Source organism: Ascaphus truei, chromosome 18, assembly GCF_040206685.1.
Source record: "Ascaphus truei isolate aAscTru1 chromosome 18, aAscTru1.hap1, whole genome shotgun sequence".
NCBI classification, from domain to species: Eukaryota; Metazoa; Chordata; class Amphibia; order Anura; family Ascaphidae; genus Ascaphus; species Ascaphus truei.
The window spans coordinates 15,925,900-15,991,270 of record NC_134500.1 but is presented as its reverse complement, the minus strand read 5'-3'; the positions used below and the strand labels follow the sequence as shown (position 1 = coordinate 15,991,270).

At 44.8% G+C, this 65,371-nt stretch overlaps 1 protein-coding gene across 6 annotated transcripts; it reads left to right on the top strand.

Moving 5' to 3' along the window:
- Window positions 1-6,675: 6,675 nt before the first annotated feature.
- Window positions 6,676-51,093, top strand: LOC142468959 (tropomodulin-2-like). Of its 6 annotated transcripts, none has more exons than XM_075575687.1 (11): window positions 6,676-6,782; window positions 10,832-10,913; window positions 20,109-20,270; window positions 24,911-25,067; window positions 37,860-37,982; window positions 39,354-39,437; window positions 42,359-42,489; window positions 43,964-44,071; window positions 44,610-44,753; window positions 44,846-44,990; window positions 46,712-51,093. In XM_075575687.1, exons 3-11 carry the CDS (start codon window positions 20,145-20,147, stop codon window positions 46,744-46,746), a joined length of 1,053 nt encoding a protein of 350 aa, XP_075431802.1. In that variant the 5' UTR covers window positions 6,676-6,782; window positions 10,832-10,913; window positions 20,109-20,144; the 3' UTR covers window positions 46,747-51,093. The 6 variants fall into 6 exon arrangements, with proteins under 6 accessions (XP_075431802.1, XP_075431803.1, XP_075431804.1 ...); XM_075575688.1 differs by having other exon boundaries at window positions 20,106-20,270; XM_075575689.1 differs by lacking the exon at window positions 10,832-10,913 and having other exon boundaries at window positions 6,688-6,782; window positions 20,106-20,270.
- Window positions 51,094-65,371: the final 14,278 nt, after the last annotated feature.

The following is a 65,371-nucleotide window of genomic DNA, read 5'->3' as shown; positions in this document are numbered from 1 at the left end:
GCCAAGCAATATTCTACATGTGAGTTTTTTTTTTTTTAAACTAAATCAATATATAGAAGAAACTAGCTGAGAGACCACGGCGTTGCCCGGGATGTAATTTGGGGGGGGGGCGTACGACACGGTTAGGCTTCCCCCCCCCTTGACAGCTAGGTGGGGTGACTGAGTTGACTGAGTGTGTGGGTGACTGTGTGGGGTGGGTGACTTTGGGTCGGTGACTGAGTGGGTGACTTTGGGTCGGTGACTGGGTGGGTGACTTTGGGTCGGTTTGAGTTTGGGTCGGTGGTGTGGGTGACTTTGGGTCGGTGGGTGGGTGACTTTAGGGTCGGTGGGTGTGTGACTTTGGGTCGGTGGGTGGGTGACTTTGGGTCGGTGGGTGGTTGACTTTGGGTCGGTGGGTGGGTGACTTTGGGTCGGTGGGTGGGTGACTTTGGGTCGGTGGTGGGTGACTTTGGGTCGGTGGGTGTGTGACTTTGGGTTGGTGGGTGGGTGATTTTGGGGTCGGTGGGTGGGTGGGTGACTTTGGGTCGGTTTGACTTTGGGTCGGTGGTGTGACTTTGGGTTGGTGGTTGGGTGGGTGAGTTGGGTCGGTGGGTGGGTGAGTTGGGTCGGGGGGTGGATGACTTTGGGTCGGTGGGTGGGTGACTTTGGGTCGGTGGGTGGGTGGGTGACTGGGTTGGTGGGGTGGGTGGGTGACTTTGGGTGGGTGGGTGACTTTGGGTCGGTGGGTGGGGTGGGTGACTGGGTTGGTGGGTGGGTGGGTGACTTTGGGTGGGTGGGTGACTTTGGGTCGGTGGGTGGGTCGGTGACTGGGTGACATTTTCAGGGTCGGTGACTGGGTGGTCAGTGACTGGGGTCGGTGACTGGGTGGGTCAGTGACTGGGGTCGGTGACTGGGTGGGTCAGTGAGTGGGTAGGTGGGGTCGGTGAGTGGGTGGGGTCGGTGAGTGGGTGGGTGGAGTCAGTGACTGGGTGGGTGGGGTCAGTGACTGAATGGGTGGGTGAGTGTGAGACTGAATGGGTGGGTGGGGTCAGTGACTGAATGGGTGGGTGAGTGTGAGACTGAATGGGTGGGTGAGTGTGAGACTGAATGGGGTGGGTGAGTGTGAGACTGAGTGTGAGACTGAGTGTGAGACTGAGTGTGAGACTGAGTGTGAGACTGAGTGGGAGACTGGCTGGGAGACTGGGTGGGAGACTGGGTGGGAGACTGGGTGGGAGAGTGGGTGAGAGAGTGGGTGAGAGAGTGGGTGGGAGAGTGGGTGGGAGAGTGGGTTGGGAGAGTGGGTGGGAGAGTGGGTGGGGAGACTGACGGGGTGGGAGACTGACTGGGTGGGAGACTGACTGGGTGGGTGAGTGGGGAGGACTGACTGGGTGGGTGAGTGGGAGACTGACTGGTGGGTGAGTGGGTGACTGACCTGGGTGATGAGTGGGTAACTGACTGGGTGGGTGAGTGGGTGACTGACTGGGTGGGTGAGTGGGGTGACTGACTGGGTGGGTGAGTGGGTGACTGACTGGGTGGGTGAGTGGGTGACTGACTGGGTGGGTGAGTGGGTGACTGACTGGGTGGGTGAGTGGGTGAGTGGGTGACTGACTGGGTGAGTGGGTGACTGACTGGGTGGGTGAGTGGGTGACTGACTGGGTGGGTGAGTGGGTGACTGACTGAATGGGTGTGTGACTGGGTGGGTGACTGAGTGACTGGGTGGGTGACTGAGTGACTGGGTGGGTGACTGAGTGACTGGGTGGGTGACTGAGTGGGTGGGTGAGTGGGGTGGGTGACTGAGTTGACTGAGTTGACTGAGTGTGTGGGTGGGTGACTGGGTGGGTGACTGGGTGACTGGGTGGGTGGGTGGGTGGTTGACCTGACTGACTGACTGGGTGACTGGTGTGGGTGACTGGGTGGGTGACTGGGTGGGTGACTGGGTGGGTGACTGGGTGGGTGACACTTGACTTGACTGAGTGAGTGGGTGGGTGACTGAGTGGGTGGGTGACTAAGTGAGTTTTTGGGTGACTAAGTGAGTGGGTGGGTGGGTTACTGAGTGGGTGACTGAGTGAGTGGGTGGGTGACTGGGTGGGTGGGTGACTGGGTGAAAGTGACTGGGTGGGTGTGTGGGTGACTGGGTGGGTGACTGGGTGACAGTGCGTGGGTGGGAGACGGTGGTGTGACTTACCTTGACCCCGTGGCATCTGGCTGGGGCAGGAGGTGAGTTCGGGAAGCTGGGGGGGGGGGGGGCAAGAGTGGCAGGAGACCCGCGCCGCGCTTCCCCTCCGTCCGGGAGCCGGCGCACGTGAGGGGGAGTCCCGCGCCGCGCTTCCCCTCTCTGGGTGGGAGACTGACTGGGTGGGTGAGTGGGAGACTGACTGGGTGGGTGAGTGGGAGACTGACTGGGTGGGAGTGAGTGGGTGACTGACTGGGTGAGTGGGTGACTGACTGGGTGGGTGAGTGGGTGACTGACTGGGTGGGTGAGTGGGTGACTGACTGGGTGGGTGAGTGGGTGACTGACTGGGTGGGTGAGTGGGTGACTGACTGGGTGGGTGAGTGGGTGACTGACTAGGTGGGTGAGTGGGTGAGTGGGTGACTGACTGGAGTGGGTGAGTGGGTGACTGACTTGGTGGCGTGAGTGGGTGACTGACTGGGTGGGTGAGTGGGTGACTGACTGAATGGGTGTGTGACTGGGTGGGTGACTGAGTGACTGGGTGGGTGACTGAGTGACTGGGTGGGGTGACTGAGTGACTGGGGTGGGTGACTGAGTGGGTGGGTGAGTGGGTGGGTGACTGAGTTGACTGAGTTGACTGAGTGTGTGGGTGGGTGACTGGGTGGGTGACTGGGTGACTGGGTGGGTGGGTGACTGACTGACTGACTGGGTGACTGGGTGGGTGACTGGGTGGGTGACTGGGGTGGGTGACTGGGTGGGTGACTGGGTGGGTGACACTTGACTTGACTGAGTGAGTGGGTGGGTGACTGAGTGAGTGGGTGGGTGACTAAGTGAGTTTTTGGGTGACTAAGTGAGTGGGGTGGGTGGGTTACTGAGTGGGTGGGTGACTGAGTGAGTGGGTGGAGTGACTGGGTGGGTGACTGAGTGGGGTGACTGAGTGAGTGGGTGGGGTGACTGGGTGGGTGGGTGACTGGGTGAAAGTGAGTGGGTGGGTGTGTGGGTGACTGGGTGGGTGACTGGGTGACAGTGCGTGGGTGGGAGATGGTGGGTGACTTACCTTGACCCCGTGGCATCTGGCTGGGGCAGGAGGTGAGTTCGGAAGCTGGGGGGGGGGGGGCAAGAGTGGCAGGAGACCCGCGCCGCGCTTCCCCTCCGTCCGGGAGCCGGCGCACGTGATGGGGAGTCTCGCCGCCGCGCTTCCCCTCCGTCTGGGAGCCGACGCACGTGAGGGGGAGTCCCGCGCCGCGCTTCCCCTCTCCGGTAGCGGCGCACGTGAGGGGGAGAGCAGGAGGCCCGGGCCGCACCGCGAGGGGGGAGGAGCCTGGAGTTTGCTGCTGAGCAGGAGGGCCGCGGCGCACGGTGAGGGTGATGGTGCGGCTGGGGATGTTGCGGAGCGTGGGGGATCTGGGTGAGGTGGGGGGAGAGAGTGAGGGGCACCGGGAGAGAGGAGGGGGTGTGTGTGTGTGTGGAAGGTGAGCTGCGGTCCAACTGACAGGGGGAGAGTGAGGGTGTGTGTGTGTGTGTGAGGGGGGGGGGTGGGGGTGTGTGTGAGGGGTGGGGTGTGTGTGAGGGTGTGTGTGTGTGTGTGTGTGTGTGTGTGTGTGTGTGTGTGTGTGTGTGTGTGTGTGTTTTTTGCCCGTCACTCTGCCTCAGGCCAATGAGAGGTGCGGGGGCGGGCAGGCCAAGGGACCAATGAGATTGCCGCTAGGGACGCAGACATACAGTGCTTTCAGAAATATATAGTAGATAGGTGATGCTCAAGTGCCTGGTCCTGTCTCCATAATTAAAGTCCAACAATAAAAAAGGTTGACAATGCTGGGTGTTATTTGCAATATAACAGAGGTTCCAATCACAGTCTTGAACCTATTTAAGGGGCTCTATATCACCCTGAAGGTAGGGGGTGAGCATGATACTGTAGTACTCCTCCCCTCCTCATTGGGTTGGCCCTAAGGTAATAATGTGTACTCACTGTCTTCCCCAGCAGTCTTCCTTAGCGAGCAGCCATGTCCAGATCCAGAGATATCCAAAAACAATTGTGTGTGCATTGTGTGTGCAGCGCACAGCGAAACAGAGAAGCAGGTCTAGCAAAAATAAATACTTTATTGAGAAAGCATAAAAAGCAGAGAGCGTTGCACTGTCCGCTTTTTATGCTTTTTCAATAAAGTATTTATTTTTGCTAGACCTGCTTCTCTGTTTTGCTGTGCGCTGCACACACAATTGTTTTTGGCTTTAACTAAATCAGTTCTGTACTATGAGAAAATACTGATAGCATTTAAAAAAACAAACAAAAAAAATCCCAACAACTCTGAATTGCATTTTTAATGTGTTAAAATGTAACAGGCATGTTTTTTTTCTATAGCAACCATTTAGAAAGTAACATCCCCTTCCTCTTCTGAAACAGGCTCTGGCACACCCCTTTTTGATCCCTGCCCTCTCTCTAGCAGTGCACCAATTGTAACTAGTGACTGCCTGGTCACATGATCTTCCCCACAGAACTTTGCATCTTTGGTCCTCTCCTGCTGCACTGACAGCCATTTAGTGAGCCCCTGAGCTGAATCTTCGCCGATTGAGCACAGGACAACGGATCGCTCTGCAACTGGGCTAATTACTGAACATTGTGTGGATTGTATTGATGCACATATTAAAGGGAATTTAAAAAAAATAAAAACGGCCGCTTGGACTGCTGCTTTAAAGGGGGAGGGGGGCAGCTCTTTGGACTCACGTTTTATGCTAATTTAATAAATGGGAAACCTTCAGAAAATGTGTTATTGAAAAGGTTCAAAAGTGTAAGTCATATTAGAAAAACATCAAAGAGAACAATAAATGAAAACACACAAAATTAAATAAATGACATATTTGTACAGGAGACTGTTTGGACCATGTAAGAATATCTGTTGGCGTATTAACTAAAGGCATTTGTCAGTAAGCTTCTTTTGCCCTTTATGCTCTTTTCAAGAAATGATGAAGTTATGGGCAGTGTTGCAAGCTTAGGAGAATACTTTCTCAAATATTGAGGATGCTCAGGCTGTGGACTAAGCGGTTGCGGTTGTTGTTTCAGGGGACCTCGAAAAACGTGGCGCCACACCCGTGCTCAGGTGTAGGCAGGTGTGACTCCCTATGTATATATGCAGAAGTGTGCATTGCTAAAAATTAAATAAAACATGTAGTAAAATGTGTAAAGGAAGGTTTACCTAAAAAGTTGTTCCTTTTTTCCCCTCAACTGGCAGGGTGGCAGGAATTAGAATTTAAAATGAGTCATATTTTGCTAATACTAGTTTGTATATACAATAGGGGAATTTAGCATTGGAAAAAAAAACCCCAGGCTAGGGTTTCATTGTTAGTGCTAAGCTAATTGTTCTCCATCTTCTTGAAATCTATCAAGAGAAGGAATTGAACTAACAACTGCATATGTTTTCTTTATGAAAAGAGCAACTTTGAAGAACTGGGGTAAAGTTTATTGCAAATGTGCTTTATAGGTTCATGCATTTCCAACGTTCTTTAAATAATGCCACTTAACATTTTGGTGACCATAAATAACCTTGATTTTATACAATCAATATTGCAAATATGTTTTTCTTTTTATATATTCAATACTTATACTGTACTTGCTATTTAATTTATTAAAACCAACGTTTAAATGGAAAATCTGTGGAAATGTATATAATCAACTTGACTGTTTTAGACCTTCATACGTGTAACTGATAAAACATAGGATTGTAAGCTCCACGGGGCAGGGACCGTGTCTGCGAAATGAACTCTGTAACGCGCTATGTAAAACTAGCAGCGCTATACAAGAACATGCTATTATTATTATTATTAATTATAAAATAAACACAATTAAATATATTGCTTTGGTGGCATTTTTTTTTTAAAGGAAATTGTTGATCTACCAAAAAAATACACCCCTAAATGCAGTCAACTTCTCTTTAAAACCTTAATACATGTTAACAAACTACTTGTACTGTGATATCTGTTTTTAATATCGTTGGGGGATTCATAAGGCAAATTGTGTGACAATAAGCAACTATGACTCTCCTCTGCAACAAACATTGTGTCACACCTTCTACTTAAACTACATCCCCCATAGTGCAATTCTCCCGACACAATCCTTTCACGCATGCGCAGTGATTGAGCGTTGTGCTCATCAACTGCCCAAACCAGATTGCTTCAACCTCACTGCACCCGATGCGCTTGGCGGCCATCTTTGATTTGGGCAAAAAAAATACATAGATTTTGCTCCTGCAACTTATGAAATGATCGAATCATACAAATACGACGACGAATACACCCCTCTAATTACTTTCTTGTAAACAAAAAACATGACTAAAATTGTTTTTGTAATAACACAGTGAAATATGTTGATGCCTGTGTAATTATGTTGTTTTTCTTGGTATTTATGCCATTTTTTGTTTTACTGTTTAACAGACTGTGCCCTCTTAGAGCACCCTGCTGTTTTGCCCCGAACAAAGATGGCCGCGGCATGCTTCAGGCCTCTATGGCAGCCCGAGCCCTTCTGCTTTTTGTTTTATACAGTCCACAGGAATGTCTCCCCCTGGAGGACCGGCGGGTTTGGGCAGCACCCTGACTGGGCATCACTCATCGAGGGGGGAATCAGGAGAGGGAGCCTAGGAGGGTAAGAACGATGCTGTAATGTGCTTTATATATATATGTGTGTGTTATGGATGATGGGGACAATGGGAATGCAAATGCTGCCAGTTAAATCCTCTCCAGAGGGGTCTCTGCTGTGACCTGTCCCCGCCCTGCCCATGCAGGAGCCCACCTGTTTCTGCAGGAGACCTGCTGGCCATGGTGCTGCAGGATTATTACAACGATCATGGGAATAAGAATCAGTGCATGTGTCTGTAGGCAGAAGCACCATCTGTGTCAGGAATACAATGCTGCAGTGAGGATCCTGGCACAGCCATTGATGCAGATAACGGGTTTGTATGGGATATCTCTATGCTTAGTGGAAGAATCGCATTGCAAGAGGGAAAACTGGGTGTGTTGTGTTTAGTGACCATCTTCATGCTGCCATACATGAGTACAGTAGGCTGTGTTGTCTGTTAATAGGAAGGATGCAAAATAAATGTGTGTGTTTTTTTAATGTATCGCCGGGTAAATATACTTATATAGGACAAAAAGGCTTGCTTGTTCAATCATTAAAATATACAGTGGGTAAACTGCCCAGTCTTAGCCCAACCTCAATAGATTACTAACAGCCTCTTTGCAACACATTGGTGTGCAAGGCATTGCAGAACTCCTCCTTATATCTCTATCTAAAGATAATAGGTATTATATATATATATATATATATATATATATATATATATATATATATATATATATATATATATATGCTATATGCTAACGTGGAGGTTTTTTGTCGCCTTTTTCACCCACCATAACTTAAAATGTATGATATATATATACACACACACACACACACACACACACACACACACACACACACACACACACACACACACACACACACACGTGACTATTGCAAGGAGGTGAGTTTTCATCTTTCCTTATGGTGGGTGGGAGAAGAAGTACTGGTACATTAGTGTAATTTAACTGCAGTGGTGATGCCAAGTGGGTCTTGGTGTTAGAGATCTGATGCAGAATCTCTGCTCCCAGCCCCATGGTGCAGTGTGTTATAGTTCTGCAGTGGGACAGCGATCTTTATGATACCCTCAATCATTTATCATTATTAGAGCACATTTCGTTTCCTCGTTGCTGCGTCTGTATGTAGGTGACGCGAGTCAGAGTTTAATTCAGGGGTTTCCCACAAATTCCCGGGGAAACCTCAGAAAGTAAAGGTTTGGGGGATAACCAAGTAAATCTATTTCTGTGTGTAACCTAATCGCATTATCGTGCTTTTCAATTTCTTGGCCATTCCTAAATCTGGTGTGTCTGGGATTTCCTCACTAGTGGGTTGAAAATCACTGTTTTACTGACTTGCGTGAAGACGATGAAGTTACAAAAATAAAATAAAAAATTATCCTGGTTATATACCGTAAGTTTTATTAAATAAAGGTCCTTTGAGTAAAACACTGGAGATAAGGAAAACAAAGTAGCAACTATAATGCTTGGGGAAAAAATGCAGCCATCTCTCACGTATGAAACTGTACATAACACCGCGCCCCTCCCTATAGAAGTTTGCTGCTGGTAAAAAGATCGGCCTTACATATAGAAAAACAAAAAGAACGATTCGAGCTCTCCTACCAATTAGGCTAAAATAAAATAATAATCTCATGAAAAAAGGTTATTTTGTTAAACCCTTTGGCCAAAGCATTTATAAGCCTGCATGCCACAACAAGGCATTACTGTATGCAGGTACCTCCACTGAATATATGTAATAATTGTCCCATGGACTGGTGAAAAAATGTGTGAAAGCCCTGAAGGGGTTAAATAAAGCATAAGCTTATGTGAGTAGTGCAATTAAAATCTGGCCAAAGCCAGTTTCATAGTTACCTTACTCTAGAAGTAAACGGTGGGTGCACACCGGTGGGTCTCTCACGTATATCATATTATAAACACTAAACCTGTTCATTCATTGTGTTATACTCTAATGAATTATTGTCTTATTAGGGCGTGTGCTAATAAAGTAATTTACTTTCTAAAACGTATATACAGTATTCATTACTTTCATAAAACGTATATATATTTTTTCCGCCTACGTTTTTTTATTGTATTAGCTGTATTGATTACTTATCTGTTCCTGTAACTGCATTTTAATTTCTTCAGGTAGGCTGTTTCCTTCAGTAATTGTATATAATAAATTTGATGGAGGTTTTCTTACTTTGTTAGCATCATTTATGGTAGTTGGTGTCGGAAAGCAAACCCTCGTTCTGTGTCTAGCAGGCGGCCGACCCTACCTCCCAGGTTCCCAGATGAGAGGCGTTGTACGAAAAATGCAGCGTATAGTCCCAAAAAGCGTTATACTCTGTCCAATAAATACAGTTGATAACAAAAGCACAGACAGTAACACTGGAGGACTCAGTCCTCAGGCAGTTTAAGAGGAACACACAGTTCAGTGAAACCCCCCCTCCCCCCTCCCACACCCTTTTATACATGATAACAAAGAAGTTTTAGAACGCGTCCCCTTTTTTGACCAATTAATATCTTATGCCATTATTGTCATTATGCCCTATAATCATTATGCCCTGATGTTTTTCCCTTTACTATGGAACGTTTTTTATTTGCAACTTGCTGTATCATTGTGGTGGCTTATTTATAAAACATTTGTCCTGCCTGGCGTCTTAGCTGTATTTTACTTTTTGATGTTTGCGTGAAGCCGAGTAAAAGACCTTTAAAGAAATACAAGCAGTACTAATAATCTGTTTCCGGCTTAACTGTTTATGTGCTGATTTGTTTCACTACCTTATTATACTACAGTATATAGGTAATATTGACTTATCACTTATGTTAGTGTTACATATATGGTTACCTATATGTTAGTATCTCATATGTTAGTATTCTTATCTTAGGCCTATAGCATGTATATTGTTATGGCTAAATTGAGATGATTATACTTGTAATTAATACTGTTAGTCTGTTTCATATTAGTATATGTTAATTCTTCATTCCTGTTCTCCAAGACTTTCACACTCAGTTCCCTGACCCAACCTCGAAACGTGCATGAGATATATAACAGTAACAAATAACGAAATTAGAATGATACGTTTGATACAGATGCTAAAATATAGTGTATTCCACAGCTGTTTGAGTAACATTATGCCAGTACTTAAGTGTTGGAAAACCCAAGCCATTACTCTTACTACGAACATCTCTTGTTGAAAGCAGTCAGAATTGTAATATGTGGTACTTAGGTTGAAGGGGATGTAAAATGCACAACTGATGCTCACTAATGCTTCCTATTCTGGAAAAATCAATACTTACATGGCATATAGTGTCCATACAAGAAACCAAGGCTGAGTTGGCTGTTTGATTCCCCAATGAGTTCCACGTAAAGAAGCAATTCTTTTTTTTCTAGTGCGTTTCTGCGTGTTCACCAGCATGTTGTCCAAACAAGATGATAAGAGCGGCAGTTGGTTTTTGATCCATGCGTTCATCTTTAACCCTTTGGATGCACACGTGAACAGAACGTTCTGTTGTGTAATGTATACCGAGGCTTCTAGCACTGAAGGGGTTTGATTAAAATCAATGACAACTTCCCCCCCCACCCCCCCATATAATATATATTTTTAAACTCCTTGGCAAAGCAATATGTTGATATATTAAGTAAAATGCAGAAAGTGTTCAAGTAAAGTAATGACCATAGTCGTTTTAGAAAAATTCCCAAGATTTTGTAAAATAAATAAATAAATAAATAAGAGAGACGCAGAATAGTTGATTTTTTGGTGTTATTATCCAGAAGGGCCGGTAAAGGTACAGCGTTTCTGGTCTCTCTCGCACAGCGTGGGGTAACAGCGCTGGAATGTTCTTTATAACAAGATTATTACTGGTAATTTTGGTTAGGAACAAGGTTATTGGGTCAGTGATAAACGGCTGGCAGCAACCACTAATTTGCTTGATGCTGGTATGTGCATGAGCGCAGCAGGGGCAGTGGATACAGGCACCTGCAGTATGGGATGGTGGCTTAATAACAGGCCTTTGTTCTCAACTAGAATTGTGTGTCATTTGTTATAATGATTTCATTTTTTTCCCTTTGTAAAGTGCTCTGGAGTCTCGACTGAGCTATGGAGCGCTTAATGAATATAGCAAATAGATAATTGATGGCTAGTGATGAGCGACACAGGTAAGATGAGTGCACCGATAAGTGTTTTGATCGTCCGTTGAATTTATTCAAAGTGTTGAGGAGTCTATTAAATGGTCCTGTTGCAGGTGGATTTCTGTGATTTCATAGTGTAATAGAGATTGCGGGATGTGTAAAGGTAAACATTGAATTTTTTATGGTACAGAAAATAAATCACTGTTTAGATGAGAATACGGCGCAACGCCTGAACTTCTGATGTGGGTTCCAGTGACGAATATATGTTGTAGTTCTTGTATTGTTTTATGCTTGTAGTGTTCGGCTTTCTCATCCTTGTTACTGCTTAAAAAAATGCCATGCATAGGTTAATTTGTAGATCGGAAATTAATATATGATGTCTGTTTGGGAATAGTTTCCCCAGAACAGAAACCTAAAGCCAAAGTCTGTTCTCTGTTTTTAACCTGCATTTGCTGAAGCTTATTATTGTAACTGCATCTAGAACAAGGGTGCTCAACTTCAGTCCTCAAGCCCCCCCCAACAGGTCAAGTTTTCAGGATATCCCAGCTTCAGCACAGGTCGAAGATTGAGCCTCTGGTTGAGCCACTTGTGGTGAAGTTGGGACTGATTGAGCCACCTGTGCTGAAGCAGGGAAAGCCTGAAAACCTGACCTGTTGGGGGGGGGGGGGGGGAGAGCGGTTGAGGACTGGAGTTGAGCACCCCTGCTCTAGAAGAATAAATAGTTTGGAACTGCAAGAAGTCTGTGTCAGACAAATTCATTGGGAGCTATGTATAATATAAGCTGTATTTTCACACCCCTGGAACATTTATTTTCATCTATTTCAGGGGTTCTTAATATGTTTTTTGAGCAGGGGAACCCCTGAAGAAATTTTAAAATCTCAGGGCCCCCCTGCTCTTCAGACCTCACTCCTCCCCTCCTTGCTTACACGTCACACACTCATCCTCCTTTTCACAAGCACTCTTTGTACACACTACACATTCACCCTCACACATCGTACTCACCCTTTTACTCAACACACACCCCACATTAATCCCTCTTCTGACACAGCACTCACCCGCTTTCCTAATCATAAACACCCCGTTAAACCCGCCACCCTTCTCTTACTTACACCACACATCTTCCCTCATCCCACAAAAAGCACCAGCCTCTCTGCCACTCCCCACACAAAGCCCTCGCTCAGTCCCTCTTTCCTGCCACCTTCCCACACACCTCAAACATGTCAGCTGCTCAGCGGGCTTGTCCTTTGCTGTCTGGAGATGGAGACGCTCTTCTCTCCTCTGTGCCGGGCTGAGAGAGGAGAGGCGGATCGCAGCCTCTACATCTCCAGGCAGCACGAGAGGTGCCCGCTGCATTATTCCCCAGGGGCCGTGGCACTCCTGGCAGAGGGGCGCGGCACCCCAGTACCCTGGTTGAGAAACTCTGGTCAATAGTATCTGTGCGATGAAGTCACTGACCTCTGAAGTAGGTTTTACACCAGGTTTTAGTTTTCTGTGATATCGGGTGAGACATTTCGCCTACTGTGCATCACATAGTACAGCACAAATGATTAAATATGTGGGATAAAGAGCATGCATAATTCTGCGTACACTTGTACTGATATCTTAAAAATAAAATATTAGTATTGATTAATTTGTTTAGTTGCAGTAATAACAACATTGGGACTAGATGGTACTGGTACATCTTTTTTCCCCTTTATATGTGTATGTAGACACACGGTTTGCTTGATCTTTTCCTAGTAGTCCTTTCATCTGTATTATGTGGCTATACAGGAAGTCCTCGGTTACCCAACGTAATCCGTTCTGGAAGTAGCGCTGGATGGTGGAACCGTTGTAAAGTGAGTCCCATGTTAATCAGTGGCGGTGAGCGTCGGATAACGCATTCAGGGATTGAAAAACGGCCCATAGGGTTGCATTGTAAAGCGTTGGATACGCCATTCGTTGTGAAGTGAAACGTTGGATAACGAGGACTACCTGTATTTTAAAACATGGTCATGTGTGGATCCATATTTGAACTGCAGCAGTGTGTACATGGATTAGCGTGGGTCAGAGAAGGTTGTCATAAATCTGATAATCCATGCCTGTCAGTAAAGAGAGAGAGAGCAGGATGCATTAACGGAATATCATAACTTAGTAACGTGTGCTGCTTTACAACTTGCACAAAGAGAAGCTGTATTAATAGTATTTGCTGTTGTCTATAACAATGGCGATAAAGTTGAGATAGGACAGCAGTGTCTCCGATCAGAAACTCTTACTTGGCCAACTGTGGTTAAGCGTTAGTGTATGTGGCTTCATTTAGGTCAGGGGTGGCCAACTCCAGTCCTCAAGGGCCACTGTAAAAAGGTGAGGCTGACACGGAGGTGTGTTCAAAGAGTAGACATCGTTTATTATGAGCGCAGGATCAATATGAATAAAATAGCCCGCTCTGTCCCTTGCGTGTAGGACAAAGCAATCAAGAGTTCTCTTCTCTGATCAAGACAAAGGAATCTTATTCAGGGCTTATACCTTAGAAAAGCTCACACTAAGCATTCTTACTCCTAAGGAGGAATGGCTCAGTGAGTAAAGACACTGACTGGCACTGAGTTTGAAGCAGGGGAACCTGATTCAATTCCCAGTGTCGGCTCCTTGCGACCTTGGGCAAGTCACTTTATTGCCTTGTTCCTTAGGCACCAAAAACATAGATTGTAAGCTCCACGGGGCAGGGACTGTCTCTGTAAAACTAGCAGCGCTATACAAGAACAAACAATTATTATTACTACTTGCATGCTCCAAGCACCTCCCTTGGAGGTTGGTGGCCCTTGAGGACTGGAGTTGGCCATTCCTGATTTAGCTTGACACTGAATGAGACTCTTCAAAGTGGAATGTAAACTGGAATTGACCTTCAAGATGTTCAATGCCCTTGCTGTCTTGTTCTAACCATTTTATAGGAGGTTTTCACTATAGTCTACTGCCAGTAGCCAGACAGATCAAGGTTTGCTACATTCCCTTTATTTATCCCAGGTCTATTTATAATTTCTCAGTACAGTTGTTGCTTTAGTGTGTGCTTTACAAATATTTGAACATGAAAGATTGTATGATGTGGGGTGAGATGCTCAACTCCTAACCTAGCATGTGATGTACAAGAATTGTTTTGAGCTCTACCAACAAAAATAGAACGGTCTCTTTTACCATAGGCGGTGTACACAAAGGGCTGACTTGAATAAACATCTGACCTTGAACAGACCCAGTGGGAACAGTCTCATGTATAACACGTGTACTGTTCATTCCAGACTTTATACCGCATCAGAGATACGAGGGTCATATCTTTAACACATGATATAGCTAGAATCACCATCAAACACCTACTGTACATAGATTTCACACACAGGCCCAGATACACTGAACTCCGTTAAATCAGGCTAAATAACGTAACAATACCTAAAACGGTGACACACATTATTCTCCCTGAGTTTAACACATGTCTACAAAGCGAATTACCGGTATATGCAATGGCCGTTGTATATCTCATTAGCAAAGGGCTTAATGCCACATTATTGTAGCACAGTGTTGTGTTAGCTTCCAACAATGTACCGTTCACTGTGCTGGCTGCCTGTAAAATGGCAAATTTATTTCAAGGTTGGCTTGTTGACATTAAAAGCCCTACATGACCAGGGTTCCAGCTATCTGAGAGAGCTTCTATTTCCCTACACTGCCATTCGCTCACTTCCACCTGCTGATTCCTTGAGTTCCTTTGGCGCCTGTGCTTTTACCTGCGCTGCTCCCACTCTCTGGAACAGTCTGCCTCGTACAGTTCGAGAGGCCCCTTCTCTGGGAATCTATAAAAACAGGCTCAACACCTACCCGGTTACCCAGGCATTTAATTAATAAACCACAATCTGTCCGGCATTTAATAGCTACTGTACATTACCGGATCATGCTGTTTTATATCTTTCCTTGTGTTTGGTCTCTTCTGTAACCTTAAATCTTTTCTTCTTTTACCCTTTTTGTGACTGTGAAGTGCTTTGAGTCTTATTGGGAGAAAAACGTGATATAAATAAAGTTATTAATATTATTAAGACGTGTATGTCTTAGCTTTACCCCATCCAAACCCTGAAATAGGTGTTCAAAGTTTTAAAAAAAAAGAGCTGAAAACAGAGGGAAATAATGCTGGAAATAATATGGTTATTTCGGTTACAGCATACCTCACTGTTACCCCGATATAGACCCTATAAAATCCTGGTTTCAGGGTTCCGATGTGAGTAACGCCAAGTTTAGGTATGACCTAAATAATGTAATATTAAGTCCCTGCGTTCACCTTAACAGTAGAGATGAGAATGGAGCACAACCCCATAGGAAAAAATAATCACTAGGTGACCCCAATAAAAAGAATATTTAATGACGTCTCATGGACAAGAAGATAAAAAACGCACCACCTACGTGTTTTACACTAAAAGGCGCTTTAGGACTGATGGCTTATGCAAAGAAAAAAAGGTACAGGCTTCGTGCACTCCTTAGGCCGCGATTATAGTGTGTGCGGCGCAAACAACTTACAGGACCTCTATCGGGCCGGCCATAGTGCGCACGACTGAATAAGGTTTAAAATACCCCAAGATGGGGTGGCGATGTAGTAGCGCATTGGTATATATCATATGTATATCTCAGCGTGTATCTTGAGTCAAAGGAATATATGTGTATCCCCAGTGAGATCTACTCATGTAACCTGGTGAGATAAGGGTAGGCGGTATTAATATATGGTGTTAGGAATCCAATTGGTTATAGCAATTGTAAATAGTAATTCCTTAGAAATAAGTATAGCCTCAGCCACCTGGGTTCAGAAACCACCAAGTGCCGACCATATTGGCCTCAGTGCATGCCTCTCTGAGGACTTCTTTTCCCTCTTAACGTGGACCCCTATAAGCTTATGCCTGCTGTATTACACAGCCTTTCAGCACAGCCTGGGTTAAATCATTTTTAAGACCACTATGGGGATACGTATTAGGCCTCGGGCATGGTCAGCGCTTAGGTGGTGACCCGTGCTGAGGCGCGCTTACGCTCGTCAGTGAGCCCCTGCAGCCGCAATGAGAGCGGCTTTAGCAGGGGCTCGCGCACACTTCCGCAGGCGTGCGGAAGCGTAGCCAACAATTCAGTTTTAGTTTTGGCGCTCACGGGATCGCATGGCCGGTCACGTGAGAGGTTCGCCCAGTGAGGTCAAACCAGCTTCGTGACGTCACTAGCCCGCCCCCCGACACGCCCCCGGACGGTGCGCGTACTAAGGCCAGGGAAAGCACCCGCTTTCCCTCAGCCTCAGCGCGCCTCCGCACGGCTGCAGTCACTATGGACTCAGCCTTACGATGATGCAATTTACTTCTAGTCACGAAGCAAACACTTGCTCTTATGTACGTTTTCACTGCCATCAAATGTACAAATCTGTTGGATACAGACGTCAAGGCAGCTCAGGCCTGGCATTGACCGAGAACAAGGCAAACAGTGATAGTAACAGATGCAAATGTTGATGCGTCCCATTAGAAAACTGTGTGTGCAAAGCTCCCCCAACTGCTCCTACCGTCTCTCCCTAAATTACACACTTCCCAGTGGAACAAATTTGACCCAAAGTACGTCATACAGTATTGCAAATGGTCACATCAAGAAAATGACTGACTTGGCACCAACTCAGTATCATATTTCCAATTTGTTAGCTATCCCCATAATCTTGTCATAATACAATACAAGAACCTCAGGCGTTTCCTGCACAAGTAAGCGGGTCTCTTGGTACAGTTTCCTTTGTTTTTTTTTACACAAATGGTTCCTCCGTTCTTTGCACGATTACCATCAGTCATGTGAAGCATTTCCATCCTGACCCTGGGGTTTTATAGAAACGTACATCTAAAATGAATCATCAGTGTTTCATAAACCGCTTTTCTCGTTAGGTCCATAATCAATAGAAGATTCTAGGAAGGTCTCTTTTTAGTAGTTGGAACAAGTAGAAAAATAAGGCAGTGCACTGCCCAAAGTAACAGAAGGAGGCTCACGGTTTTAAGCAACAAAAAATAGATTTATTACATAAAATGTGGACAAAAGGGTCCCCCCTAGGCCACAGCAGGGGTCCACCAACTAGTTTCAGGCAAAAATGCCCTTTATCACCTGGGAGATTGCACTATGCCTATGAAGATTCTGAGATTGGATATTCCAGGAGAGACTGAGTGAGTTCACTTTGTGGGTCGCTGTACCCCTTTTTTCTCTGATATATGGGACGTTGGTCTGTACTATTTATTTATGGTGCCGCTGGCATTAGGTACTAGTCCCCTAACCCTATTAGGGCTTCGTTATGCTTTATGCTTACATTGAAGGCGTTTATCCTAAACCTCAGTTTATTATGCCAAACAGGACTTGTTTTTTCTGATGCAATGGCTTTCTACACACTCTTTTTAGTAGTTGGGCTGAAGACCTGAGATCTTGGATCATTGCTGGTCTGCTCACTAGGGATCAGTTTCATAGAATAATGTAACCCCTTGAGTGTCAGAGGGACTGGGTCTCTCCAGCACTTAGGCCACGCTTATAGTCCCGGCGATGCAACATTGCGTCAAAACAAATGTATTGAATCCGTCGCGTGCGCTTATAGTAGGAGCGACACAATGGCGCGACTTAAATTTGATTTTTTCAGCGACGTCAGCGTCGCCGTAGCAAGAACTATAAGCGCGGCCTTAAGGGGTTATGATGTATATAGGCAGTCCCACATACTGAGCTTATTATTCATAAAACAGGGCGTTACTGAGTTGGTGGGGTATAATGTTTTGTATCTACACTTAATAAAAAAGTGTTGTGGAACGAGGCAAACTGATTCAAATAGGGTTGGATAGAGAATGGCAATTATAACCAATGAAAGCCAGGCATTGTTTCATACGAAGTCAGCCAAACAGAAGAGACCTTTCTTCTTGCTTCTTGACATCACCACCAGTTGCATAGTATTGGCACAACTGCTGTATTAATATAATGTAGGTTCTAGGCGTTAAGAAAATGTACACCCTTGGAGTGTTGAGCGCACCCACTTTCTTATCCAGGAAATACACGGCATTAACGACTTTGTGATCTCCATTTGTATTTTAAGATTAAAGCTCATTTGACCATTTATTTTGTTTTACCAACGTTTAACAGAACAGAAAAGAACCGTGTCCATTTAGAGTTGTGTAATGACCCTGTATAGAGCCACTTTTGGGGTTTCAGGAAAACGTCTGCATTAAATGCGATGAGCTATTGTTGTGTCGCTATTCAGCCGGAGCAAGCTTAACTGCTTGTTGAAATGGTACATTCACCATGGATACGATAAAGGCAAAAGGACTTGAACAAATGATGTTCTATTCCAAAAATAGAGTTTTATTTGGAAAGTTGATGTATTTTAAGACACGCTCGATTTACGTATTGTGTGTCTCATTTCTTGATTAACTGTTAGTGAGCTAAACATTTTGGATGCAACTTTCATAACTTTTTCATAATAATGGATTGTAAAGAGTTAAAGGCAATACTTTTATTTAATCTTTACTGCTGATAAATGGAATTTAAAGTGAACAGTATTTTAACTAATCAACAATAATGTAGTACTGTATATACCATGTATGATATTGTTAATCAAAACAATAATGATAACAATAATATTTGTAGATGTAACTATTATACAGTATTATTTTTTGCAGCCAGGGATTCTGGGTAATGAAATGCAAATGAGAACACACAGTGTCACCTTTTGCTTCTTTTCCATTTGACATTTACATTTTAACATTCAAATGATTAGGATATCCATTTTAACATGGATATCCATCTTAAATGTAAGTGTAAAATGCAGTTTTCTGTTATTTTAACCCATTCAGTGCCGGGAGGGTCGTGCCATCGCTGTTACCACGGACCCTCCGGCACGTCCGCACCATGTGACTGATCTTCGGAGAGATCATGTGATGCTTGTTTCAGTTCCGGCTGTCGGGCTGAATGTGACTGCAATGATGTGCCGATCCTTCACAGCCCAGAATGCACCATCTTTATTAGCTACTGTAGTTCCAAATAAGTTGGCAATAAAAAAAGGTCATGATAATAATCATTCATTTAGGATTCAATCGACTATCCTTTCCACTCCAGTAGGCAACAGTAGTGTCCCAAGGCTGCTTGTGCAATGGATCCGAAAGGTTTGAAATAATTGAATTGTAGCTACTACCTATATCACAGTCTGACTGTCTGTTTGAGGCTGCGGCCTGGTCGGGAGAAGGCGCGGAGGCGTGCAACAGTGCGAGGTGCGCGAGGAATCAGTTACATTTGATTCCAAGGCGGCCAGGTCACGTGAGCGCTTCGCCCAAATGAGGACGAACCAGATGTCACGGCCACACCCTCCGACACGCCTCCCTGTTGCGTCTACCCTGGCCACAGATCGCTGGAGCTAAAAAGCGGGTGACGTCACGCGCACGGACGCGAGCACTCGGTCACCATGGACCCAGCCTTAGACTAAGGGCTTACTCAATGTCAGCGGAAGAGGCCTGTCTGGTAGTTTCAGGTCAAAATTCCCACTTCTGTTCAATCATAAACTCTGTATCACATACAAAATGCTTCTCCTCCCTTTTAAGGCTATACACTCTTCTGCCCCTCCTTACATCTCAGCCCTAATTTCTTGCTATACACCTGCCCGACTCTTGTGTTCTGCTCAAAAATGTCTTCTGTCTACCCCCTTTTGTATCTATCGTCCTCTCCCAGCTAAAACCTTTCTCACTGACTGCCCCACACCTCTGGAATGCCCTTCCCCTCAATACCTGACTAGCACCCTCTCTGTCCACCTTTAAGACTTATCTAAAAACACACCTCTTTAACGAAGCATTTGGGTAGCTCCTCTGGCTCATACTATACATCTCAGATACACTGACCTTGGGCAATGCAGACGCACTTACCAGAACACCCTCCTACTGTCTCTAAGTTCTCCCAACTTACCACTTAGATTGTAAGCTCTTCAGGGCAGGGACTCCTTTTCCTACGGTTTTATATATGAAGCGCTTATTCCCATTATGTGTTATATTATTATGTCAATAATGTAATAATGTATTACTGCTGTGAAGCGCTATGTACCTGGATGGCACTATATAAATAAAGATCTACATATATACTTACATATTACATTTAATAATAACAACATCTATTTTGCTTCGTCTTTTTACTACACTATATTTGACTCAGTTCTTTGTATTTGAGTGGTTAACGCATTTTTGTCATTAGCAGGAGCGCCCGTAGGAAAACATTTGAGATTCCTGAAGCATGTCTCTGCCATTCCGAAAGGATTTTGACAAGTACAAGAACATAAACGAGGATGAGATTCTTAGCAAACTATCTGAAGATGACCTAAAACAGCTGGAGAATGTCCTCGAGGAACTCGATCCCGAGGCAAGTACAATGAGAAGGAAAGGGTCCCATTGTCATTTGGTTTGAGATATCAGCCAATTAATTTGTATGCAACTTGTAATGGAAGGAGGGACCATACCTTAAGTGAGACCTTAAAGCGGCCATCCTGCTTTTCTTTTTTAGAGCTACAGTATAGGATTAAAGCAGAGGGTTTCCGGAGCTGAGCCACTTTAATTTCAGCTCCGGGGACCCCCTGGTTCCAGAGATACTTACCTCCATAGGGGTGCCGGTAGCAGCTCTGGCTGGGCTGTGTGGGACAATCGAAATGGCAACTTTAAAGCTCCCATTTCATGCGGGCCAATAGGAAGCTGTGATGACATCCCTTGCGGCTTCCTATTGGACCGTGGGACCGGGACATTTGAACCAGCGGAGCTGCTACCGGCACCCCCTTCGGAAGTATGTCTATCGGGAAGCAGGGGGTCCCTGGAGCTCAAATGAATGGGGTTCAGCTCCGGAATCCCACTGCTTCAATCCTATGTTAAAAAATACCCGAAATTCGCCAAAAATTGGATTTCTATTGATAACTTCACCAGCAAGTACTCGGGAGCCGAGGGGGTCCCCAGGGCTAAAAATAGCAGGGTTCAACTCTGGAGGACCCCCTGTTTTAATCCTGTTAGGTTAGCTAGGGTGGATTTGGTTCTTCAACCCTTTCAGTGCCGGATGGTCGTGCCACCTCCGTGGCCACAGACTCACCGACCCTCCCGGATCAGGTGACCACCCGTTGGCCTGTTTTGCAATGGATTTAGTGTTATATTAATCTTAAATGACATAATAAAAAGTCAGCAAAAATAAGCTATGTGAGCGCACGCCTTTTTTGGGACGCTAGTGCTCTAATAAAGGTAAGATATCTGTTAATAACACAAAGTCACATACATGTATACATATCCTATTCAGATATTGAAAAGAGCAACACTCCCATAACTCTTTGAGCGCCGGAGGAGCCGCGGGGGGCCTGGGCGCTGCGCCCCCCTCAGTCCAGTGATCGCTCCGTCTCTGAGGTTGGAACTGATGGGGAGGAGTCATCCCCCTTCCATCAGCCATCACTGCACATCACGTCCTGATTTCCGGAAGAGCGCAGGACGCAATCTCCCCTGAGAAAACAAGCCTTTTGGGGGGACAGAGCTACTATGTCACGGGGCACTCCGGGTGACAGAACCCATGAAGTAGCAGCTAGGTCCCAGGGCACTCAAAGGGTTAAAACAGCAGTCCGCGCTGATGGCCATTTTTTTTTTGCATTCTATTTTTTACTTAAGAGATCTGTTCTTGTCATTTCCGACACTGTTTTTATTTTTTAAATCCGACGCTCCGTCCAGGAGTTATAAACGTTTGACATATTAAGTGTCCAGGATGTTGGAATGGCGCTCTGCCCAGAGATCTAGGACTTTGTCACGGCCGGTTTGCCAAGTCACCGCCGGTGTTTAGCCGCCACTCACATCTTGCCACCGCCAAGGTAAGGCCCTAACCTTGCCCCTTACCCTAAAACCACCTAATTTAACCCCTAATATTAACGCTACCCCCTACCCTAAAAACATAAGCCTTTACCCTAAACTAGTGCCGCATTTAAGCCGCATTTGGCTGGGCACTTGCCCGGGGCGCCAACTGAAAAGAACCCGTCGCCATCTTTAAATGTCCGAGTCCTGCGCAGCCTCATCAATGTCGAATGATATGTAAAGATGGCGCCGGAGTGGTGGGCGCATGCGGCACTCGGAGTTGCCGCGGCAGCAAGGGACATTGACAAGGTTGCTCGGCCCCGCGGGACATTAATGGAGTGGCGGCACGGGACAGGGTGCACGCAGGGCCTGTCCCGCGCCGCCACTCCATCAATGTCCCACGTGGCTGATCGCCCTCGCCAATCCCAATGTCCCTGGCTTCTGCTGCTGCCACCGCCGCACCGAGTCCCGCACGGGCTGCTCCAACACGCCATCTTCAAATGTCCATCGACATTGACGGGCCTGCGCAGGACTCAGACATTTAAAGATGGCGCCTGGCTTGCTTGGCTTGGAACGCTCGCGCGGCGAAAAGGCAAGAATGTCGCACTTACCTTTTAGCCGCCTTCTCTTTCACGTGGCAATGCGTTTCCATGACAACGGGACTCCATGTGGCATTATGTTGTCATGGCTGCGCATCGCCTTGTGACAGTGTGGCATTATTTGACTCTGCAGGCGGAGAGACGACAACATTTTAGCCTGCCTGGTGCGCGGTAGTGTCTCGGTTCAGTACTGCCCTAAACCCCTTACTCTAAACCCCATACTCTAATTCCCTAGCCTAAAAACCTTAACCCCTTACCCTAAAAACCTAACTCCTTACCGTAATCCCCTACCCTTAACTTAAAATCCCTATCCTTAACCTCCTACCCTAACCGCTAAAACCCCTTAAGTTAACTTACCTTATTAGCAAAACGGCCGGCGACTCGGTGTCCAGCGGCGGAATGGCTGCGGTGAAGGGTCCCTCGGCGGCCAAACCCCCGGCAGTAACTTGGTCGCGGCAAGATGGCTGTGATCAAATGTCCGATTCTACGTCCCAGAGCTCTAACCCTATACAAGTTATAGGCTTCTGAGGGGGGAATGCTGCTTGACCTGCTCAAAAACCCCACTCCTTTAATCTCCCACTGACTCATGCGGAGCACATTTGTGGCAAAACACATTGATACATTGACACAAACAAGCACCACATTCTAGTGTCAGCACACACACTGCGCACACACTGCACACACACAGCACACACTCACAGCTCTACACACTCAGCACCAGCACACACAGCACACTGCAATCACAGAGACCCCCCTCCCCCCCCCTACACCCCTACTTCTGGTGTCATGGCTGCTGGGGGCATCGTGGAGCTGCTGGCGGGATCGGTGTGGAACTTGGGGGGGGGGGGAGGAAATCGGTGCGGGGCTGGGGGGATAGATGCGTGGCTGGGGGGGGGATCGGTGTGGAGCGGCTGGCGGGGATCAGTGCGCAGCTGCTGGGGGGGGGGATTGGTGCAGAGCTGCTGGGGCTGATACGGTGGCTGCCGACGCCTCACTCCACCTAACTCCACCTCCACCTCCTCCCCCCTCCTCCCGATCGGGCACGCGGAGGACATTTTTTTTTTAAATTAGCGTGACCCCAGTTATAGCGTGGTTGGATCGGGCGGCCCCCCGAGGACCGCGCTATAACGGGGTTGAGCTGTATATATAAAATCACAAAACCCGCTTGTGACCCTTGCATGTCTTCCAAAGAGTTAAAGACACAATACTACTTTGCACTAATTTAAAAAAAAAAAACAACCATGTTACAGGCCCTTAATTCCATGACTTTCTCCCTTTTTATCTCGTCTTGGCTGGGTTATTCTTCTCTGCCGCACTCTGGCAGCTGCTAGTCTTACAGGAGCCAATAACAATATTGAAAAAAAACTATTTACGGACTACAGAGTTCCCCAAACTGGGAGAAAAGAGGCTGCCCCCCACTCCCCCGCCCCCCCCCCATACCTTGAAATAAAACACTTGTTTTTTTTCTTCTAAGAAGAAAATGTGCGGAAATTTCCATTCCGTCAGGGCAATGAGTTACATCAGCTTTCCCTGATGAGCCTTTACCAAAAATAGTAAGTGACAAGGTTTCTGGGACTGCTTTAGTATCACAATCTGGTGACTCTTTACGCCACTGTCATCCGAGTGGGAAAACGTTGCGATTTGAGGAGGTGCTACATCTTTAACCCTTTAGTGACCGGAGAAGGGATGTGCGAGCTTTGAGACTGTTACCCCTTTTTCAATCCGCAACACGCTCGCTTAACACTAAAAAGTCAATGGGCATTGCATGTCCGATTAATTTAAATGACTTTCGCTTTTTAGCTCTTCTGGGAAAGAAGGACTTAATTATGTTAATGCGCTTCTGTCCTCAAGTCCTCAAGGGCCACCAACAGGTCAGGTTTTCAGGATATCCCTGATTCAGCACAATTGGCTCAATCAGTGAATGAGTCAAAGACTGAGCCACTGATTGAACCACCTGTGCTGAAGCTGGAACTGATTGAGCCTCATGTGCTGAAGCAGGGATATCTTGGAAACCAGACCTGCCGGAGGCCTTTGAGGACTGGAGTTGGTCACCCCTGTTATTAGAAGCATCTTATAACAGGCCTCCAACCATATGACTTGTTTGTCCTGTTTGCTGTGCATTTTGACACCTCTTTAGATATCTTAACCAAATTTAGCATGATGGTTCCTGAGATCAAGGAGCAGGTTATCTGTTTGGATACAATTGGATGCCATTTTTAATCAAGATGGCAGACTGAATCAAAACTGCACTGATTTCAACCAAATTTGCCTGTATTGTAAATAGCTTGATTGAATAAAAAAAAAAAAAAAAAAAAAAGTCCATGTTTTGCACACGTGATCAACTATATGTTGGGTGCTCCAGAGTGGAAACTGGAATAAATGTGTATGTTTTTACGTCTGATGGAAAACCCAAAATATAGTTTACCCACCTGCATTAAAATAAAAATACATTATTTTTTTTCCCCCCTAAGAAATGAAAAAATGTAAACGATCAAATTTGTATATCTCAGTATTTTGAGGGGTTTCTTAGAATTCCCAAGCATTGCCGGGTACTATGAGCTAGTCCTTTATATGTCCCATGTTCCCTTTGTAGCATGCGCTGCTGCCAGCCGGTTTCCGACAGAAGGACCAAACCTCTAAAGAAGCGTCTGGGACTTTTGACAGAGAGCACCTTATGGCTTACTTGCAGAAGGAAGCATTGGAGCAGGAGGACAGAGAGGATTGCGTGCCATTTACTGGAGAGAAAAAAGGTAACGCTGCTGCACTCCCACAAAGACCTAAAGTGTGATAAGTGTGCAGGTAAATGGCCAGCAATAAGCAGTAACGGCACGCTCATTATTTAATACTCACTGGTGTGTGCAGAACAGATGTTCAGGGAATATGATGGGATTTAAGGGAGCAATTCATGCACTTTATTTATTACTTTTCAATATAGGTTTGAAGCAGGGGGTCTCTGGAGATGAACCTCCTTAATTTCAGCTCCGGGGACCCCCTGCTTCCCGCGATACAGACCTCCAAGGGGGGCGAAGGTATCTCAGCAAAGTTTAAAGCTCCCACGTCACGGGGGCCAATAGGAAGCCTGACCTGATGACACGGCTTCCTATTGGCCGGCAGGGTGCGGGAGCGTCGAAACTCTGCAACTACATGATCCCTGCTTGCCGAGCTGCCACCGGCATCCCTTTGTATCTCCGGAAACGGGGGGGAGGGGTCCCCGAAGCTGAAATTAATGAGGTTCAGCTCCGGAGACCCCCTGCTTTAATCGTATGTTAAAAAAGAAAGAAAATATTGCATGCTTGGATTGCCTCTTTAGAGGGTTTACCTCAAGTGGACGAAAGCAGAGTAGGCCCATCTCAAGTTGAAATAATAGTTTTTCTTATGTAAAACATACATACATTAACTGTGAGCCATTCTCGGTACCAGGGAGAGAGAGGGAGGGAGAGGGAGGGAGAGGGAGGGAAGGAGAGGGGGGAGACGAAGGGGGGAGGTGGGAAAGAGGGGAAGGAGGGGGGGGGGGGAGAGGGGAAAGAGGGGGGAAGGGAGGCGGAGGGAGAGACTCTTATTTGTTAAAGTTTCCTCAATTTAATGTCCCCTCAAACAACATGTGGAGAGACAAAAATGAGCATAACTGAGATACCTGGGAAATATGCTAATCGGATATGTAAACTTAGCATATTTCCCAGGTCTCTCTGGCATGTTTGAGGGGATATCTATAGCAGTTGCGACTTTAACAAAGAAAAGGCTCTCTCTCTCCCACCCTCCCTATCCTTCACCAGCATTACCCATATTTCAGGGCCTAGAGGCAGCTAACACCACATTTAGGTTTGACCTAAATAGCCATGCATTATTTAAGGAGTAGCACTGGGTTAACATTAGGTTATCTGCTTTAGTGCACAGGCGTTATGATTAATGTAACTTTTTTTTTAGGTTAAAATTAGCTTAAATAGCAGAGTAATAAACGGAGCTTAGTGCCTTGGTGTTTTCCTGCTGGTCTGTTCCAGTAATCATGGAAGCAACATTAGGATTGCAGGTTTAGCACTGGAGAACTCAGACAATGCTGAACCCTTTACTTTAGGTGCTTACAATTCTGTACATTTAAAAAGCATCTGTAAATAAAAGAACTGGCACCGTTGTATTATACATTTAATTCCCAGAATGCTCTTTTATGCCTCACTTCCCTCATTGCACAAGTCTCTGCTTTATTGGGCCCTTTTTGTGCGAAATTCATAATCAATATAGCACCGTTGCATATCCACACTCCGAGCTTGCAATACACATGTCAATTTGTCTAAGGCCGCGATTATACTGCATGCTCGCGACCGCGTGACGTCGGGCACGCGAAACATGCTCTGCAGGCTGATTGCCAAATGACCTAAAGCGCACTGGAGAGAAGAAAACAAAAACAGAACAAAGTGTAGTCTGTATATAATAGGTAGATGTTCCCTGCTATAAAGAGATGCACTTACAAGATGATCATTCAAATCAAGCAGGGCAAATAATCTTAGCTGGATGTGTTGTTAAAAGGATCCACGTCACCAAACTTCACTCAGCTCCTCTGTAGAGATGCAGGTGCTTGGCTCAGTCAGAAGGATGTTCTTCACTTGCAGAGGCTTCTTCTGAACTAGTAGGTTTAGCTGGGCTCCTCTAATAGCCTTCTCTAATAGCACATCTGATATCAGAAGCATTGTAATGAACCCCGTCCATCTGTAATAGTGCATCTGAGGTCAGATGCATTGCAATGAACCCCAACCCTCTCTAATAGCGCGTCCGAGATCAGAAGCATTGTAAGGAACCCCAATCCTCTCTAATCGCGCGTCTGAGATCAGAAGCATTGTAAGGAACCCCAATCCTCTCTAATAGCGTCTCTGAGATCAGAGCATTGTAAGGAACCCCAACCCTCTCTAATCGCATGTCTGAGATCAGAGCATTGTAAGGAACCCCAACCCTCTCTAATCGCGTGTCTGAGATCAGAGCATTGTAAGGAACCCCAACCCTCTCTAATAGCGTCTCTGAGATCAGAGCATTGTAAGGAACCCCACATTGGTCATTGCTGAAAGGGCCAGCAATACACTGCAGAGCAATACATTGCTGATCACTGTGGCAGGGAGTGGTTAAAACAGGCAAAAGAGAAGGATGGACAAGACAAGGGCGCAGCTTTGTTTGAGTTTTGGTGACCGTTCAGTGCAGAACAAATCTTGTAGCAACAACTTTTCGTATAAGAGTATCTGGATCGTGACCAAACCAGCTTTTGGCCAACGTATCAGATGGGAAGCATGTTGGCTTCTTTTTCATCATAATGAAAACCACATGTCCCTGCTAATGCACTCAAGACAAACACAAACAGGCACATCTCTCCACTGAACTGCTTGGATAAACCCTCAGCCCCGTGAGCGATCTGCAATGTCTTCTCAAGCAACCACGAGCATGATGTAATGCATAACCCATTGGAGGGGTGGAGCAGCAGTGATGCACTGCAGATCAATTTACCATTTGGTAGAGTTAAATGGAAATGGAATTACACAGTCCAAACCTTAGTAAGAGCCTGCACATCCCCACTTTACTGGAATATGTTGTTACTGCATTATTCTGAATTGATGGTGGTGTAGATCAGGGGCGCACAAAGCTTTTTTTGCTGCGCCCCCCCCCCCTAGTGTGCTGGCTCCAGAGCTTGCGCCCCCCTCCCCAGTGACCTGGCGTCAAATGATGACGAGGGTCGTGTGACGTGATGTCACGTGTCCCCACAGCGCGACATGCGTTTCTATGACGACATGTCATGTCACATGACCCCGCGGCATCATTTGGCGCCGCGTTGTCATGGCGACATGACAAGAAGCTGGCTGAATCCCGGTAAGTTTGAAGTTGCAGAGACCACCGCGCGGCCCCCCGGCATTTAATTTAAATGCCTCGGGGATGAGCGCGGGTCCCCTGCAACCGCCTGCGCCCCCCAAGAAAAATCCCAGGCCCCCTAGTTTGCACACCTCTGGTATAGATTACTGATCTTTAGTTGGTGTTTGACACCGCTATTCTGCAGACCATTGCAGACCACTGCAGACCATTGCAACTGCCTGCTAGATGTTTACCCTAAATTAAGGGGTTACTTTCTCAACCTTATATCATTCATCCCTCCAATAAGCAACACACTCAAAGAAACCTCAGCATCAATGTACAAGTGCACTTAAACCAAGAGAGATGTGTCATTATGTTAACAGTATCTGACGCAACCAGTGTCATTTAATTAAAATAAAAGTGTTTCAGATTGCATAATTGCAAACAAACAAAGCTGGGAAAAAAACTCTACTTCAATTCATGCCCTGGATGTTTTTAGCTGTTTGTTATTGCTGCTGTTATTTGATTCATACTTTAATGGTACTGCTTTCTTAATATGATGTTGCAGCAATCATTTGGGACATTGCAACAGTATGCAGTCCATTTTTTTTTTTTTACGGGAACTGTGGCGTTCCCAGGAGCCAAACACTGCTTTTCAGCTCCGGGGACACCCCGTTTCCCGAAATACGTACACGTAAAGTTCCCAGGTTTAAATCTCCCTCAGGGGAAGCAAAGTAGCTGCCAATTCTTGGGCCAATAAGAAGCCTTGTTTAGCAAGATTGAACAGAGAAGTTCAGAGGTACCCCTATAGATGCACACTAGACATAATGTATATGTTTTTAAGAAGCCGCAACATCAACAGTTGTGGTTTGCTGTTGGACAATCGGTTAAATCCCCTTTAAAAACCAGGAAGTTACCTGTAACTTCAACAGTAAGTACCTTGCAAATCGGGAGGGGGCACCTAGATCTGAAAACAGTGCGGTTCGACTCTCAAGGGCCCCCTGACTCCAAACCTGTAATAAAAACAAATGGGTATTAGGATGGATTTCTCTGTTATCAATGCATGAAATGTCTTTGTTAGATTTCTTCCATGTTTTCTTCCTGCGAGATTCATGTATTCTGGTGAGGTTATAGTTTGTCATGTATATTAAATATAAATGACAAACTATATAGATTTGTTATAGAGCAAGGCCCCGCTTCTCGGCGCCCCGCTTTTTTGGCGATCCGGACGCCATGTCTGCGCATGCGCAGAACGGGCCGGTCCGGGGTCGCGCATGCGCAGAACGGGCCGGTCCGGGGTCATGCATGTGCAGAATGTTTTTTTTTGCCGATGTTGCAATGCGTAGAACAGCGCATTGCCGGCCTGCGCATTCGCACATAACGAAAATCGCCAATTCCGCTTTCCGCCGATTTTCGCTTTGCGGCAGGTCCTTAGAACGGAACCCGCCGCATGGCTGGGGCCCTCCTGTAGTTTATGATACAGAGAAGCTTTTATGGTCCGACAAGAATATTCTTCATAGATATAAAAGTGTCAATAGAGTTTTCAAACCCTTTCTGGTCTATTCCTCAGCTCTGAAACACATGGGTCCTTAAATATAGTCTACCAAAGTTGTTGACAGAAGTGGCATTTAAGATTTACACGTATGAGAGACAATGTTATCAATACCTGTTAATACTTATCAATTTTTACCGAAAGAGAGTATTTGTTAATGAAAAGTTTGGGCAATTTGGACGTTGGCCACAGTCCAGTGACACCTTACCCAGTAGATTGTTAAACTATCCTCTCCCCCCCCTTGGTGGAGGGTTGTGGATGGAACATTGGGGGAGGAGGGTGTGAAGTACAAGCAATTTTGTGAACTTTTTTTACAATTATTATGTAACAAGAAAATGACATTGACAATAACACACATTGAAGTGGTATGTATGAGTCAACATGTTGTAACTCATTAAACCAGATGGACCTTTCTTTAACGATACAAGGCTGCCGATGTAGGTAACAAGAGTGTGCTACAATGTATTTAATTATAAACCAAAATATAAAGAACATGCTGCACATCTTAAAATGGTAACATTTCTTACTATTACCGGTGCTCCGGACACCAGGGAAAACCCATTTTTGTAATCCGTAGATATATCCAGATAAGAACAACGAATCGGGGCACTGCGGATTTTTTCAAAGGAAATTAATTGGCCCAACAGGTAAATCGATGTTTCGACTGCTTCCACTTGAGAAAGTCGAAACGTCGATTTACCTGTTGGCCCAATAAATCTCCGTTGGAAATGAGTAATGGCACTGCGGATTTGGCACTTTCGGTTGAGTATATTATATGTCCCCAAGCAGCTAGTGAGTTTGATATGTTTTTTCATGCGGTAAACAATGGATCGGTACTTATTGCTAAAAAGACGACAGAAAAACAGGCACGCCCACACCAACTGGTGAGTATCTGTGTATTTGAAACTCACAGGTGTAGTAAGGTTTTTTGTTAGGTTTTACGAGTAGACCAGTAGTGCTCAACTACAGTCCTGAAGGCCGCCCAACACATTAGGTCTTCGACTGAGCCACTGACTGAGCCACCTGTGCCGAAGCTGGGATATCCTTCAAACCTGACCTTTTGGGGGGTTTTGAGGACAGGAGTTGACCCCCCCAGGAGTAGACAGGCAACCATACTTTTTAATGTGTCTATTTTTCTCTTAGTTGGTGGTGGGTTGCAAAAAAAAAAAAAAAAAACCTGTAACTCAAAGAGAGGAATAAGCTCAAAAAGTTTGAAAAATTATGCTTTACATGTAAAAAATATCAATTAATCTCAGATAAATCAGTAAACTTTCTCTGGCTGATATATATATATGTATTTTTTTAATATTTACACTAATACAGTTAAATATTTAGCCTCTATCCAGAACCACTAAAAAAGGGGGTGGGGATCTCTATGTAAATGTGAGTGTTACTTTTTCATTTAGTTACACTGGGATTGTGAGAACAAACTCTGCCCAATTCCGTAGAAATGCTGAATTAGTCGACTGTATTTTACAGCTTGGATGTATCACAGGTTGTTATAGAAATAAATAATATGTCCATTGAAGTACTTTGGTACTAGTGTTTTCTCGATGTTCCTATGCTACAGTTGTTTTAATTCACTTCCTTTTCTTGAAACTGCTCACTTTCCGGCCATTGGCGTCGCGTATACAGTACTCATGTCATTTATTTTCCATTCCTGAGCTGCAAAGCGCCAAGACACAATGGTCGGGAAATCGTCAGAGTGCGACACAGGGTATGGCGCTCCGATCTGGCTGTAACATTGACTCGAGTGGCAGTTACCACCTAATCGGGCACAATATCCACGCGTTGTACTTTGATGACTCATAACCACTAGTTGTCGGGGAGGAGGGGTTTAAAAGGTCATCGGCAATTGAAATTGCAGCCAAATAGAAAGTAAACTATTAGCAACTCATTTTAAAAAAAAGGATGATGTTTGAGCAACAAAACGTCATGAGACGCACTTACCTGAACACCCTCCTCCTGTCTCGGTAAATTCTCCCCGTTTATCATTTAGATTGTAAGCTCTTCTGGCAGGGACACCTTTTCCGATTGTTTTTGTCTCAAGCGCTTATTCCCATTATGTAGACAAAAGACGAAAAACAGACAAGCACAACCGGTATCAGTATAAAAATTATTTAAACCGCATTGAAAGCAGATAAAGCTCATTACATGTGAGATCATATGGATGAGCACTGCAGGGCACGGGTGAAAAACATCAATGGGGAGCTCCTTGGCTGGTTGTATAGGACAGAATTACAACCAAGTCTCCCGATATTAGGACCGTGTAATCTGTCCGGCAGTCAGGGTTGTTTCGCGAGCCTCATCTAGCGTCGGTACATCCACACGGCTGTATGAAGCGATTTAATCCAATTATAATGTTATACCACGTGTATTACTGCAGTAAAGCACTACGCACCTGGATGGTGCCATATAAATAAAGATGACATTTTTCTTCCAGAAGCATTATGTAGGGATCACCACTTTAACCCTTTGGGGGGCACTGTGATGTAGCTACTACATCAAGGGGGTCATGACACTACAGGGTCCCCTAGAGGTGCAGTAGTAGCTACGCCATTATGTGGTTGCTCATTTTTCTAGGGGCGATGTCATCCGAGGAACGGACAGGGGAGGACTCCTCTCATTCCATTGCATCATCACTGACAGAGCTATCATGTGACCGCCTGTACCGGGGGGACCGTGGCCCTGTGTTGCCACGGCCCCTCCGACAGCAAAAGGGTTAAAATAACCTGTTTTTTTGGGGTGGGGTGGACTAGAATAAATGATTGTAGTTGAAATATCATTTTTTTTTTTAAAGTGCTCTGACAAGAATATAAACTTACTGCTGAATTAAGGAAAGTAAAAAAAAAAAAAAGTGTGGCTGTTCCGAATCCTACTTATCTCAAAACGGAAGTTCAACTAAAAATAGCCAGAAACAAACCTCACTCCAATCTGTTTATAGGGCTGCGTATTGTCACCGGTTAGGCCGATTCCAACAGGAAACTGTCTGCTGGAAGGATTTGTGTGGATGAATAATGTTTGATTTTAGACTAATTGTAAAAAGCAGGAGCAGGCAGAAACCAAAGTCTTATTTCATTATGATGCGAAGAGATCTGCACTGTATTAGTATGGGTATGCAGTAATGTTTATCCATACGTACCTTTACAATAATAAATAATATTTAACTTTTAGAACTGTATAATTAAAATAAAGGAAGGACACTATATATATATGTAATGAAAAAGTGAATACAGTACGTTTAATATTTCTCATTATTAAAACAAGATTTGCATTATCTTTTGATAATGCACGTTTAACGTTTAAGGTTTGGCCAATGCGCATTGACTGTATTGTTCAACGCATCTCAGCGCTACGATCATCCCCGCTCATACAGGTAACGTAACGATGGTGGTATTGCCAACGGACGCTCTTTTTGCACATTTGAGGATACCTGTTTAATGAAAGAAAAATAACGTCCGTTACCTAATTAGGTGACGTCCCGTTATAACCCCTCATTTAACTGACTTCTGTGGATCTACCCCTTAGTGGTAAGTAAGGAGAACTTGCAGAGACAGTAGGAGAGTGTTCTGGTGAGAACATCAGCATGGGGACAAGGTCAGTTCATCCGAGATGTATAGTATCAGCCAGCTGAGCTACCCATATGCTTCGTTAAGGGGGTGTGTTTCAAGATGAGTCTTAAAGGTGACGAGAAAGGGATTATGCCAAGACTTAATCCCAATGACCCAGCATTTATTGCTGAATAAAATAATATTAAGTACATTAATAGTAGTTGATATTTCTCAAACATATGAAAGATGCATCTCCCTTACCTCAGATTTAGAAGGGGGAAAAAATGAACATTTCTGGTTCTTGCGCTATAATCTTTGAAATAAGTAGAAAGGACACATGGTTTCTATATAGTACGGTTAGGCAGTGAAAACAAATTACATACCATTCCTTTTATCGCTGATCCAATGCATAACAATATCCACATCTGTTCTTGGCCCTCTGCAAGTCTGTCCCGTGATTGTTTCATTGGAGTTAACATTTTTATGGGACATCTATGAATATTTATTTCTTCGAGCAACCAAAGTATAGCACTTCAGTTGAATATTTTTTAAGACATTCGGTTGCATCAGCCTTAAAGAACGTGATTTCTCCATGTAAAATGTGTTTTTATTTACAGGCAGGTTTCTAAATGTCATCGTTCATACCAACCGTGCTCTAACATCCGGGATTATTATATGAAGCAGTCTGGAATTTAGAAAAAAAAGAGAATACCAAAATGTTTATGTAATGTATAGAAAGAAAAATGTAACAAAAAGGGGGGAGGATCATCTGAAGCTACTGTATATACTGTATATATATATATATATATATATATATATATATATATATATATACTGTATATCTACTTCACTTTCTCAAATTATCTGTTAAAAAGGCTGGGTTTCTGCTGGATGTACCACGGTTAAAAAACATTGGTTTTCTTGTCTTTTGTAAAAAGCTTGAGACCTCAGCTTGCACAGCTATATACATATGTGCTCTTTAGCACTGTGTCTGTTAAAGCCCTATAGCTGGCAGTAAAGTTAAAGAGTTTCATGATAACAAGACCAAACCTCTAATTATTTCCAGATCGTGTCAGTTGACACTGTTTTCCAAATTGCACAACACTGCATTCGTAAACTAGTCTCGTAAACGCATCTTTAAGTCCTAAGGCCCAGATTCACTTAGCTATGTTAAATCAGGTCAAATAACGTGACTTTACCTGAAATAAGAACAAACTTTATTTTCCCTGAGTAACACCTAATTCACTGTAACGGTAAGAAAATAAAATATAAAGGCCGTACTTGAGCTTATTTGAATAGGGTTGACGTTAGGGATGTGCAAACTTTTAGCAAAAGCAGCAAATGTGCCATTTTTCTTTACAAAACATTACAGTATAAATCTCTCTCCCCCTCCCCCCTTTCTCTCTTCCCCATTTCTCTTTCCCCCCCATCTCATCTCTTATCCCCCATCTCTCTCCCTCTTCCCCTCATCTATCTCTCTCCCTCTTCCCCTCATCTATCTCTCTCCCCCTCCCCCAATCTTTCTCTTCCCCATCTCTCCCCCCCATTTCTCTCTCCCCCCCCCATATATCTCTCTCCCCTCCCCATCTCTCTCTCCCATCCCCATTTCTCTCTCCCCTCCCCCATCCCCCCGTCTCTCTCCCATCCCCCATCTCTCTCTCGCCTTATTTCAGCATCTGGATGAGAGGAATGCCCTGTTTAGGTGTGGCTTAAATAATGTTATGTTATTTCCTGGTGCTAACCTTAACGGTGGTTATTGGCTAGTGTTTCAGTATATTTTAGCCTCATTAATGTCTTGTTAACACTAACACCACTTAAGTGTAACGCTACGGTGTTAACAAGAGTAACTAGCAGGGCTGATGTCTCCTGGCGCGATCCTCAGATTTGATCTTGGCTGGCGACGGCCGCGTCAGGTGAGCAGTTCCAGCCAATGAGGGCAAACCGCTCACGCCACGCCTTCACCACGCCTCTCTGTCTCCGCTTTGCAGTATCCCTGGTATAATCAAGATGCCGCTCGGCGGCAGCGTGAAGGGGATGTCACCGGATTGCGCTGTTGCTCAGCAGCATATGGTATAATCGAGCCCATAATCCCAGTTAACATCATGTTATATGGCTTTAGTGAATGCTACATTAAAATTAAAGGCTGTTAAATTAGGTTAACATAACTTTAAAAAGGCTCACTGAGCTTATGTAACGCTGTACTGCCCGCAGACCAGACCAGTCCCCAGTGCTGAGGTGGGTAAGGGTATAACACGCACCCACAGCAGTGAGGGCGTGCCCGGAGTGTGGTAGGGTTAGCCAGATACTTGCTGAGTCCGGGGCGCCAGAGGTCCGAGTAGTGAAGTCCAAAAGCCGTTGGTCAAGGGTAGGAGAAAACAGCGTAGTCGTAGTTCGAAGCCAGGTCCAGGGGTTAGAGAGCTACACGTAGTCAAATGGAAGCCGAGATCAAGTCCAGAGGGGGTACACGGAGGGTAATGCTGGGGTTGGTAGCAGTGAGTAGTTTTGGTGCTTGCCTAAGGTTAGTGGTGGCACTGGATCAACATGAATAGTGGTAGCACGATGGTAAAGGTGAATTGAAGTAACTCTGGATAAAAAGAAATAGTTAGTGGTGGCACTAGATAAAACTTAATAGGGGTGACAGTGAGTGAAGATGAATAGTGGTGGCAGTGAGTGAAGATGAATAGTGGTGGAAGTGAGTGAAGATGAATAGTGGTGGAAGTGAGTGAAGATGAATGGTGGTGGAAGTGAGTGAAGATGAATAGTGGTGGCAGTGAGTGAACATGAATAGTGGTGGCAGTGAGTGAAGATGAATAGTGGTGGCAGTGAGTGAAGACGAATAGTGGTGGCAGTGAGTGAAGATGAATGGTGGTGACAGTGAGTGAAGATGAATAGTGGTGGAAGTGAGTGAAGATGAATAGTGGTGGCAGTGAGTGAAGATGAATAGTGGTGGCTGTGAGTGAAGATGAATGGTGGTGACAGTGAGTGAAGATGAATGGTGGTTGAAGTGAGTGAAGATGAATAGTGGTGGAAGTGAGTGAAGATGAATAGTGGTGGAAGTGAGTGAAGATCAATAGTTGTGGCAGTGAGTGAAGAAACAATTTTACCTCATTACCTTTTCTGTTTTTTAACCACGTCCCTATTATATTGCATTTTTATTTTGTTGTAGTGATAAATCAAGTGTTGTCCTCTGTAAATACTGCTCTCTGACCTTTGCACATCAGGCCCAAATGCTCACTTCCCCTACATCTATTCCCTAGTGTTTTTTTTACAATCCTGAAGCTGCAAGCAATGTAAATATAAATTATGAACATCAGAGCATTTTACAGGACACAATGTATTTCTAAAAATGTTTTGTTTTTTTACCAGAAAATATTACATTTTCAAGTATGTCCTGTCCAATACTGAGCTCTAGTTCACCACACCTCAGGCTACCAAGCTGTGCCAGGCTTGCATTTTCTCTGGCACAGCTGCATTGAAGTGGATATGCAGTATACTTCTGCCCTTGTTCCTGTTCATTTGTTAATGTTTCTCTTTCCATTAAGGAAGAAAGGGGTTGTTTGGCAGCCTGTCCTTGGATCCCTGCTGCGTTCTAACCCCTCCTGCTGTGTAGCATGTGATGTGTCACTTTCATTGTGTTACAGGACCTTTCCGCACTGCACGGTTCTTCCATTCAAATCCCCCAAAACAGCTGCCAAAGAGTATACTCATTCTGATTTTCTATTTTGGTTCTATTTTGGTTCTCGAGCTGGCGATACAGAATTGGCTATTGCTCATTCAAGAAATTCAGTGATTCTTTCACTATCTCTTTTAGCTTTAACCTCCTTTAGCCTTGTAAAGTGGCCCATCAGGAAAAAACAGTTGTGCTGAGAGAAATGCAGAGAAAGTGGCGTTAATATTCTTTTTTTTTTTAAAGGTCCATTAAAGATGGGCCACATACGGTATACTGCCAGATGTCATCCTCTCACACATCCTCCCTATTTCCCAGCTACACTTGTACACCATATTCATTTCCTCAATACTAATCCTATATGTTTAGCTTCGCCCGTCAACTAACAAAGAACAAGCAGGAGTTGAAGATGGAAGAAAGGCAGAAAATATCTACAAAGAGGCTCATTTGTGAAAATTAAGTAAAATTACATAATTTGATGGTCAGTTTAATCCGCTCACTGTTTAACTATCGGCGCCACTTTATTGAAATCACGTATTAATGTTTATCTATCTACACCACCATGTTTGTTTTGTTCGTCATGATCACATGCTTAATTAATTGGGACATCCTCGTATAAATAGACAGTAGGAAACACCTCGCCAACCGTAGCAGTTTGGGGGTTTCGATGCGTTGCACAACACTATGAGCATTAAATGGGAAGAAGTTGTATTTATTGAACACATTTGAATAATGTTCTTCGGAATCACAGCTCTTTGTGTAGAAATAACATTAGTTGGTGGAAAGCACTCAGCATTGCATTATTTATACATCGAGAGCCTAAACGAGAACTTTTATGATCTCATTGCTAACTTGTTTGTAACCAAAGTGTATATTCAGAGGCTTTCTTAGCCCTCAGCAAGTCTTATTGTGAACTCGGCTCTAGTTAATGTATCTTCTCTTTATACAGGAAAAGTGTTTGTTCCCAAACACATGCCCATAGAAAACGAACCAGAAGACAAGGTGACCCTGGAGCCAGAGATGGAAGAAGCTCTTGCTAGTGCCACCGATACCGAACTCAGTGACATTGCAGGTATCAGTCATACAATATATTTATTGCTCTTAGCTAAGCTAATTCCAGTGATATGTGGCTTATTAAAATGCTTATGACCTCTTATAGAAATATAACATTTGACGACAGATAAGAAACACTTGACCCACCATGTCCACCCATTCTCCTACCTGCTGTAAAGCCCTGTTTGATGCTGTACTCTCATATTTAGGACATCCTTATGTCTATCCCAAGCATTTTTTTAATTCCCTTACTGTATTAGCCCCTACCACTTCTGTTGGAAGGCTTTGCCAAGGATCCAACACCCTTTCCATGAAGTATTTCCTCACATTTCCCTTAAGCTTTCCGTCCTCCCACTTCAGAACAATTTTCAGTACAGTGAGCTTATATAGTGATATCCATGATTTTGTTTTTATTTTGTTACGTGACATACTGTGCTATACATTTAGCGAGTAGATGAGCTTTTCAGATATTACAAGTCACTGTATGTATGTCCCTACACCTCAAGCATGAATCAGTGACTTGTAAGGTCCTTGGGGATGGCATTCAGTCTGCATGTACAGTGCTATGTCTAGTCTAGATTTGTTTAAGACCACTTTAAATGTAGCTGCAAGATGAGCTCATACATATGGCTGGAATTTAACTCACACAGTGTACTTTTGTGTAAGCCCCATTGATTTTGTTACTATTGCCGGCACCAAAAACATAGATTGTAAGCTCCACGGGGCAGGGACTATGTCTGCAAAAATGGCTCTGTAAAGCGCTACGTATAACTAATATTATTACAGTATTATTATTAATGCAGCTTACAGAATAAGCCCACATATTTCAAAGTCTTTCCTTTACAAAATGGTAGCCATATATAAAAGAATATTAATAAAGGGAAAACAATTGCGTGCTTTCAATTAGATTTTTATGCTTTGAGAAATAAGTACTCTACTTTTCCCCAGGACATCGCAGAGCTATCAATATATTACCCTTATTGTTCAAATGAGTAATAGTATCAACTTTATTTCATCTACTGTAGTGCTTTTCTTCCCATGGGGCTCAAAGCGCTTCCCAATTACAGTATAGCGCGCGGTATGCACCACATAGGAATTATTACAGGCACAGGCCCCTGCCCAGATGAGCTTACAATCTATGTTTTTGGTGCCTGAGGCACAGGGAGATAAAGTGACTTGCCCAAGGTCACAAGGAGCCGACACCAGGAATTTAACCAGGTTCCCCTGCTTCACACTCAGTGTCATTATTTACAGTCAGTGTCTTTCCTCACTGAGCCGCTCCTTCTCACATTGTCTTGTTACCTGTGCATTGTCCCAATTCTTGCTATATTGAATAAGCCTTTCATTTTTCAGCTTTGAATTACTAATGGTTTTACGTGATCTGTTTTAGCCGTCCTCGGAGTGCATCATTGTGCTAGCAGATCCCCGGGAAAGGATGGAAACAGATATGAAACTGAAAAGGCGAATCTCAGAAGTAAGAGCGCATACTTCCTTCTGCGTCCATCAGAGAGAGATATTAACAGAAAGTGATAGGGGAAAGTTAACCGGCTCCCTCACTGCTCCCTCACTGCTCCCTCACGGCTCCCTCACGGCTCCCTCACTGCTCCCTCACTGCTCCCTCACTGCTCACTTACTGCTCCCTCACTGCCACTGCTCCCTCACTGCTCCCTCACTGCTCCCGTACTGCTCCCTCACTGCTCCCCCACGGCTCCCTCACGGCTCCCTCACTGCCACTGCTCCCTCACTGCCACTGCTCCCTCACTGCTCCCTCACTGCCACTGCTCCCTCACTGCTCCCTCACTGCCACTGCTCCCTCACTGTTCCCTCACTGCCACTGCTCCCTCACTGCTCCCTCACGGCTCCCTCTCGGCTCCATTCTATTACAGCCTGATAAGCAACGGGACCCTCCAACATTTAACACAAACAAATAGGCGCCACAACTGCTGTGCGGAGGAACTTCCAAGCAATTCCTATGCAAGTCCCCTAACCTGTGCAGCTAAAGACATTGTTTAATAAGTAGAGCTGGCCTTACAGGATCCATGTCGTGTATCTGTTAAATAGGCCCAGGGGGAGAGTATGGTTAAATGTACACAATTTAACCATTCCCATGATTGAAATATAATAATATTTAATGGTAGTGCTAGGACCTGCAGATTGGGCATGCTGTGAAGAGGCTGCAGGATTATAACCTTTTGGGCAAAGGGTTTAACTAAATGACCCTTACTCATGAGCAGATAAGCACTGAAGTATTGTACTATATGTTGTGTCATTTGTATGTTGCGCTGGGCCTTTCTGTTTTTCTTTATAATACTGTTTAATGTATCAAATCAAATAATAATCAGCTCATAGCCTTTTTGTCCGGAAGTGTTTTCTGAATCCGGTCCCCCCTGGAAAACTAGTGGAAGATTCTCCCTGCTATAGCATCAAATCCTGCAACAGTTTGTATCACATGAGTAATTGATATTGTTTAGTAGTACAGCAGGGCCCCGCTTCTTGGTGCTCCGCTTTTCGCCGATCCGCTGGTACGGCGGCACCGAGAAGGGGGCCGCCATGTTGGTTCCTAAGTTGGGCGGGTGTGCCCGGCGTGCATGCGCAGACCGCAGTTTGCGCACGCAGAGCATAGGTCGCATATGCACAGAACGGCAAAATGCTGGTTTGCGCATGCGCAGAACTGAAAATCGCCGGATCCGCTTTCTGCCGATTTTCACTCTACGGCGGGCCTCTGGAACAGAACCTGCCATATACCCGGGGCCCTCCTGTATTGCAAAATGCATCCATTTTACAGAAAGCTTAGCACGGCATATTACACAAAAACAAACGTAGGAGACTGTCCCTTGGCCTGGTCTCTATGAGGGCCAGATGTACACTGTAAAATGAACTATTCGCATGCCATTATCTTCCGTTACCTTGTGGGATTGTCATGAAAATGTTACATGTAACAGATCAGTATTTGTAGCATTGGCCTCGTTTAAAAGCATCAATTGCACTAACACTGGCAGGTTTATATTCAGGGTCAGGTTTAGATGTTAACACTACTTCCCGCTTGTTTGTTTTCTTCACATGTGAATCTGGCTGTAATACAGCTTAAGAAGGGATAGGTTTCTTTGTAATCAATGTGGAAAATAAATGGATCCTCCTAGAATGCCCATAGCCAGTTTTAGTATGTATATCTTTATTTATATAGCGTCATCCATGAACACAGCGCTTTATAGCAGTAATACACGTCACACTCACATTCAAAAGGTATCTAAAACCTGCTGACACACAAATGTACTTTTCCACCCCTGACCTTACACCTGCTACACAGACCAACGTTTCTGAATGTCTCTCTGCAATATCATCCTGGATGGCCCTCCGCCGGCTTAAACTTAACATGGCAAAAACGGAGCTCCTTGTAGTTCCTCCCAAACCTGGCCCTACTACCTCCTTCCACATTACTGTTGGAAGTACTATCATTCACCCAGTAGCCCAAGCACGCTGCCTAGGGGTCACACTCGACTCATCCCTCACATTCAAAAGGTAGCTAAAACTTGTCGCCTTTTCCTCCCCAATATTACAAAGATACGCCCTTTCCTCTGTTACTCGACTGCTAAAACTCTGACACAGACCCTAAATATATATATATAGCTGCACTGCTCACAGGGGTGGGCTGGCCAGGGTGTCGAGGGGGACATTGCCCCCGGAACGGTCAGAATTGAAGACTTCGGGCCGGGCTATGTACATTAATGGCGCTATATAAATAAAGACATACATACATGTGGAAACCAGTTCCAACTTTGGATATTGTATGTATGTATCGTATGTCTTTATTTATATAGCACAATTAATATACATAGCGCTTCACAGCAGTAAAGCACGTGACAATCATGTAAATAGCAAATAATACATCCTGCACATAAATCCTTGCTCTCCTCCTCTGTCACCGGCCCGAAGTCTTCAAATTCTGACCGTTCCGGGGGGCAATGCCCCCCTCGTCGCCCTGGCCAGCCCACCCCTGTGAGCACTGCAGCTGTAAAGAAGACGTGCGCAGACTCCAGGTCTTACATGCAAAAGCGTTACATGTCAAACCCAACACAGCTATAAGGTCTTTTTCGGAGCGAACTATAAAATAGCTGGAAACTTTCGGGTCCAACAGTCACTCTATTAAACACTCATTTATTAATTGTACCAGATGAAATATGGAAGGTTTTATATTGCAACACATAATATATTGGATCTATCATCTTGATATGGGAATCTTCATAATTTTGAAATATACCCTTGGTTTTTAAGTTATACTGATAAAGTTAGCTTAAGACAGTTTGTTAGAACATTTGTTTAAGTAACGATGAAGACGTTGATGGTTTATTGCAATCTGTAACATACTTAATGCATACAATGTTTGATGTCACGCAGATGTTGTCATAGCTGAAAAGGTGAAACCGGTGTTTGAGGATGTACCTAACCCCACCAATGTGGAAGAGAGTTTGCAAAGGACAAAAGCCAATGATCCTTTTCTTGTGGACGTCAACTTAAACAACATCAAGGTAACATCCTGCATCTGTGGAAAGCACAGTGTCACAATGTCGTTCCCGTTATCACAAGAGAGGAGTCAGAACACCAAGGGCCATTAACCTAACCTAAAGTAAGTTAAGTAACCTGGTTACCATCAAGCCTTATGTGCATATTCAAAGGTCAAGAACGTAATGTCAAGTCAGGTTTTCTCATGAAAACAGCATTGTCTTAAAACTATAAAGGGCATTATTTATAATGTTATGCAAAAGAGAGGGTCCCCCTAACACCTCTTATCCACAAAGGTCCGTTAAGGTTAACCCATTGACGTAACGTTACATTTGCTACATGCCTAAACTTGGCATTACTCACACCCGGACCTTTAAATTGGGCTTTTACTGGGTCTGGGTGGTTGCAACACCACAGTTAGGTAGGATTTAATTAACATAGCGTTATTTTGCTGTCTTTTCCTCGCCTTTTTTTTTTACCTTTAGTTAAACACCTACTTCAGGGTCAGGATGGGAGTAAGGCTGAGACACACTTAAAGGGGTTCCCTGCAATTTTCAGGTGCAAGATACAGAAGAATTTACAATGCATCTGATCTTAGACGCGCTATTAGAGAGGGTTGGGGTTCCTTACAATGCATCTGATATCAGACGCACTATTAGAGAGGGTTGGGGTTCCTTACAATGCATCTGATATCAGAAGCGCTATTAGAGAGGGTTGAGGTTCCTTACAATGCATCAGATCTCAGACGCGCTATTAGAGAGGGTTCGGGTTTCTCATAATTTCACAATATAAATCATAGGGTTCCGTAACCATAAAAAAGGTTAACAAACAGTGCTCTAAGCTCTTGGCTATAGGAGTTTATACCACCTCCGATCTGGAACATTGTATTGATGAAAAACAAGACTGGGTCAATTAAGCCAGGTGGCTTCTTCAAAAATACTGGACTCAATGGTGAAAGGTACGTCAGGTCACTAAGTCCAGGGAGGAAAATATATACATATTTTCATGTCCATACATGACACATACATGTCCAGTATTACAGTACCTCTCATTTTTTACTGGACAGAGTGTCCAAATACAGGACAGTCTGGTTGAATACCGGACACTGGGCAACCCTATCAATTACAGACGCAAATGTTGATACATCCAATTTATATTTTTCCAAGCAACTCCTCCCCTAAATAGCACATAGACTACTTCCCAAATCATTCACTGAAACAAGAGGAACAACGTTTATACATTGATGCCGCGTTAATGTCACAAAGCCCATTTATGTCCCGATACGTTCACCCCCCCTTATGCTTTATTTCATAGCGGACAATCTCCTGCCAATTTCTAAGGAGAGAACTGTCAAGAAGTGAGACAATGCGAAATCAAGAAGCGATGACATTTTAAAAAGCAAATACGTTTGTGTAAAAAAAAAAAAAAAAAACCTTGAATCTTGTTATTTTATGATTTTTGAATAAATACTTTGTATGCGTTTTTTCCTCCAAACTTTAGAACATCACAATCCCAACACTCAAGGAGTTTGCAAAGGCTTTGGAGACGAACACCCACGTGAAGCAGTTCAGCCTCGCAGCCACACGTAGCGATGACCCAGTTGCCTTTGTAAGTAAAGTTCCTCTGAGCATCATAAGTAAGGCCTCGGATAAAGCAGGCGCGCACGATGCAGTGCACGGCGTCGCGCCTGCCGCAGAGGCGATCCGCGGGATGTGGAGGAGGAGACGTGATGGGGAGCTGTGTCGGAGACGTGCCCATGATATCACGTGAGCGGTTCGCCATCGTTGACTGAACCACGCACGCGAAATATCGGCCCCGCCGTCGCGCTCAATCGCGTGGGCTCTATGGCCATCCATTGATGTACGGCCTTTTGTTTGTGGTGCACGCCATCGCGCGGACTTGACGCGACCTAATAGGACACTGGTAAAGTGTGAATTGGGCAGATTTCTATTCAACTTCTCTTCACCATAAATCAAATGTTTGAGCAAATAATATAGGTATTTATTGTAGGGCCTGTTTCTATGCATCTCATATTAGTGTGCGCGCTTGCAGAATAAAGGTTTTCATGTAACTATAACTAAGGCCTTCCAATTGGTGCTTTGCATTTTGCGGTTGATTGTGATTTGACATAACTCTCCCTCTAAAGGCTTTTGCGAACATGTTGAAAGTGAACAAATCATTGAGAAGTCTTAACGTAGAGACCAATTTCATAACTGGGACTGGAATTCGGTCACTCGTTGAAGCCTTGAAGGAGAATAGGACCCTGACAGAGATTAAGATTGCTAACCAGGTAAGCGTGCACCAATTCCTGCAGCATTGCCTCGGCTGGGTCACTGCCATGTGGTATAAGATAAATTCCCATGTCCATTTACGTTTCAACAGAGACAGCAGCTGGGAACTGCCGTAGAGATGGAAATTGCTCAGATGCTCGAAGAGAACGCAGCGATTCTTAAATTTGGATATCAGTTTACACAGCAAGGTCCACGAACCAGGGTCGTCACAGCCACTACGAAGAATAATGACTTAGGTGAGATACGCGTCATTATTAAAATATGACGTTTTATTTGTAATTTCCATTTGATGTCACCTCATACCATAGGATGAAAGATGCAGCCAGGACCGGTGTAAGCACCGTAGGCAAACCTTCAGCCTTGCTCCCCTGCCACCCCCATTGAATTTTTAGTTTTTTTTTAATGTTATACCCCCTTTTTCTCTTTCCCAACCCTCCCCTCATCATTTTCTCTCTCCTATCATGAGACAGATGCAATATGGCCAAACACGTGAGGTTTAGGAGGTGGCAAGGGACAGAAATCCATTTGTCACTCAAATTGAGGGGCACGCCGGTCAAAATTAGTATTATGACCCCTCTCCCCACATTCTTTCTCCTTCCCGCCACGTTCTCTCTATTCTTTCCCCCATCCGCACTCCCCCCTGTAATAAAAATGGCAGGGGATATTAAGTATTTTAATCAATCTGGGGTTAATGTGGCTACAGTTTGACTTAAACATACAAATACATTATTATTATGACAGGTCAAGAACCTTTATGTGTCTGTGCTTGTCTACAAAGAGGGCTTCATTGGTAGGGCTGTCACTGATGGCCCACTAAAAGTGCAAAGTTTGGAAGGCTATAGATGGTAGCCAGATCTCTGGCTGTCAGTCTCAAAGAAAACCGAAACATTCTTGAAATATCTCGTGTGTTACAGAGAGAGGTGACAAACAGGGTACCACTTAGCTAGAGGGTTTTATTAAAAATGAGGCTATCATGTGATAAAATCTATTCTGAAAAATAATGTTTAGATATTTGTAATTGTTTCTAGGAGACAGATGCAATACGGCCAAACACTTGAGCTTTAGGAGGTGGCAAAGGACACATATCCATTTAATACTCAAATTTAGGGGCACGACAGTCAAAATGTGTATTACATTCAACAAACTCACCTGAACCTTTGATATGACTCACATGTGTCTAAGTATTATGGCCATAAAGTTATGAGGCCTTTTCTATATTGAGCCGACTTTTAAACGTCACAAAGAAGAGGTTTTTTTATTCTAAGTCATAAAACTGTCAGCCAGAGCTGGTTTAAGACAGGGGTGGGCTTGTGTTGTTTCAATGGGGAAACAATAATACATAAATCTTACCAAGGTAATCTGAAAATCAGAATTCAACAAGAGGTGTTTAATTACCAGTAATTCAATCAGGTCCAATGAGGGACTTTAGTTTTCATTTAGGATCCAGCCTGATAGCTCCCTCTGCTGGTAGCTAGCTGAAACGTAGATAATTTCCGAGCACAGGTTGCAAGCTATGGCAAATTCAATATCCCCAGATATGTTATAATTATCAGTCATTAAACCTGTCGTTGAATATGGTCCTTTGACCATAATTGTCGAACTTTACCTGACATCATACTTAACCATATAAAGAGTGCAGGAGAAACCATGATTTACTTAATCACCCATTTGATCTCCACGTGTCTCACGTACTTTGATGTCCTTCTAATATAAAAATAACAACAGGAGATCTGACCCTGGGATCCGAACTGGGTTTACCTGCATCAAAAGCAGCATTGTTACCACTAAGATCCTCATTCAACCCCGTATTCTTCTCTAGCAGCCTTGCAACGGAGCCTGACACACTTGAATAGATACTGATAGGCTTTGGAATGCATTCAAGGCCCAACTATCAGTGTCAGGGTTAAAAGTATGTACTGTCCAAAAAAAGCTGAATCTCATTTCTTTTTTTTGTTAGTTCGTCAAAAGCGAGTTGAAATTGAACATCAGTAGAGTAATGTGAAGACAACTATGAAACCTCTACAGCTGCCATGCATTGTGGGAAGAGAAAAAGGCAGATACCTGTTGTACAAAGTATGCAGGTCTTTCAAAAATATACTACAAATGCGGTGTTACTGAATCTTTTTGGTATTTTCCAAAGACTTTACCCACGGACACACTATGGGCGAATCTCTAAGGAAAATATTTATTTTAAACCTGCATTTGTACATGTCACCGTCATCTGCTCATTGATAATGAACTCTATAAGAAATACAGGTACCATTTTTTTTTTTGTGATGTCAAATGCATGAGCTTTTCGTAAAGATTGGTGGGACATGCATTATTTCTTCTGTACCGTGTACTGATGGGAACGTGGTCAAGTGTAAGATACTGAAATGTGATCACGCTTCATTTTGTAATGGGATAAAACTTGCATCGTTAGACCTTGTGACGTCTGAACTTAAAACCCACTTTGTTCATTTTGCATGTGGTTTGAAAACAGTTATATCCGTGTCAAAAACGTAAGATACTTCGCCATACCACATGTGATGAAGGGACATCTGCCGTCTTGAAAGTTTATGCACTAGAAAACCTCGTACGATTGATACATCCATTTAAAAGTATTACTGCCTACGAAGTTACTCTTAATCTTTCTGGGACCAATGCGGATGCCAGTGCTATTCAATGAAGGTAGCAAAAAGTTCATATGCACACTGCGGTAACGGTGAGGACCCTACTACTGTGAGCTGGCACTTATTGTTACACCAAACGGGTTTATTACATGAGATTCCACACGCAAAAAGAATACCTTCTTTGGCTAATTATTGCTCTGCCTTCCTCTTTGTTAGAAATAACATGCACAGGGCAGCCTGACTGATGTGTCTAAGACAGTGGTTTCCAACCTTTTTTTGGTCAAGCAACCCTATAATTATATTGTGAAATTCTACTGAACCCCAACCCTCTCTAATAGCGCGTCTGAGATCAGATGTATTGTAAGGAACCCCAACCCTCTCTAATAGCGTGTCTGAGATCAGATACATTGTAAGGAACTCCAACCCTCTCTAATAGCGCGTCTGAAATCAGATGCATTTTAAGGAACCCCAACCCTCTCTAATAGCGCGTCTGAGATCAGATGCATTGTAAGGAACCACATCCCACTGTAATAGTGAGTCTGAGATCAGATGCATTGCTACTTTTTCTGTATTAGGTACAATTTTCAAATTACCTGAAAATTGCAGGGAACCCTTTTGGTATGCCTGGGGAACCCAAGGGTTCCTAGGAACCCTTGTTAAAAAACACTGATCTAAGAAGTCAGGAATGTGTCATTATTACCGTACAATATGAAAAGAATTTGAATGAGAAAATTTGGGATTTAGCACCAGTGTATATGACTAACACAAGAGATGTTTCGAAGCACGCAAAGTAAATGTGCCCAAGTATTGCACCCTTTTTATTAAGCTGCTGACATTAAGGGGCCTAATCTGTAGCCACTGAAGCGACCGATCAAGCCATTTGCGGCCAAATTTACCCTACTTCAATTGGGAATTTCTGCTATAAAGCGCCGCATCGGCGGATACAGAATAAGACCCTAAGCCCATATTTATCAACTGGTCCATCACTGGACGGCTTCTGGTCCATCACTGTACGGCTTCTGGTCCATCACTGGATGGCTTCTGGTCCATCACTGGATGGCTTCTGGTCCATCTCTGGACGGCTTCTGGTCCATCTCTGGACGGCTTCTGGTCCATCTCTGGACGGCTTCTGGTCCATCTCTGGACGGCTTCTGGTCTTATCACTTGAATGGGCTGTGGAGGTATCTTCTGATACCAGAAGGTGTCCTAAAGAATAGCAACATTTAGTAAATATTGGCCTTAATGACCACAGCATTTTAATGTCATTTATCTCTTTATACTTTTGGAAGTGACCCAAACACACACGTCTGCTAGTAACAATACAGTACGTAGTAAAACTAATGCCAGCTTAAGGTTTGTCGTTTCCCAACATAATAGCTCATAGTATGAGGTGTGTGCATTTTTACTCATGCCGTTTGGAACTACTTTTACAGTTAAAGGACATTTGCAGGTGCTGCCAATCTAAGATTTCTTTCTAAAACTTCAAATGGGGCAGAAAGGAGACCCCACCAGTGCTGCAGCGAACTTAAAGCATGGTGATGGTAATTAGTACCAGTGTAATGGTTTACACGTTTAACCCAATTGCTGCACTTGTAATGCTGCAGTTTTCTTGTATACATAATGTAAATAATATGTGGCTGTTTAATCGGAGTTGTATACTTTTTTTTTCTGCATCATTAAACATAGGACCAGTGCACATCCTGAGACTCAACACTACGTCAACACCGGCGTCTTTAAGCAGAAGTAAACCCTTTCCTACTGCTTCATGCTGAGGCTCAGATCCACAACGCTCAGTGAGATCAGGGCTCACATGTGGACGTTACCTGAAACAGAAACTACCTAAAACAGAAACTGATGTTCTGTTCCCTAAGTCAGCATAATATCCTCAGAGCTAATTATATACAAAGACAGCGTCCAAACTTCATCTCTTTAGCATAGGCCAGGAGTGGCCAGCTCCCGTCCTCAATGGCCACCAACAGGCCAGGTTTTCAGGATATCCCAGCTTTAGCACAGGTGGCTCAATCAGTGGCTCAGTCAAAGACTGATTGAGCCACATGTGCTGAAGCTGGGATATCCTGAAAACCTGAGCTGTTGGTGGCCCTTGAGGACTGGAGCTAGCCACCCCTAGCATAGGCTTAACATCACGTTGTTGTAGCATATAACGGGACATTAAGTACTTCCTATTGTTACTCTGATCCAGACCCTGAAATAGGTCTTCAGCTCAAATCGAGACAGAGGATAAACAAGGGAAATAACGCTATGTTAGTTAAATCATAGCTAGCTGCGGTTATAGGTTTGAAGCAGGGGGGCTCTGGAGCTGAACCCCATTCTTTCAACTCAGGGGTCCCCCTGCTTTCCAAGATACATACTAGCAGTGTCGGTATCTCTCTGCAGGTTTAAAAGTCCCAGTCAAGTGGGCCAATAGGAAGCCGCAAGGGAAGACATCATGGCTTCCTATTGGCCAGCGTGATGCGGGCCCATTTAAACACCACCATTTCGATAGCCTCACACAGCCCAGCCGGAACTGCTACCTCCACAGAGATACCGGCTCCCCCTACAGAGGTAGGTATCTCAGGCAGCAGAGGGTAATGTAATGAGAACGCCTGGAATGCATGAAACAGTTTACAGGACAGAACATGACTTAAAATGACGCCATTGTTCATGTTAATATTGCGTTAAAGCCGCAATACGGGTTTACATTTGTATTTTTTTAATTACAGGATTGAAGCAGGGGGTCTTCAGAGAGGAACGGTGTTCATTTAAGATCCGAGGACCCCCTGATTCCAGAGAAATGTACCTCCCTAGCGGTGCCGGTATATCTGCAGTCAGAGAAACGGTGTGCCTAACAAAATGGCGAAGTTTAAATCTCCCACGCCACGCGGGCCAATAGGGAGCGGTGACGTCATCTGGGGCGGCTTCCTATTGGCTCGCGGGACCGGGACATGTTAACTGAAAAGAGATACCGGCATCCCCTGTGGAGGTATGTATCTCATGGAGCAGGGGACCCCTGGAGCGGAGATAAATGCAGTTCATCTCCAGAGACCCCCTGCTTCAATCCTGTAATAATAATAATAATAATAAATAATTTTAAAAGCAATTAAAACCGTATTGCTGCTTTAAGTGACTCTGTGGATGTTGGCCAAAGTTATTTATACTTGAATTGTTAACTCGTATCTGAATCAAGGCTCTTAGAATTGTGAATTATTTTTTTTAAATCAGGATAGATATGTTGTCAGAAATGTAAGCATTTAATGCGACGTCGTGATCACCTAATCAGTGAATAAACACATGGATGGCAGCACTTTGCCCTTGTTAATTTAGTAAAACAGGCATCAAATAAGATGGGGAAATTCTGTATGCAGGGTACCAATTTTAATTCTTCAGTTTATGTTGTGATTAACATTTTCCAACCAATAAAATATGGTATGATTACTCAATCAGTGGCTCGTTCTTAATGACTGAGCCACATGTGCTGAACAGGGATAGCCTTCAAACCTGACCTGTTGGTGGTCCCTGAGGACTGGAGTTGACCAGTCCTGGTGTAAACCATGGTGTGAAATATTATGGCTGTGTTCTTAAATACAATGCATTGTTCACAAGAGAGAATTGCAGAAGAATATTAATGCATTGTACCATTTAATGCTTTTTTATTGTAGAAGAAATGTTCGGTAATATGTTAATTCCAAATGTCATGACCCCTTTGTAAATAAACATTACATTGTGTTTGGGTTTCGCTTGGTTAATACGGACCTTTGTAAGACTGGACAGCTTCATTAAATGACCCATCTAGTGGGTCAGCTGAATTTCTCGGGGGGCCTCTGAACGGGGAAGTGTTTGTTAATCAAGTGTTTTCTTTCCCCTTATCCCACCCTGTCCTTATCAGAGACCCAATACAGATAAGGGGATGTGGGGAGGGGGGACTCTGGCTCTACAAGCGCTCGCTGATCACACAGTGACATCACACAGAAGGGAGCAGCCAGAGGGAGTCTAACCCCTCAAGAGTTTAAAAAATACTTTTGGGTAAAAAAGGCACGAATCGCACTGATGAGACCCCATCAGCGTGTCACTGGAATTGGTACACTTTGGTCCTTGCAGGGCTTTTCTCTGTAACGTACATTACACAAAGCAAACAGGCTTATCAAACGTGTGTTGAACTTTGTTTCTGTTCCACTGCTATGGATAGATAAGCAGTCCAATGGGTGCAAATAAGCAATCTACATTGATGTATAGTGCACTATTTTCTGCTTCCAGTAAATGATGGAGATGTGTGTCTCAAGTTAATGACATTTGAAACATGATGAAAGACAAAAACAGTGACACACAGAGATGCAACATTTGATACACAAATGTTTGGATATGTCACGTAACTTATTTCCTCTTGACGCTCCCTAAATTGCAAGCTGCCGCATGAGAACAGGACATACTTGAAAACGAGAGGTAACTCTCAATGTATTACTTCCTGCTAAAACATTTTATAAATAAATAAATGAGAAGAGAGGAAAATGTCTTGTCTTTATTCAATATGCTGGGATGCGGTCTTCTCCTGGGTAGGGAGGATGTAAGCCCCATGCATTTGAATTGAGCTAACATTTTCCCAAGCAGGAAGAAGATAATTTTACAGCATATTGAAAGCTTTTCTTCAACTTTGCTCCCTGCACGAACTGCGCTGATACAGGCACCTGTTCAATATACTATGAAGCTGCTTTCAGAGAAGGCTCTTAGCTCAGTTCAAATAAATGTGGTTCAGAGGCTTTCCCAGCACGGAGAAGTGGCTTCAGGGGCATACAGGGGCCATAGACCTCAAAATGTCTATACAGCTGGGGAGACGTGTAACCCCCCCACCCACTGCGCCTTTGGGATTACAAGGACCTTAGAGGGTTAACAATGTGGGCTCACACAGGGTAACGGTTCTCTCCCATCGCATGGTACTGGCTGAATTCGCAGAGCCTGAGTCCCGCCCACTTCTGCCTCGTGACAGTGATGTCACAGTAGGATATATATCTCTCAAAAACAAATATATCTCCCTCCCCACCTCTCTCCCACATCACTGCTCCCACACTCCCCCACTCCCCCATCTCTCTCGCCCCCACCTCTCCCAATACACATAACCCCCCCAATACGCATACCCCCCCTCCCCAATACACATACTAACCCCCCAATATACATAACAGCCCCCCCATGCACATAACTCCTCCCAATAACTAACACACACACACTCAGCACCGTTACCTTAGGTGAGCGGTGCGCAAAGTGGGGGGCGCTGGACTTGTCTGGGGGGGGGGCGGGCGGCGCGGTGGTTGCAGAAGCCCCGCGCTCTTCCCCCGAGGCATTTAAATTAAATGCCGTGGGATCGCATGATACCTCTGCAACTCTAAACTTACCTTGACTCTGCCGTCGTCACTCGTGTCCATGGCAACACGGCGTCATGTAACGTGAAATTGTACGCGTCAAATGACACCGCTGGTCATGTGACATGACATGACCCCGCGGCGTCATTTGACGCCGCATCAAGGTAAAGGGGGGTGCGAGCAGCAGAGGAGGAAAGGCAGGGGGGCGCAGCTGCAAAAGTTTGCGCTCCCCTGCCTTAGGCTGCGGCCCCAGTGTTAGCTGCTGTGTGTGCTACAGTGTGCGCGGCGGGAACAAGATCTGCCCCTCTACGGTGCCGGGCCCAGTAGCTGCGCGCGCCATGTACAACCACATTTTGCAAAGACAAGATTTTTGTATTCTCTAGTGGCGATGGAGAGCTGGCCACGTCACGGCAGCGGCTCAGCCAATGAGGGGGAACCAGCCACGTGATGTCATGTGCCACTCCCCCCCACGTCACGATCTCCTGCAGCTAAACCACAGACCGGGGCTTTCACACGTGCACGCGCCACCAGGCGTGTGTGCAGAAGCTGACACTGTGGCCCCCCACGCGCTGGTCCTCGCGCATGATGCGGAAGTTGGGCCCAACTTAGGGTGCGCACACAAGGGGTGGGGTCAACACGAGAGGTATTCAGGCAGCAGAGGCGAGAGCCGGGTCCTGGCAGCAACCAGACGCTGACCTCTGGCCGAGCCCCCCGCTGTCAGCCGCCCTGTATGCGTGCCTGCCTTTACAACGACAAATGACTCTTTGCATCATTATGGTGTAACACAGTGCGATATGAACCACTGTTAAGTTATTGTAACAGAAATAATTATAAATACAATTACCACTTTGTGCCTGTGTTGTTCCTTCGTAGTTGTAATGCAATACCCAATTAAAGCCACAAGAGGGCACACAGACTCTGTTAGCCTCTGACTGTGAGCAAAGGTTCTCTGTTGTGGAGAATCGTTTGGCAAGACACAATGGCCCCTATTTACTAAGCAGCGCTATGCCAAAAGTAACCTTTTTAGTGCAGGAAGACACATTTCTGTTCACTTTAATGGGCTTTACGGTGTCTTTTAGTGACTGAAGCTATGTTATTGAATAGCACTGCTTAGAAAATATGGGCCAATATATTTGTATTTAATATTTCAGAAAGGCCGTTATATTGTAATGTTCTAATTTATGCTAAGAAAGATGCAAGTTTATTAAACAAAACATACACACAGATCATTTTTAGTTACATAGGATATTTATGTTGGTACCAGAACTTTTAAAAGGGATCCACGGTCTTTGAAAGGTTGAAAACTTTTTTTTAAAGACAGAAATCAGATGAGTCAGTGCGGGATTTAGAGATGCAACCAATAAAACACTTTAACCACACACCCAAAAAGTTAAGAAAAGGGGAATACAGTATATATACTTTATGCTCCTGGCTCCCTGTTGGCAGCGCCGGGCCCCCCGCAGTACCGCCACCTCCCGCAGTCGCCGGTCCCCCCCGCAGGATCGCGCCCCCCTCTGCAGCCACCAAGGTAAGACTGATTTATATATATAAAATTTTATATATATATATATATATATATATATATATAATGTATTGGGGGGGGGTTGGGGTATTTTGTATATGTATTGGGGTGTTTTTTTTTTTAATGTGATGCATGTGTGTGTGTGTGTGTGTGTATATGTATATGTATGCGCGTGTGTGTGCGTGCGTGTGTGTGCGCGTGCGCGTGCGTGTGTGTGTGTATATATATGAAAAAAAAAAAACAAAGAGAAGCGCCAGCTCCATGGCATAATATTGTATGTAAAATTGACAATTTATTAAAATTGAGAGTGGCCGCCAGGACATGCACTCACATCAATGGATAAAAAAAAAAATATATATAAAAAAACACACACACACACACACGCACACGCACACGCACACGCACACGCACACGCATTCCCAGTAAGATATATATATATATATATATATATATATATATATATATATATATATATATATATATAAAATGTGTGTGTGTGTGTGTGGGGGGGGGGGGGGAGGTTATATGTATTGTTTTTTTGATATGTATTGGGTAGGTGGGTTTTTTGTATGCATTTGGGGGGGAGGTTGTATATACTTGGGGGGGTTTAAATGTATTTGGGGGTTGGAAGTTTTGTGCATTGGGGGTGGGAAGTTTTTTGGTATATATCTTGTGGGGGGGCGGAATGAGTGAGCGTGGGGTAATTGACGGAGGGAGAGGAGAGGGGGTGAGAAAGTTACCCGAGAGTGACGAAACGCGTCAGGGAGCGTCATCACGTCAGACGCATTGACACTGACGTCATCACCGAGCGCTGGAACGGACTGATCCATGCGCAACTGCTGCAGAAGCCTGTACTACACGGAGCCATTTTCCAGGACTCTAATACAGTTGTATTGAATACCATCTGCCCTGGACACCTGTTGGGACTACGATCCTGATACTGCAAGACTGGGACTGCCCCAAGACGCTGCAGACACTAACCGGATGGTGGTGATTATATCACGCAATGCTAGATTTTATTGTACCCTTGTGAGTGCATTTTTTACCCCCTTTTCCCCCTCCCCTCATTAAAATACAATTTTACGCTATGGGCGTGCGCTCTCTCTTCCCTTTTTCCCTTAGATTCACTGTGGACGTGGTTGGTCCACACTGAGAGCTGCCAGAGACCCTATATACCGGAACCCACATCATTATTGGACTTATTCTTGAGGACTGGTTTTTACACTCTCTTTTCTCTTGTTTTTGATAAAATCATTTTTTTTGTATTTTTAACAATTCATTTTTATGTTTATGGTTTACAGTTTTAATATTGATCTGTGCTACTAATTATTTTTTACTATATAGTTTATACCGTTTGTTTACATTTTATTTAATTTTATTTATTTTATTTAGTTTATTTACTTTACTGATCTACTATAATAGAGGCGCTGCTTTTTTCTTTTTCTGCTTGAGATACATATATATATATATATATATATATATATAAAATGTGTGTGTGTGTGTGTCGGGGGGGGGGGGGAGGTTATATGTATTGTTTTTTTGATATGTATTGGGTAGGTGGGTTTTTTGTATGCATTTGGGGGGGAGGTTGTATATACTTGGGGGGGTTTAAATGTATTTGGGGGTTGGAAGTTTTGTGCATTGGGGGTGGGAAGTTTTTTGGTATATATCTTGTGGGGGGGGGGGCGGAATGAGTGAGCGTGGGGTAATTGACGGAGGGAGAGGAGAGGGGGTGAGTGAGGAAAAGAGGGAGTAAGAGTGAGAAGCAGGGGAGAAATACATGCAAGGCGGGAGATTGAGATGGGGTGAGACGGAAGGGAGAGAAATACATGGGAAGAGGGGGGAAATAGAGGGGGGCTCGTAAGGTGTGAAATGGGGGGGGGGGGGGGCAATTCCATGTGCAGTAATTCCAGCATTTCAAATCATTTTTCTTTGATTACGGTTTCTTTGCCGTAAAAGAGCAAACATGCTATTTATATTACTTTATTATCGCACCATCCATATTTCTTATCTATATTAAATCAAATTTCCAGTGACTCCAGCGATACAATGAAATGTCTTATACAGTAGGCTCCTTGGGCAACCGATGCAGAAGACTTCCTCCACGTTGCAGATGAATGACACCAAAGGCACTTTATGACATCTGTGACATTTGTTCTCACATTGAAAAGTCAAAAAAGTTCAGCGCTGATCACTATAGACTTCAATGGGTTTGGGACAAGGACAAGAAAGCCCGTCATTCGTAGCTGTCACTTCAGATCTCTTATGACAAGTTGGGAGAAACCCGTCACACAACACTGCCAGCTGGTCATTCACGGTCAGCGGATCCGGAGAGTTGAAGCTTTAAATCTCCTGGACAAGAATTCTTGTGTGGGAATACAGTATGGCTGCTGGGGTCAGGCTTGGTCCAGCAGCCAACAGGAAGCCGCAGCTCCTTAATATTTGCTGCCCCCTCAATCACATGCGTGCTGGGCGAGTAAAGCGTTGACGTTGGACTGACAAGGAAGAAACCAAACCCTGCAGGGCCGAACTGGAGGTTTAAATACTATTATTGACAAGTAAAGATGCTTAAGTTAAAGAACACCTTTCTCCAAATCTCCCCTTCATGTCCCCTATTTCCTTCTTCATGTCCCCAGTCTTTCCGGTGTATGTATCAGTAGGTTCCCTGTAGGCCACTGATACCCTTCTTTGCATTCTGCCTCCCATCCCGTACTGGACCACACTGGCATGAGCATCTTATTGGGTGCCCCATGAAGCTTCTCCATGCATTGCGCTACCTTACATGTGGCATGCTGTGAGTCCAGCCTGCCTTGTTCCTGCTCAGTCAGCAGTTACTCCTTGTGGCTCACAATCGTGGAATGGATACGGGCAATTTCAGGATTATTAATAATAATAGTTGTTTCTTAAGGAGTGCTGACTGTGTACACAGCGCTGTACATAGAGTGTCTGCAAGCACAATAAGTCCCAGCCCTGCAGAGCTTACAATCTAATTTTGGTGAATGAGGCACTGGGAGATAAAGTGAACTCCCCAAGGTCACAAGGAGCTGGTTCTGAGATTCAGTTGCTGCAAAGGTAATTACCACTGAGCTACTCTTGTGAGGCTGCCCAGGAGACATCTCAGGAATCTTCAAGCCAAATGACTATACCCGGTCAGTCTGATGGAGCACTGACATATTAAATCTGGATAATTAATATCCACACATATCTTATTTGAACAAAAATCTGATATCTATGCCCCTGGGAGAGATAAGGATGTGAGAGAAGTTCTGAGTGCAGAGAGTAGCCAGGTATCTGGCTGCTTTGCCTTTCCCCTTAGGAGGACTAGTCAAGTATTGACCATGGAGGGAAGGAAACACGTAGGTCAGGCTGCCTTATGAGGAGAAGGGATATGTGTTGCTCTAAGGATGTATCCGTGCTGTGAGACCCCTGAATAAAAGACAATTTGCATAGTTGCTGGACTCCAGCATGGGGAAAATGGGGGACGATGGGAAGATCATGGGGGACGATGGGGATCGATGGGAAGATCAAGGGGGACGATGGGGAAAATGGGGGACGATGGGAAGATCATGGGGGACGATGGGGAAAATGGGTAATGATGGGATGATCATGGGGGACGCCGGGGACAATGGGGAACGATAGGAAGATCATGGGGGACGATGTGGAAAATGGGGAACGATGGGAAGATCATGGGGATGCTGGAACGATGGGAAGATCAGGGGGGAAAATGGGGAACGATGGGAAGATCATGGGGAACGATGGGAAGATCATGGGGGCCGCTGGGGAAAATGGGGAACGATGGGAAGATCATGGGGGACGCTGGGGGAAATGGGGAATGATGAGAAGATCAAGGGGGTACGATGGGGAAAATGGGGGACGATGGGAAGACCCCTGCACCCAAAGCTCCCACCTACCATCGCGGAGACTCAGCCTCCTTGGAGCCTACAGGTTAGCACCATAACGTACGTTGCATGCCAATCTCCCTTAAGGGGGGGGGGGAAAGAGTGTTACATCTATAAAACATTTTCAATATTTTTATTTGTTAAAATAGCATCTGTTATGTTGTTTAGGTTGTACTGTCTTCCCTCTCTAATGTATGATGGACCATCAGTTGACCTTGAACATGTCCCCTATCCACCGCTGTCCTTGATTCCTCTCACGGTGATGTCTGCCAATGTAAACACTTGATTGACGTGCATTGACTATTTAAGAAATAAACACATAAAAATAAAATATAAAAGATTAGGCCACATCCTCTCTGTTAAATCAGGGCTTATGAATCCCAGTGACTTAGAACGGCGCTAAACAACAGTGACAGTGCAAGAAGTGAAAAATAATTAAAAGTGTATTAAAAGGTGTAACTGAAATGATTCTCAACCTTCACAGGGAATATGTACAGATTCCCTTACAAGTAGTTAGAATCCAGGTAGGAAGGGAGCAATGGCATCAGGAACACCCAAAAAAGAAAGACAGACAATTATTGTGCAGCAAGTTAACACTCAAATAGTGCAGGTGAGTCTTGGCTCTAATAGAATGCCTACTTACAACAAATAGGTAGAAGAACAGCATAGAATGCCGTTGGTGTAGGTGGTAATTCGTGAAGACTTCCACTCACATTGGATATCATAGAAGACAAGGAGAGACCATGGTATAGACCAAAAGGTAACAGGTTTATACGTTGAAACACATAAGAAATGTACTCACAATTTGTACATAACACAAATTCACATAGGGTTTTTCTTGAGGCAGTAGTATTAGTCAGCAATCAGATGTTTGGTCCGCAGTCACTTCAAAGTTCCCCCTCGAGAGTGCCCCCTCGTCGGATCGCAATGGAGAGCGTCTGACGTCACTTCCGGTCCCGGACTGACGACTTCCGACAAGGGCGAACCAGGAAGTAGACGGCGGGATCGCAGAGCAGACTCAATGCCTTCAGTAGTGGAGCAGCAACTAGACAGTAGAACAGCTGTGCTGCAATGGGGCTCTATGCGTTTCGCTGTTCTACGACAGCTTCCTCAGGAGCTCCCGCCGTCTACTTCCTGGTTCGCCCTTGTCGGAAGTCGTCAGTCCGGGACCGGACGTGACGTCAGATGCTCTCCATCCTGAGTCTCCCGCTTGGATGGTATGGGGATATCAGCAAGACAGGCATCTGAGGTAGTGGGGATTGAGTACTACTCACATCTGATGCAGCGCCTCCACCTCATCAGGATCTCAGCGGCCGCAGGGGGATGTATCTGATGAGGAACTCCTTCTTGGTGCCTTCCTCTGCTGAGTAACTCCACACTCACACATGAGGGTTTCGGTGAATAAGGGCATCTTTATTATCATCATAGGCAGACTGCCCCTCACAGCGGTCTTCCCTAGCCGCTCATTCCACTGCTGTACATCCTTTCAGAAGGTCCTTCCCTCCCAATGGAGTTGGGTCACCTCTCCCCTCAGGGAGATCCCCACCTGTGTCAGGTCCCTGAACACAGTGCAGATACTATTGACTATATCTCACAGCCTTAATTGCTGCAGACCTCCTGCTTCAACAACCTCCTAGTTGACACACTAACTTTAGACAGTGCTGTGTCTTATATAGCCTCAGAAAACAGCCACACCTCTTGTGTCACTAAGGCCCGGGCCATAGAGCACTCAGCCGTGCGGAGGCGGGCTGAGCCGCGCTGAACAGATGCAGAACGCCCCTGCATCTGCTATCAGCGTGGCCATAGTTTCTCCCTGCTCATGCGTGCTGATGCGCGCTGAGGAGGAGAAACTCTTCCCCGAGCGCCAAACTGAAATTTGGTGCTCGAGGAAGCGGAGGAGCGATCACGTGACCGCTCCCATCCAATGGTGCTGCAGCCGGTTCCCTACAGAGCCACCATTGTCAGAGCACCGCGACAGAAGGCAGTGTGTGTTGTGTGTGTGTTGTGTGTGTCTGTGTGTCTGTGTGTGTGTGTGTGTGTAGGAGGGGGGGGGGAGGGTGATGCCCCGATCGCTGTCTCCCTTCTGCTCCGGTCCCTGCCCCCCTTCTGCTCCGGTCCCTGCCCCCCTTCTGCTCCGGTCCCTGCCCCCCTTCTGCTCCGGTCCCTGTCTCCTGTGTGTGTGTTGTGTGTGTGTGTGTGCCTTGTGTGTGTGTGTGTTTGCATTGTGTGCCTTGTGTGTGTGTGTTTGCATTGTGTGTGTATGTGTGTGTATGTATGCATGTGTGTGTGTGTGTCTGTGTGTGCATATGTGTGTGTGCATTGTGTGCATGTGTGTGTGTATATATAATGTGTATTTGTGTGTGTGTGTATATATATATATATGTGTATATATAATGTGTGTGTGTGTATATATAATGTGTGTGTGCATGTGTGCATTGTGTGTGTGTGTATATATATATATAATGTGTATTTGTGCGTGTGCGTGCGTATATATATATATATATATATATATATAATGTGTGTGAATGTGTATGTGTGTGTTTGCGTGCGTGCGTGCGTGCGTGCGTGAATATATTTATCAAAGTTGCACAATGTTAATAAATAATTTATTCTCACACATGTCTTTTTTTTTTTAATTTTTAAAATATTATATAATATACACACACACACACACACGTTCCCCAGTGACACACAAACACACAGAACACTTCAAAGCGACACACACACACACACACACACACACTGACAGCTACCAAGTGACACACACACACACACACAGTGATACCCGTCTCCCAAGCGCGCTTGCTGTCTCCTCTGTCAGGACAGCAAAAAGCTCCTGGTAGCGTGAGCGTCAGCAAGCGAGAGCACTGCTCAGCGACGCTCAGTGCACTATGTCTGAGGCCTAATAGTGGACACAGAGTATGTTACCACTCCCCTTGTATACATATGACACCTCACCAGGCTGTGAGTGCAAACCTCCATGATTGATGCTGGCAATCCTGCATTCTTACCAGGCTTTACTGCCAGCATGAGAAAGAACTGTATACCATTTTTATACATGGCTACATTTAATACGTTGTTCTGTGGTCCATCCTTTTAGGATCTCCACTGAGAAGACTGAGGCCACATATTGATAATCAACCGAAGGATTAAAAAGCTTGGCTTCTATAGGTAACCCCTCCCTATAGGAACCTGCAAAATTCCTTGGGCAATAGGTATTCAACCATTACCCATGTGGATTATACAATACAGATCAGCTGCAACACAGAAACAGATTCATTGAGAAGGGCGATGAACAGACTGGAAGGATGGATTGCTTCCAGCTGACGAGTTTCTTCTAAAATAGGCTCAGCTGGAGGGTTTCCTCCGATATTATGTTTCCTGATTCCATTACATTAAGTGGGAGTCCTGTTCTAATCTTACAGCTTTCACGTATAGTGTCTGCTACACGGTGGGGAAACAGGAGATTATTTTCATTGTACACAGATGGCAAAGGGCTTCTCAAATTATTAGCACAGCCACCCACTGAACCTGACTCACCCAGCGGAGTAGGCGGTGTTGTCATAGGAACAGTATCTCTTATGTGGTTCCCTTATATTATCCGCACACTTTCTACTTCAAGCAGTGGAGTTTTTTGTCTCTTCCTTTAATGCCATCCATGTGTTTTCCATATAGCGCGTCAGCTTGCATTGTGCAACTATTCTCAAGGAACTTCCAGCAATTACATGTGTAACAGGTGTCCCCCCACCCTCTGCCTGCATTACATGCATTGTATGTGTAATAGGTGTTCCCCCACCCTCTGCCTGCATTACATGCATTATATGTGTACTGTATCAGGTGCTCCCCCACCCTCTGCCTGCATTGTATGTGTAACAGGTGCTCCCCCACCCTCTGCCTGCATTGTATGTGTAATAGGTGTTCCCCCACCCTCTGCCTGCATTACATGCGTTGTATGTGTATCAGGTGCTCCCCCACCCTCTGCCTGCATTACATGCGTTGTATGTGTGTCAGGTGCTCCCCCCACCCTCTGCCTGCATTGTATGTGTAACTGGTGCTCCCCCACCCTCTGCCTGCATTACATGCATTGTATGTGTGTCAGGTGCTCCCCCACCCTCTGCGAGATTTCACCGTTACCTGTACTCTCGCTTTGCTTTACCTGCGAGGCTTACAGGATTGCTGAGTGTCCAGCGATGGTTGTGGGGAAGACAGGAAAGGCGTTCAGGATATTCTCAGCTCTTTCTGGGTGCAGCGCCTCCATTCCCCACAGGCCCCAACAGTGCTGGGTGCAGTTCCTGCAGGAAAACCCTCTTTCACTCCCCCTGATAAACTGCAGTCACAGGCAGGAGTATAAAAACAGCAACTGGTCTTTATTCTTCACAGTATACCAACAAGTACACACTTTTCTCTCTCTGGTCCCTGGACTCAACCCCCAGGGCTTGACGCACCAAAGGTCTATCCCTTGCTCCCGTACTCCATAGTGGAATAAGGGGTAGTATCCTACTCCCTTGCGGGAGGGGAAGGAAGGTGGCCAGAGCCCTGGCTCCACACTTCCAACAACCAGCAAATCTAGCTCTGCAGCCCCTTTTGTACCCAGGGGGAGGGTCCAAGGTCTGAGCCCCTGATAGGGCAGTACAAAGGCTCCCCCACACCCCCCCCCTTGTCACTCAAGGGAGTGGTTTACTGCAGTGGAACCCAGATTAACCCTAACACTGCGTGCACTTATACCAGGGTGTGTGTTACGCAGGGCAGATTAGTAACCTAGAGGATACATGGCGACACATGATACAGACATTTACATACTGTATGGGAAGATCTATATTTGATGCTCAATCAGTCTCTGCTTCCGCACAGCTGGATCAATCAGTCCCTGCTTCAGCACAGGTTGCTCAATCAGAGCCTCTGATTGAGCGACCTGTGCTGAAGATGGGATATCTTGAAAACCTGACCTGTTGGGGGCAGGAGGCTTGAGGACTAGAGCTGAGCACCCCTGTTCTAGGTGCCTATGTGTGGTTGGGCAATATTGAAGGTGAAAGAACCTAACTTGTGACTCCAGGTTAAAAGCAATATTACAGACTTGCCAATTAAATGATAAGAATAAATGCAGAAGAGAAGTACCCCAGGTGAAGCACTCAGGCTTATGCTCTGATGTTTGGTGTAGTCGTTAAAATATCATCTTTATTCATACAACAAGCTAAAATAATGGGTGTTAAAATGACATTTATTCTTGTTATATACCCAAGAGCGCCGCTTACAATACAGTTTTGGCAGTAGCGGGGGCTCACCATTTGCTTTCAATGAAATGATAATACTGCTGAAGGTCCGTTCATTTCAAGGGGCCATATCGTCTTACAATTTGATAATGATTCGGTCAGAATATAAAAGACAATACAAAACTTAGAGAGTTAATACTTAGATTGTAAGCTGTCTGGGTCTGGGATTTCCTTTCCTATTGTCTAATTATGCTGCTGCACTTGCTGTATTATAATTTCATGTATATTGTGTGTTCTCTTATGTAAAGCACTGAGTACAGTGTGGGCGCTATATAAATACAGATATAATACATACATACATAAATACTGAATATATTTTTAGGGATCATTGTTCCTCAGTTATAACTCCAAGCCCCTCCCCCCCTTCCTTTTCTCAGTTGTTGATATTGAGTCTTTCCTTAAAGCAGCAGTCCAAGCTGCCGTTTACCCTCCCCCCCAGCTATAATATGTGCATCAATACAATCCACACAATGATAATTAATTAGCTAAGTTGCCGCTTGATCCGTTCTCCTGTGATCAAACGTGAAGATTTGGCTCAGGGGTTCACTAAATGGCTGTCAGTGCAGCAGAAGAGGACCAAAGATGCAAAGTTCTGTGGGGAAGACCATGTGACCAGTCAGTCACTAGACACAATTGGTGCACTGCTAGAGAGAGGGACGGGCTCAAAAAGGGGTGTGCCAGAGCCCATTTCAGAAGAGGAAGGGGATGTGACATTGTAAATGGTTGCTATAGGAACAACAAAAATGCTTATTACATTATGCCATTTGCATTTGAGAAAGGCCCTTGAGGCCGAAACGTCATATATCTTTGACTCACAATAAATTTTCTAAGCAGAAATCCGCAGTGCCCAGGTTTTTTTCCTTCTTATCAGATATTGGAGTACCTCGCAGAGATTCCTGAACAAGGAGCACCGGTATTTATTGTATCTTTATGTTCCTTTGGGGAGTGCAGCATTACCCTACTATTTTGTTACATTATAATACATAAAAAATGTAATTCAGGGTTGTTTAAAAAAGATGCTACATGTATTTTCTCATAGTACAGAACTGATTTATTAAACTTTGTGACCATTTAAACCCCAGGAAGTTCGAAGGCTGCAGAAAGTATAGCAAACACTCAGGGACAAATTGGAAAAGAAGAAGAATTAGCCCATTGCGAAGGAACGAACATTACACAGTCCCCTGACTTCTGGCGTTGCTAGCCATGGTTACTCACACCACAGTGGAAAATACCTCAGCAGATGGCTGCTACCTTTCCTCTGCTCACACAGTTCCAAGTATTTGTACTCAGGCTGTGAGAGCAGTGACTGTTTTATCTGCAAACATGTGTTACACTAAATCGGAAACCAAGGCATTACCAAGTGCTGGTCATGTTTGATTTAACAATGGAATGACTGATGAGTTCATTTCATTGCAATGATGTTACCGGTAACACTAGGGGTAGGATTGCCAGGTGTCCAGTATTGAACCGGACTGTCCTGTATTTAGACACTCTGTCCGCTAAAACATTTGAGGTAATACTGGACATGTATGTGTATACCGGTATTTCCTCTCTGGACATAGTGACCTGACCGGCTTTTGCTGGGGGGCTGGGCAGCTTCCTCCATCCTGATTATCTGCTGCTGAGTAATGCAGCCAATCAGGAGGTGTCAGGAGCCTGGGGGCTTGGCCAAGGAGAGGAGGAAACAGCTTGGAGCAGTGAGGTGTGTGTGTCTCGAGCACATTGCACCTTACACCATTGTGTCCAGTATTTTTGGAGAAGCCACCTGGCAACACTACAAGGGGGGGCGCCTGTGTATAAAGCTTCTGAAACCGCTTTCTTAGCTCAGAACTGGCACCTGTCAAAACACACTGTAATTGCGCTTGTGTACTGAGCTCAGCATTTTCCATCTGCGCCCAAAATGATTTTTTTCATTTGTTTTGGCGCACAGAAATAGAATACGTTCGGCATTCACATATTACTTGCG

Coding starts and splice junctions, on each gene's coding strand:
- LOC142468959 (XM_075575687.1), top strand. CDS start 20,145: ATGTCTCTGCCATTCCGAAAGGATTTTGACAAGTACAAGAACATAAAC. Junction 37,983..39,353: donor CGAACTCAGTGACATTGCAG/GTATCAGTCATA, acceptor GATCTGTTTTAG/CCGTCCTCGGAGTGCATCAT. Junction 42,490..43,963: donor TCAACTTAAACAACATCAAG/GTAACATCCTGC, acceptor TCCAAACTTTAG/AACATCACAATCCCAACACT.